The sequence below is a fragment of the Musa acuminata genome, chromosome BXJ2-6 (genome assembly GCF_036884655.1).
Source record: "Musa acuminata AAA Group cultivar baxijiao chromosome BXJ2-6, Cavendish_Baxijiao_AAA, whole genome shotgun sequence".
NCBI classification, from domain to species: Eukaryota; Viridiplantae; Streptophyta; class Magnoliopsida; order Zingiberales; family Musaceae; genus Musa; species Musa acuminata.
In genome coordinates, this window is record NC_088343.1 from 14,228,850 (window position 1) to 14,300,938 (window position 72,089).

General features: G+C 40.6%; 2 protein-coding genes across 2 annotated transcripts; one reads left to right on the forward strand and one right to left on the reverse strand.

Annotated features, from left to right (window-relative positions):
• The first annotated feature begins 20,848 nt into the window (after positions 1 to 20,848).
• On the forward strand, positions 20,849 to 21,556 carry LOC135613874 (NDR1/HIN1-like protein 1). Its single transcript, XM_065110887.1, has one exon. The coding sequence runs from the start codon at positions 20,849 to 20,851 to the stop codon at positions 21,554 to 21,556; it is 708 nt and encodes a 235-aa protein (XP_064966959.1).
• A 273-nt stretch (positions 21,557 to 21,829) lies between these two features.
• LOC103988114 (2-Cys peroxiredoxin BAS1, chloroplastic) lies at positions 21,830 to 32,188 on the reverse strand. Its single transcript, XM_009406638.3, has 7 exons — positions 31,912 to 32,188; positions 31,515 to 31,589; positions 23,698 to 23,779; positions 23,536 to 23,615; positions 22,664 to 22,789; positions 22,382 to 22,495; positions 21,830 to 22,155 (listed from the first exon to the last, which is right to left on the reverse strand). The coding sequence occupies exons 1-7, from the start codon at positions 32,116 to 32,118 to the stop codon at positions 22,036 to 22,038; spliced, it is 804 nt and encodes a 267-aa protein (XP_009404913.2). The 5' UTR covers positions 32,119 to 32,188; the 3' UTR covers positions 21,830 to 22,035.
• Positions 32,189 to 72,089: the final 39,901 nt, after the last annotated feature.

A 72,089-nucleotide genomic window follows, 5' to 3' on the forward strand; every position in this document is an offset into this window, starting at 1 on the left:
AATCTACTCTATACGCAGTTTTAAGTTTCGTAGAATTTTACGCACCAATCTTCACATGATGACGAACAAATTTTTGGGAAATTGGGGATTTTGTTTTTTGTTCTTCCGTTGCGCATGTGATGTCGCCTCCAAGATTGCACAACAGTGGTATTAGAGCTAGGTTATTCGTGCGAAAGATTGGTTTTAAACTGCATGTGTTGTGTTTTGGAGAAACTTTTGATGTCAAAATCGTTGACGCAAAAGCGAGAAAGAGTAGCAACAGTTGTTACCCTCGATTTGCGTGCATGTAGTCGCCTGCAGCGGTAGCCGTAGGTAGGCAGCACAACGTCGGCGCATGCGTAGGGGCTGCGCCTACAGCAGTCGACCGACGTCTTGCTTGCGGTCGGTGTGGCTGGCAGCTCGCGAGTTCCCCACCCGCGGGTGTTGCCTACGGCCACAACACCTGCAAGGGCAGGCAACACATGTGGGCGACCTGCCCACAGAGGTCGATGGCGCTTGTGGCACTTATAAGCGCGCCCATAGCGGCAGTTGCCCAAAAGAGGGGTGTCGCTCGTGAGCAGAGCCACCTAGGGGGGTGCCCACCAATAGGGGCAACGTCGCCAGCGGGCGTGCTGCCCACAGGTGGGGGCAGCGCCCTCGCCCTCTACCACACTGCCCGCCACCGGTAGGGTGGCAACGACAACAGTAGGGGAAAGGGAGAAAGGAGCTTAGGGATTTTTGGATAAAAGATAGTTTTGCCCCTCGAAATTTAAGAAATTTTGAAAATGCCCCTCTGAATTCAAAAAATTCCTTACATATCCCTTATTTCAAAAATATTAATTAATTAAAAAATTTAATTAATTATTATTTTTATTATTATCTAGTTCTACATGATGATGATTTATACATGATGATGATTTATACATGTGATGTATGATGTATGGATACATGATCATAGACAGTGTGTTGTGTGTACTTGTGATTATTATTATTGGGGCTTGCGAGTCTCTATTATATTTCTCGTTTATTATCGGGCCTACATGCCTATAATTAAGTTGTAATCACACGAGGAGACGTAGTGGGAGCGTGGAAGCGATAGTGAGACCCACGAGAATGACGGTCGCGATGCATTGAGATGCGTCGAGATGTTGACATAATCGACGAGAACGAGATGAACGATCACAGGATATGAAGATGCACCGTTGCACATATAGATCTTGATGTGAGTGATTAGGCCCATTGGCTCGGGCCTAATCATATTAGGTTGTGGTCCATGATCATCTGGTGTGATTGCTTATACACCTACTAGATATGTATATATATTTGTATATGATGTAGATATATATTAAATATGTATATGTGTGACATGTCATATTATGAGACCAAATCATAGAAACCCCTCTCTCGATAATATTAAGTCGACAAACATGAGACAATTAGATTGACCCATGTGGCCTTCCATTGTTATAGGTAGGGACCGATTCCCGGTGTAGGTTGAGATGATCGAGCCCCTCGAGGTTTACCTATATCGCGATTCGCTATCTTACCTACGACATAGAGATGTCACCGGTGACCTGAGAACATGGTATGCTTGGTCGAGTCCCTCGAGGGTATATCATCGAATTAGACTCATCTTGTAACGATGATGTTGACTTAACCGAACATCATGGTTGGTCGACCCCTCGAGACCATGATAATTCGAAGGCTGAACAGGACGAGAATCACAAGGAGTTGTGATCGGCAAGAGTTGCCTACCTTTCGGGCTTAGTGTGATTGGTCGAGTCCATCGAGGTTACACTAAGATGCTGATTGGATTCCGATCCCCACTAGAAGTCTACTGGAGACTTCGTTTCACGCGTTGAGGGTGTCGTGTGACTCGCTAGTAAAATAGTGGAAGCAGATTAAGATAGAAGTCCATATCTTGATTATTTATTTGTATAAAAAATATTTGTATAAAATATGCATGTTATATATTTCTACTGCATCTTTATTTTTAGAAAATATTGTATTCAAATCCCTTACATGACATGCTTGATGTTAACCGTCTCACTGGTCCAAATTATACGGATTGGCTCCGCAACTTGAGAATTATTTTTACGATGGAGAAAATCGTGTACATCCTTGATACAGTGATGCCTACGCCCGAGGAAGGGGCAAGCGAGGATGAGATCGCTCGCTACATGAAGTACATTGATGACTATACTCTTGCTTAGTGTTACATGTTTGACTCTATGACTCCTGAGTCACAGAGATAACATAAAAAGATGGATGTCAGATCTATTCTCCTATATGTTCGTAAACTGTTTGAGGAATAGGGAAGGATTTAGCGATATGAGATATCCAAGAGCCTCTTCCGTGCTAGGATGATTGAGGGGATACCGGTTCGGAACCATGTCTTAAAGATGATTGAGTAGATAGAGAAATTCACATGTCTAGGAATGGTCCTAGAGGATAACTTGTGTGTGGACATTGTGCTTCTGTCCCTACCAAATTCTTTTTCAGAGTTCATAATGAATTTTAATATGAACAAGCTTGAGGTAACTCTCCCAGAGCTCCTCAATATGTTGAGGGAAGCAAAGAGCACTATCATAAAAGAGAAGCTAGTTCTCTACACTGGTGAGATTAGAAACAAAAGGAAAGCAGAAAAGTCCCTTAAGAAAGGCAAGGGCAAGGGCAGACTAGGTAAAGCAAAGGTTGCTAAGAAAGACCCGACAAAAGACAAAGGCTAGTGCTTCCACTACGGAAATGATGGGTACTGTAAGAGGAACTACAAAGAATACCTTGCAGAGACATGCAGTAGGAGTTGGCCCGGAGTCAAGACTATGATCACGTTAGGGGTTCGAGAGTTCAACGGAAGTCCAAACGGTCATCGGAGGTTTTGCGGGAATAAATCCGAGAAGTCCAGGAGCTTGCCAAAGAAGCTCGTCGGAACTCGCTAAGTGGATCGTCGCAAGTCCAGGAGTTTGCCGGAAGTCCGTCGGAGCATCGCCGAGGGTTCGTCGGATGTTCGCCGGAAGAAGCAATTGACTCACCGGAGCAAGCTGCAGTATAATGTCTTAAAATATCGTAGTTAGCATAATGATTAAAGTTAGAAATGAGAGGTGATCCCATTAACTTAATCGTGGGGCAATTGGGCCCTTGACAAACCCAAATTGGGCCCTTGACAGACCCAAATTGGGCCGATTGGATCAGCCCATTCGGACCCAGATTTCCTGGCCAACGGTGGCACCACTTGGGTCAGCGGTGGCACCACCCAGGGGCTCAGCCTCCGAACGAGGCTGGGCGGTGGAACCGCCCCTGTCAGGCGGTGGCACTGCCCAGGAGCTCAGTCTTCGAGCTCTGCAAAGCGGTGGTATCGCCTGAGCTCGGTCTCTGAGCTTTGTCATGCGGTCGTACCGCCCAGTCTGGCGGTAGTACCGCCAGGACCCCGAAAATTTGGGAGATGACAGTTTTGAGCTCCAAATTCAAATCTGTTTGGGGCCTATATATACCCCACCCTTTCTTGTATGAAAGTGCACCGAAAGTTTGATCTTCCTCTGTGATTTTAGAGCTCAAAAGTGTTATAAAGGCCAAAAGTTCTCCCTCTTTTCTTCTAAGTTTTAATCATTCAAGAGAGGAGTGAAAATTCTCTAAGGGTTGTCTCCTAAGCCTGTCAAAAAGAGTGAAACTTTAAAAGGAAGGTCTCTAATGGACGTCGGTGACCTTATCTGAGGAGGAAGCCAAAAGTGGATGTAGGTCAAGATTGACCGAACCACTCTAAATCTCGATTTACATTTATATTCTATTTTCTATCTTAACTGCAAACTGCCTCCATAGCTTTACTTTAACTGTACTTCACCCAATCTTAAGTTAAAGTAATTTCCGAATCGACTTTCTTACCAAAATCATTTTTATCATACGAACGTAGTTTTAATCGTCGAAAGTTTTCCACTGCACTAATTCACCCCCCCTCTTAGTGCTCTTGATCCTAACAATTGATATTAGAGCGGGGTTAACTCTCAATCGGATTAAAACCCAAGAGAGATGGCATATGTCGGAAACCAAGAGGTCCACTTTATTACGCGTCCACCCATGTTCAATGGGACGGACTATACCTATTGGAAGACCCGAATGAGGATTTTCCTTATTTCCATGGATTTTAAACTTTGGAATCTTTTTGAAAATGGATTTTCAAAGTCTTCTCTTCCAATGATCGATTGTAATGAATTGAGAAGAAGACTTTCACTCTTAATGCAAAGGCTATGAATGCCTTATTTTGTGCGCTTGATAAAAACGAGTTCAATCGTGTTTTGGTTTATGAAACTGTATTTGATATTTGGCATACACTCGAAGTGACTCACGAAGGCACAAGTAGAGTGAAAGAGTCAAAAATCAATCTTTTGATACTTTCTTTTGAACTTTTTCGAATGAAACCAAGAGAGACTATAGGTGACATGTACACCCGTTTCACGGATGTCGTCAATGGTCTAAAAGGACTCGGCAAAAGTTTTTTAGATTTTGAGCTCGTAAATAATATTCTAAGATCCCTTCCAAAGAGTTGGGACCCTAAAGTCACTGTTATTCAAGAGGCTAAAGATTTAAACGAACTTTCCTTTTGAAGAATTAATTAGGTTATTAATGACCTATGAAATGACTTGCAAAGCTTATGAAGAGCAAGAAGACATCCTTCCAAAGAACAGCAAGGATATGACACTTAGAACTTTAGAAGATCATTTGAAAGAAAACTCAAATGATGAGGATTATGACGATGACTTGACACTTCTAACAAGAAAATTTAAAAAATTTAATAAAAGAAACAAGTTTAAAAATGACATAAAAAATAAATTTGAACCAAAAAAGGATCAAGTTATTTGCTACAAATGCAAGAAGCTGGGTCACTACAAAAGTGATTATCCTCAAGCCAAGACGAGAACACAAAAGAAGAAGGCGCTCAAAGTAACGTGAGATGACTCAAGCGCGTCCGAAGAAGAGGAGTCCAACACCGAGCAAGTTGCTCATTACGCCCTAATGGCCATCGGAGAGGAGGTAACGAATTTAATTGATGCAAATTTATCATTTGACGAATTATTAAATGCCTTCCATGACTTATTTGATGAATGCAAAACTATTAGTAGAAAATACAAATTGCTAAAAAAGGAGCATGATAGTCTTACTTGTAATTTTGACAAATTAAAAACTGAATATCATGATAGCTTAGCTCCATGTATAAAATGTCATGATCTAGAAACTCTTCAAAAGGAGAACTTGCTACTTAAGGACACATTGAAGAAATTCGAGGTTGGTAGCAAGTCTTTGAACATGATCTTTACAAATAAGGGTCACGTTCCTAAAAAAAGTGGAATCGGGTTTGTGAGAAGTCCTCACCAAAATCCAACCACCTTCGTTAAAGGTCATATCTTACATGTTCGGCACCAAAGCAAATGCAACTTTTGTTGCAAACGGGGATATAAAACTTATCATTGTCCATCCAAGCAAATGCAACTTTTGTTGCAAATGAAACTTATCATTGATTTGGGTTCCCAAAGGAACTATGATAAATTCTATGCAACATGATAAACAATTTAGATCAGTTTTTGAGGCACCCAAAAGTAAATGGGTACCTAAAAATCATCATTTCTTGTAGAAACATACACCATCACAAGCTAGGAGCAAGAGATAGTACTTTGATAGTGGATGCTCAAGGCATATGACCGAAAATCCATCTCAATTCTCTTAGCTCACTAGCATAGACGAAGGTTATGTCACCTTCGGAGATAACAACAAGGGTAAAATCATTGGTAAAGGAACCATATGTAACAAATCCAACTTCTTTATTGAAGATGTTTAGTTATTTGATAGTTTAAAATATAACATCTTGAGCATTAGTCAATTATGTGATAAAGGATATATTGTCAAATTCGAATCTAATGCTTGCATTATTGAAAAATCACATAAAAACACATCTATGATTGCATTAAAACAAAATAATATATACACCATTGACATCGATGATTTTTGTAATGAAATATGTTTCTCGGTTTTGAATGAGAATGCTTGGCTATGAAATAGGAGATTAGGTCATGCTAGCATGAAACTAATTACTCACATATCATCTAAAGAACTTGTAAGAGGAATTCCTCGTATCAAGTTCATCAAAGATAATGTGTGTGATGCTTATCAATTAGGTAAACAAATTAAGGGTAGTTTCAAATCTCAGAATCAAATAAGCACCTCTAGGCCTTTGCAATTGATCCATATGGACTTGTTCGGACCAATCTCTACATCAAGCTTAGGAGATAGCAAATACGCCTTCATCATTGTAGATAACTATAGTAGATACACATGGACTTATTTATTAAAATATAAAAATGAATGCTTTAGATATTTCACCAAGTTTTGTAAACTTGTTTAAAATGAAAAGGGTTATATGATTTCATCAATTAGAAGTGATCATGGTGGTGAATTTCAAAACCATGATTTCTAAGAATTTTGTAAATTTAATGGATACAATCACAACTTCTCTACTCTAAGAAATCCTCAACAAAATGAAGTAGTAGAAAGAAAAATTAGAAATTTAAAAGAAATAGCGAGAACCATGTTGAATGAACATAGTTTACCCAAATATTTTTGGGTCGAAGCTGTAAACACTGCATGCTATATTTTGAATAGAGTCTAGTAAGACCCTTACTCACCAAAACTCCCTATGAGTTGTGGAACAATAAAAAAACCCAATGTTTCATATTTTAAAGTTTTTGGGTGTAAGTGTTTTATTTTGAATGAAAAAGATGCCTTAGCAAAATTTGATGCAAAATCCGATGAAGAAATTTTTCTTGGTTATTCTTCGGTTTCTAAAGCTTTTTGTATCTTCAATAAAAGAACTTTAATTGTAGAAGAACCCATTCATGTTGTTTTCAATGAGATTTGAGAAATCAAGAAAAATGATTTTGATAATGATGTTGATTTCGATTCTTTGAACTTAAATGAAACCCCTTCTCCAACTAGCAACTTGGATGCATCCATTTCCGAAATATCCTTATCCAAAGATTGGAAGTATGTTGATGCTCATCCTAAGGAGCTAATCCTAGGAGACACATCTAAGGGGGTTCAAACATGTTCTTCTCTTAAAAATTTTTATGCCAATGTCGCTTTTCTCTCCTAAATTGAATCAAAATGTATTGACGAAGCCATGAAAGATGATTCATGGATTATCATAAAGCAAGATGAATTAAATCAATTTGAGAGAAATGAGGTGTGAAAGCTTGTTCCTAGGCCAAATGACTATTTAGTTATTGGTACTAAATAGGTCTTTAAAAACAAGCAAGATGAATGTGGTATCGTGGTTAGAAACAAGGCTAGATTAGTGGTCAAAGGTTTTTAACCAATAAGAATGTATTGATTACGAAGAAACATTCGCTCTTGTGGCTCGATTAAAAGCCATAAAGATGCTCCTTGCCTATGCTAGTAATAATAATTTCAAGTTGTTTTAAATGGATGTTAAAATGTTTAAAATAAGCCCCCCAAGGGCTTGGTATGAGAGACTTAGTTTTTTTCTTATTGAAAATAATTTCACAAAAGGCAAGGTTGATACTACATTGTTTATCAAGAATTTTGAAAATAATTTTCTCATTGTTCAGATTTATGTTGATGATATTATCTTCGATTCTACGAATGGATCTTTTTGTGAATCTTTTGCTAAAACTATGAGTCTCGAATTTGAAATGAGTTTAAAGAGAGAATTAACATTCTTCTTAGGCTTACAAATTAAGCAACTAAGCAATGACATTTTTATTAGCTAAACTAAATATGCTTTAGATTTGCTAAAAAGATTTAATATGGATAGCTCAAAAGCTATTAACACTCCTATGAGCACCTTCACTAAGTTAGAAGTTGATGAAAGTGGAGAAAGCTTCGATCAAAAAACTTATAGGGGTATGATAGGAAGTTTACTTTACCTTACTGCAACTAGACCAGATATCATGTTCAGTGTAGGACTTTGTGCTAGGTTTCAATCAAACCCTAAGATATCTCATCTTAAAGCGGTTAAAAGAATACTTAGATATCTTAAATGTACCACAAATTTAGGATTATGATATCTAAAAACCGAAAATTTTGAGTTAATTGCTTATGCTGATGCGGACTTTGCTTGGTGTAGACTAGATAGAAAAATCACATCAGGGACATATCAATTTTTGGGACATGCCCTTGTTTCCTGGTCATCTAAGAAATAAAACTCGGTTGCACTATCAACAATCGAAGCTGAGTATATTGTAGTCAATGCATGCTGTGCACAAGTCGTGTGGATGAAAAATATCTTAGAAGATTATAAAGTTTATCTTAAAAATATTTTTATTAAATGTGATAACACAAGTGTAATATGTTTAACAAAAAATCCCATCCAACACAAAAGAACAAAACATATTGATATTAGACATCATTTTATACGAGATCATGTCACTAATCATGATGTAATCATAGAGTTCATTGATACTAAACATCAACTAGCTGATATTTTTACAAAACCTCTAAGTGAAGTACAATTTGATTTCATTAAAAGAGAATTAGGAATGTTGATGTGTCCGAATGCTTGAACTCATTTAATTTATTTTTCAGATTTTCTTGATTCATTCAATTGCTATAATGAGAGTTTTACACTATTACATGCCTTAATGACATGTTGGAAATTATGTGTTTTGGATACAAATTTCCATGTTGATGAGCATGTTTTATCTTCATGATTGTGTTTGAAAATCTATAGCAAAACCTTGTCCGAATGCATGAAAGTGTTAAATTTCATTTTCGGATTCTTTTAACAATTGGTATCCTAACAATCGGATTTTCTTGATACATTATTTTCTTCCGGACTTAATGTAGCTTTCATAACCATGTGTCATATCGAGTTTGATTCATATCATTGATTTTTGATATATGGAATCAATTAGCAAATACATCTCTCATACACTTATCGTATGAAAAATATTTTTTCGAGAAATGGATTTGATGAAATGATTCCTTCTTATAAATTCATTCTTGAAAAAGGAAGATATTATTTTTACTTGCAAGGATTTGTTTCACATACATATCTTAATCCTTGTAAAAATGAAGTGTTATTTATTCGCTTATCGATTTTAACTTCATTCGAAGTAAACTCACAAATAGCCTTCCTTTTTCATGCAAAAAGATAATAACAAATAAAAAGAAGTATTCAAAGCTATCTCCATGTCATGTTTTCCTTGAGATGTTTGTATAATGGGTATCCTATCACTCATTATTGAAAAATGACATGAACCTTGTTATGACATGAATCATTACCGCACTTATGTTTAAAATTTGTTTATATCATTCTCCTTTTTGTTGATGACAAAGGGGGAGAAATATATGAATTGATGATAGCTTTGAGTGACATATTTGAATTGATAGCTATGAGTGCTATATTTAAATTTGAATTATGTTAAGATATCAAAAGAAGCTTACATCGAAATATATGGTAAATTGATGATAGAAATGCTATGATTGCCATATTTGCACTATGCCATATATGCATCATGTTAAGATATCAAGAACAAATTGATATGCATCATGTTAAACACTTAAAATGTTTGCATCATGTTAAGATATCAAAAATTTGCATCATAATTTTACATGTTGATATCTTGCCATGAAATACTATGATTGCTAAACAATTGAAATGTTTGCATTATGTTAAGATATCAAAAGCTTACATCGCAATTTAACATGTTGATATCTTACTATATGATGAATTGCTTCGATTACTATCATTCATATTTGAAATGTAAAACTTGAAAATGGATGTCAAGCCTATACATCATTTTTAGAGAGATACATCATGATAGGAATCATGATGGGAGTATTGATAAGGTTAAGGGATCTTAACTTATCAATATGTCTCTTGAATTCAAAGGCTTTGAATTTAAGAATAACTTATCTTAAGTATGGCATATAGATAGAGAGAGTTAAGGTTAACTTCATTATCAATTGATTGTCATAATAAAAAAGGGGAGATTGTTGGACCTCGAATTTTGATGATGAAGTCAATTGTCATTTGTTATCTAATCTATATGTTGAGATAAGTGTGTAGGATTAACTACGATGAAAGTAAGACATGCATTAGGAGTTATGTCGGAGTCAAGACTATGATCACGTTGGGGGTTCGAGAGTTCAATGGAAGTCCGGATGGTCATTGGAGGTTCTGCGGGAACAAATCCCAGAAGTCCAGGAGCTTGCCAAAGAAGCTCGTCGGAACTCGCCAAGTGGATCGTCGCAAGTCCAAGAGTTTGTCAAAAGTCCGCTGGAGCATCGCCGAGAGTTCGTCGGATGTTCGCCGGAAGAAGCAATTGACGTACTAGAGCAAGTTGCAGTATAATGTCTTAAAATATCATAGTTAGCATGATAATTAAAGTTAGAAATGAGAGGTGATCCCATTAACTTAACAAACCCAAATTGGGCCCTTGACAAACACAAATTGGGCTGAATAGATTAGCCCATTTGGACTTAGATTTCTTGGCCGGCGATGGCACCGCTTAAGGGTTCAGCCTCCGAACGAGGTTGGGCGATGGAATCGCCCTTGTCAAGCAGTGGCACCGCCTAGGAGCTCAATTTTCGAGCTCTACCAAGCGGTGGTACCGCCCCTATCAAGCGGTGGTACCACCTGAGCTCAATCTCCGAGCTTTGTCAGGCGGTCGTATCGCCCAGTATGGCGGTAGTATCGCTAGGACCCCGGAAATCCGAGAGATGATAGTTTTGAGCTCCAAATTCAAATCTGTTTGGGGCCTATATATACCCCATCTTTTCATGCATGAAAGGGCACCAAAAACTTGATCTTACTCTATGATTTTATAGCTCAAAAGTGTTGTAAAGGCCAAAAGTTCTCCCTCTTTTCTTTCAAGTTTTGATCATTTAAGAGAGGAGTGAAAATTCTGTAAGGGTTCTCTTAAGCCCGCCAAAATGAGTGAAACTGTAAAAGGGTGGTTGGCCTTCGCCTATTGAAGGAAGGTCTCTAGTGGACGTCGGTGACCTCATCGGAGGAGGAAGCCAAAAGTGGATGTAGGTCAAGATGACCGAACTACTCTAAATCTCAGTTTGCATTTACATTATGTTCTCTATCTTAACTGCAAATTGCCTCCATAGCTTTACTTTAACTGCACTTCGCCTAATCTTAAGTTAAAGTAATTTCCAAATCGGCTTTCTTACCAAAATCGTTTTTATCGTACAAACGCAGTTTTAATCGTCGAAAGTTTTTCGCTGCACTAATTCACCCCCCCTCTTAGTGCTCTTGATCCTAACAAAGTGAGGGGATTGGCGAGAGGAATATTGCATAAAGGTTTGTTTATGTTAGACACTACTTCACATATCATGAATGTAAATGTGTCCAAGAGGAAACGAGATGAGATGAACAGTGCATACTTGTGACATTATAGGCTAGGTCACATCCATGAAAGAAGGATTCAAAAGTTGCTAAATGATGGATATAGATTCATTCGACTATGTGTCATATGCAACTTACGAGCCTTGCCTTCGTGGAAAACTGACTAACTCTCCATTTAGTGGAACTGGAGAAAGAGCCACTGAGCTGTTGAAATTCATACATAGTGATGTATGTGGACCCATATCAACTCATGCCATTGGTGGTTACTCCTACTTCATTACCTTTACTGATGATTTCTTGAGGTATGGATATGTGTACTGAATGAAGTACAAGTCTAAGACCTTTGAGAAATTCAGAGAGTATAAAAATGAAGTGGAGAATCAGACTTGAAAGAGTATCAAGACTCTTCGATCAGATCGAGGAGGTGAGTACTTAAGTACAGAGTTTACCTTGTTCCTCAAAGATCATGAGATTCTATCTCAATGGACACTTCCTTATACACCTTAGCTTAATGATGTATCTAAAAGGAGGAATCGTACGTTGTTAGACATGGTACGGTCCATGATGAGTTTCGTTGACCTACCAATCTCATTCTGGGATATGCCCTAGAGACTACAGTTTACCTTTTGAATAGAGTTCCAACTAAGTCTACACCATATAAGATATGGAAAGGGAAGAAGTTTAATCTTAAGGTTGTTAAGATTTGGGACTGCCCTACCCACGTTAAAGGACACAACCTCGTTAAGTTGGAATCAAGGACGGAGTGGTGCAAGTTTGTGGGATACTGCAAAGAAACTTGTGGGTATTATTTCTATTATCTCGAGAACCAAAATGTCTTTGTAGCTAAGAGAGCAAAGTTCATTGAGAAGGAACACATTCTTGGCAGAGATAGTGGGAGCATGATAGAGTTAAGCAAGGTTGGAGAACCTAGCTCAAGCACCACTCTATAACCCGAGTCTGTTCAAGTACCTAATACATAAGTTCCAACTTTACATAGGTCCGACAGAGTATCCCATCCTCCTGAGAGATATGTGAGACATATTAGATGAGAGAATGTTGAGGATATTGATCTTTAGACCTACGAGGAGGCTATTATGAGTATAGACTCCAGGAAGTGGCAAGAAGCCATGAATTCTGAGATGGATTCCATGTACTCCAATAAGGTTTGGAACCTAGTTGATGCGCCTGAGGGTATTGTACTTTTGGGTGCAAGTGAATCTTTAAGAAAAATATCGGAGCAGATGGAAAGGTAGAGACTTGTAAAGCAAGGCTAGTGGCTAAGGGATATTGTCAAAGGCAAGGTGTTGACGATGACAAAACCTTCTCACCCGTAACAATGCTAAAATCTATTCGAATTCTATTAGCTATTACAACACATTATGATTATGAGATCTGACAGATGGATGTGAAAACTGCATTCCTCAATGGGAACATCAAGGAGGTGTATATGATACAACCCGAGGGATTCGTGTCCAAGGACTGCCCAAATAAGGTGTGCAGGTTGCTTAAATACATTTATGAACTAAAGCAAACTTCCCGAAGTTGGAACATAAGATTTGATGAGCAATCATATCTTATGACTTCGTTAAGAACGAAGATGAGCCATGTATGTACAGGAAGGTAAGTGGGAGCGCTATCACCTTTTTGGTGTTATAGGTGGATGACATCCTAATCATTGGGAATGATGTAGGAATGCTATCCATAGTAAAGGATTAGTTATCTAGACGCATCTCCATGAAGGACTTAGGGGAAGCATCATATATCTTGGGGATTCAGATCTATAGAGATAGATCAAAGAGGATGCTTGGTTTGTCCTAATCTAGTTACATAGACACCATTGTTAAAAAGTTTGGCGTGAAAAATTCCAAGAGAGGTCTCATACCGATGAGACATGGAATATCGCTTTCTAGGAGTATGTCCCCAAACACTCATGAAGAAAGGGCAAACATGGATAAGATACCCTATGCTTCAGCGATAGGGTCTATCATATATATCATGCTATGTACCAGACCTGATATAGCGCATGCTCTAAGTGTCATGAGCAGGTTGCTAGTCATAGGTGCCCAACAAGCCAATCACGTGAGTGATGACACGTGTGACTTGATACAAAATCTTTTTGCTTATTATATTTTGACATATATCACTTTATAACTATTGTATATATGCATATATATATTGTGATGTCCTTGGATTTGTGCAATGGGAATCAGATCGTGATCAGATTACAAAAATGAGATTGATTCACCTTTAAACACATATCCTAAATAATCCCAGTCATAGGTTACTCGAGAGAGACATCGTGATAACTGGACAGACTGGTGTGCTATATACTCGTCCATATGATGGATGCAGCGGGCCTCATAGTTGCCCGTGTAGGGACACTAGGGATACAATACAGGTGCTCATTGGAGAATGAGTTCACTGATTGATCCGCTTACGGAATGCTGGATGGTTGATGATGCCTTATTCTCAAACAGTGATTTTGTAGTCCTAGTGGTATATCTGGTCCTTAGACTTAAGGCACCAAGGATGTCATGTATGAGTGCTCCACTCTTTGATACCAAACTTATAGGTTTGGCTGTTCCAGATCTAGTACAACTGGTCATTGAGAGTGGTAGTCGACCTTACGAGGGTTATTGAGTGTCAATAGAGGATCATCCACTCTCGGCGTCATGAGAGGAATATCCCATGTGTTTTTGCTCAAAAAAATCCCTGGCTATGGTCATTCGGGTTGAGAGAGAAAGAGTTTTCCGGGAGAATCCGATTAGAGCGAGACTCGAGTAGAAACTGTATGGGTCTGACAGCACCGTGCTCGACATACGGTCTCTGGGATATTAGATGGATGAGGGACTATAGGTACACGGTAACTGAGGACAGACAGGTTCAATGGATTGGATTCCCTTGTATCGTCTGGGGACTACGGCGTAGTGGCCTAGTACGTCCGTAGTCGATGAGTCAAGTGAATTATTACAGAGATAATAATTCACTGAGTTAGAAGGAGTTCTGATAGGTATGACTCACAGCCAGTTCGATATTGGGCCTAGAGGGTCACACACATATGGTAGGCATTACGATGAGTAGAGGTTCGGATATAAGATATCCGACGGAGCCCTTGTCTTATTGGATATCCAATAAGCCCCTGAATTATTGGATCCCATGGACGAGATCCAATAAGATCCCATGAGAGATTATTGGATAGAGATCCACTAATCTAAAAGGCTTGGATTATTGGATGCAGATCCAATACCCACTAGGCGAGGATCCATTAGGGTTTGACAGGGGACCTCTATAAATAGGAGGGATTCAGAGCCTCATAGGCTAGAGCCTTTGCTTGCCTCTCCTATTCTCCTTCCCCTCTCCACCTCAGAGCAGGCCTGGAGTTTTAAGGAGCGTCGTCGTAGCCCTGTTGTGTGGATCACCGCTAGAGAGGAGGACGCTTGACCTCCTTCACCCTCTCCTAAGGATCTACAAGGAAACAGGGATATATGATCTCCTTAGGTAACACAATCTATTCTATACGCAGTTTTTCAGTTTCGTGGATTTTGCGCACCAATTTTCCCACGACGACGAACATCTCTTTGGGAATCGGGGATTTTATTTTCTTGTTCTTCCGTTGCGCATGTGATATCGCCCCCAAAGATTTTCCCAACACAAGTATCATGCAGATCCAAGCTTGGAGCACTAGAAAGTAGTAAAGTGCATCCTTAAGTGCTTGAGAAGGACTAAGGATCCTTTATTAGTATATAGAGGTAGTAACCCCAAGGTTGAAGGCTACATGGACTCAAGTTTTCAATCCGATGTCAATGATAGCAAGTCGAATTCGAGGTATGTGTACACCTTGAATGGAGGAGCAGTGTGCTGGAAGAGTTCTAAGCAAGATACTATTGTTGACTCGACCATAAAGGCGAAGTACATTGTTGCAGTACAAGCAGCAGAGGAGGGAGTTTGGATGAAGATGTTCATCATATATTTGGGAGTCGTGCCAAGCAGCAAGGAGTCAGTTCCCTTATATTGCGATAGCTACGGGGTAATTACTTAAATAAGGGAACTCGGGTCTCATCAGAAGTGTTTTGGGGAGATTTCAGCTTATTAGAGAGATAATGACCCGAGGAGATGTAGTAGCAGAAAAAGTTCCATTTGAAGATAACATTGCAGATCCACTAACAAAGCCACTGTCTCAAATTATCTTTGAGCGTCATAGGGGTCTGGTGGAGATCAGACACATAGGTGATTAGCTTTAGGTCAAGTGAGAGATTGCTAGTCATATGTGCCCTACAAGTCAATCACGTGAGTGATGACACGTGTGACTTGACACACAATCTTTTTGCTTATTATATTTTGATATTTATCACTTTATATTAATTATTGTATATATGTATATATATATTGTGATGTCCTTGGATCTGTGCAATGGGAATCGGATTATGATGAGATCACGATAATAAGACCGATTCGCCTTTAAACACAGATCCTAAATTATCCCAGTCATAAGTTACTCGAGAGGGACATCGAGATAACCGGATAGACTAGTGTGTTGTATACTCGTCCATTTGATGGATGCAGTTGATTTCATAGCTGCTCATGTGGGGACACTAGGGATACAGTACATATGCTCATTGGAGAATGAGTTCACTGATTGATCCGCTTACGGAATGTTGAATGGTTGATGATGCCTTATTGTCAGACAATAATTTCGTAGTCCCAGTGGTGTATTTGGTCCTTAGACTTGAGACACTAAGGATGTCCTGTATGAGTACTTCATTCTTTGGTACTAGACTTATAAGTTTGAATGTCTCAGATCTAGTATAATCGGTCATCAGGAGTGACAGTCAACCTTACGAGAGCTATTGAGTCGATAGAGAATCATCTACTCTTGGTGTCATGAGAGGAATATCTCATGTGTTTTTGCTCAAATAAATCCTTAGTTAGGGTCATTCGGATTGAGAAAGAAAGAGTTCTTTGGGAGAATCTGATTAGAGCGAGACTCGAGTAGAAATCGTATAGGTCTAACAACACCATACCCAGTATACGGTTTCTGAGATATTAGATGGATGAGGGACTATATGTAACACAATCTACTCTATGCGTAGTTTTAAGTTTCGTAGAATTTTGCGCACCAATCTTCGCACGATGACGAACAAATCTATAGGAAATTGGGGATTTTATTTTCTGTTCTTCCGCTGCACATGTGATGTTGCCCCCATGATTGCCCAATAGTCTGCCGTGCCATAGTTGCCCATCTTGACAACACCAAAATTTCCATACCTATAAGTAGAAAAAAACTCTCTCCGTAGTGTAGCATAATAAGAAGCACCTGTGTCAATCACCTACTCAAGATCCTGACACACACAAGAAAAAATATCATCAGAATAAGATAAAATCAAATAATCACCACCGTAGTTGTAGTATTATCTTTTGACTCTATAGACTAAACTTCTTTTCCTTTTTTCTTACTCTTCTTAGGTTGCTTATATTAATTCTTAGAATGTCCTTTCTCACCATAGTTGTAGCAAACAATATCTTTTCTTGATCTTGACTTGCTTCCACCCATGCGTGAACTGCTTCTATCCTTGGACCTTGACCTTCCTCTATTCTCTGAGATAAGTGCTTGTGAATTATTCTAAGATGTTGCTGAATTCTTTCTTTTCAACTCCTTATTCAACAAACTGCTTGTTACTTGACTCATGGTGCTTATCTGGTGCAGAATTACTGAGGGAAACCATCAGTGTCTCCCAACTTTCTAGCAATGAACTGAGAAGTAACAATGCTTGCAACTCATTATCAAGAGACATTTTCATAAAGGATAACTGGTTATTGATACTCTGTGTTTCATTCAAATGCTCAGCAATAGAAGCACCATCTTTATATTTTAAGTTCACAAGTTTTCTGATCAAGAATGCTTTGTTACTGGTTGTTTTTCTTTTATAGGGACTTTTTAACTTTTTCTAAAGAGAATATATAGAACTTTCAGTAGAAACATGGTGAAAGACATTATCATTAAGCCACTATCAAATAAATATAATTATTTTTCGATCTAATCTCTTCCACTCATCATCTATCATAGTTGTAGGTTTTGCACTATCCCCCTGCAAATGTTCATACAAGTCTTTACAATACAAAAGATCTTCCATTCTTGGTTTTCATATCATCCAATTGTTTTCATTCAAGATAATCATGGGAGAAACACTATCGGCCTCCATGTTCAAATACAAAAATTAAATCATTAAAATCCTGCTCTGATACTTGTTGATGGGATATAAAGAGATATAAACTTTTGTATATGAATAAATACTACCCAGCTATAAAAACTATAGAACAAATTGGAGATAATTGAGATACAAATCTCAGCCTCTTGCTCAAAACCCTAGCAACAATCTCAATAGAATAATTGAGATACAAGGATTATGTCACTGTGTACAATATCTAAATTTTCCTTAAGTAATCACAGCAAGAATCTACTATAGATCTAATCTAACTTGAGATGAGAACACTACTGGATGATTGAGAATAGCCTCTTTACGTGTTGTCCTTGTTTTTTTCTTTTTTTTTTTCTTATTTTTCTGTCTTGTTCTCTTTTTTTTTTTTGAATCATGTAATTGCAATATTCTACCATTATTTTTTAGCTACCACACAATCCTAATTTGGATCTAGGATTTGAAAAAAAGGGGATGGGTTAGATCGTTAAAGCCCGAGCTGAACCTATTAACTGTCAGCCCAATAATCAGTTCAAAATCTAACGGTGAACATACTTACTGGAGATGGATTAAAAGGAAAACGGGAGATCTTTGTTGTCATTTCCAAAAACTAATGGCTCCTCCTGTGTTACAGTACATAATACTACAGACGATGAATACTATTTATTTACCTCTGCTTCGTCGTCCAGTGGTAGCAGACTTCTCCTGCTTGCTTCTGCTGTCCTTTGCAGAGATTGGCTTTGGAGTGATGGTGACGTGGGTAGAAATGTGGTCAGCACGAGGGCGGCGCCATTCGTGGGACAGAGCAAGCTGGCTGTGTTTGGAAGCCTTCATGCACCTTCGTCAACGGGAGTCGCCGGGCTGGAACATGTGAAAAAACCGACCCATCTTCATACGATTTGTAGTAATCTCATCTGCTTCTGCTTTCCTTTGCAGAGATTGGCTTTGGAGTGATGGTGACATGGGAAGAAACGTGGTAGGGCGGCGCCTTCGTGGGACAGAGCAAGTTGTTCGGAAGTCTCGTCAGTGGCCGGGCTGGAACATGTGAACAAACCAACCTATCTTCATACTATTTGTAGTATGTCATCTGCATGCAGCTTAGTAAAAAAATGGAGTGTCAGGCATTTACTGAATTGTGTTGCTTGTACGGTCACAAGTTTCTCTTATATATATATATATATATATAAGTTAGTTTAAGTGGTAAGAATTTTAATAATTTATCATAAAATCTTAAATCCGAATCTTGTTTTCATGACTTATTCCTTAAAAGGAAAATGATATCATCTGATGATTGCAGTTTTTACTTTCTACTACAAACGAAAGATATCCTACACCTAAAGGTATAGACAATCTTAGAAATTCATCTTAATTTACTCTAATCGTATTAAGATTAAGTTGGAGAAAAAAAAAATTGATTCACAGTCCGATGGCACTCATCATTCGCCCTTTAGTCATTCAGGAACATTCTATATCCCCAATGTCACATCTGTGTTCGTTTGGGGAACAGTACAAAACGCTGGCGGCTGGTTCCTAGTTTTTGAGAGTACATCACCTTACTTCAATTCTTTCGAAGCTGTTCATGCCGAGAAAGCTGATGAGATGCACATTTAAACAAAGAGAATGTTTTCTTGATTCCAACAATACGACATCTATTTGGATAATCTGTTTGTTCTTGATGATATCATGTAAAAGATGCTTATGTTAGGGAGTGTTGTCGCAGTAGATTTGTGAGAAAGAAGACAGTCAATGGCCATTTGGATTGTTTCTTCTCTCTCTACCATCTTCTTTCTTTGCGTGTGATATGTCTTGGTTGAAGAAGCACATAATCTGCACGTAACAGGTTTCCTTCACTGCAACTGTTGGAGAAAACTTAGCTGCCTGAAGAATTGAAAGTTATATAGCAACAAGTAATCGCCCGAAAAAAATATATTTTTTAATTTTTTTTTCGATGATGCATTCTTTTCAAATTTTTAAATCATTATCTTCTATTTTAATGTTTCCAAAATATCTCTTTAAAAAAGCTATCATTTTTTCTCGCCAACTGGTTATAGTGTGATTTTTATCCATAAAATACTATTTAAAAATATTATATATTATTTTTTTTAAAAAAATACTGTATAATATTTTTGATATTTTTTTAAAAAATATTATACAATATTTTTAAACACTAATATTTTATGGATAAAAAATAACCCACCAAATACTATAAACAGCTTGTGAAATATTTTTGATTTGGATGGAAAAATAAAATACTATGAATAGCTTTTGGGGGTATTTTTAAGATTTTTGAAATGGGAGATGATGGTTTGAAAATTTTGAAAAGAAGATATCATCCCCAAAAATAAAAATTAAAAAAAAAAGAGATTGCTTTTCTTCTATATATTCACCAAGCACTAAACAACTCAATGAGACTCCTCTTTGTCTGAACCTCTATATATTCTTCTTTTTTTATTTTCTGTAATTGAGCTTGACCATGGATTACTCCTTATGTTTCCTCATTGGTTCTTCAACCTTTCATCCAAACATATCAGAGTTTTAGAGTTCCAGACTTGCAAAACATGATCTGGATGCTTCTTATAGGTCTCACTAATTTATTGATCCTCTCAATAATAGGATCAGTAGTCTAAACAAAATGTGGTGTGGTTTACAAACCCTAATAATAAACTACTTTTTGTCTAAATTTTGCTTGACAAAATTTCATATGTGAGTAAAGATTAGTTTGATCTTACTCGATGATTAATTAAACTTTTGGATTATATCCATGCCGACCATCATCATGTATAACTCCCATTTGAATTCTTTAATTTCTATTAAGTTTGCCGTGGTAGTGATCTTTGGAAGTCTCATATCATCATATCAAGTTTTATATATAGATCTACTAATCTCGTAATTTCTAAAATGTATTTTTCTTTAAAGGGTGATCATATCATATCAAATATATAGACCGGAGTCATAATTTTGAAGGAACAGAAGAAGAATCTACGAGAGACAAAATAACATCAACAAAGCTACAAACTAGTCATTATGAATCATTTCATGGCTCCCTCCTCTTGTTGGATCCGAACAAAAACTCACCAATTTAAGATGGATTGGTGGGGACTTGGGACTTGGGACTTGGAAGTTCCAACCTGGAATGCCTCACCGATAAGGATTAAACGTTGATCGGCCAATTATTGTTTCAAGGAGTCGATCAACAATCAATTTCCAATCAAGTGCCCGCAGACATGGTATCCATATAAATGCAAACTCCCCGCTCGGATCCCTCTATCTCTCTCTCTCTCTCTGACTCTCAATGTGCAGCGCCTGTGAGCAGATGGGAACCGACTGCGGCAACCACGGAACGTATTGCTCCGGCGCCTGTGAGCAGATGGGAACCGACTGCGGCAACCACGGAACGTCTATCTCCTTCACCATGAAGGTCACATTGGCCGTCACGATCACCTTCAGCATCACCATCGGCCTCCCCGTCAGTGGCGTCGTGGCCTATCGCCTCCTCCGCCCGACCAAACCCTGCTTCTACATCCAGAACGCCACCATCTACCAGTTCAACCTCTCCTCCACCCCAGACGGCCTCCTCTCCTCCGTCATGCATGTCTCCGTCTCCTCCCTCAACCCCAACGGCCACGTCGGCCTCTACTACGACAGGCTCGGCGCCCACGCCGCCTACATGGACCAGCGGATCACTCTCCCCTCCGCCCTTTCCCCCGGTTTCCAGGGGCACAAGGACGTCACCGTCTGGTCGCTCTACCTCTACGGAGCCACCGTGCCGGTATCGCCGCAGCTTGTGGAGGCCTTGCTGCAGGAACAGGCGGCCGGGTACCTGAGGCTCCACGTGAAGTTCCAGGGCAAGGTGCGGTGGAAGTTGGCGGGGTGGATCTCCGGGCACTACCATCTGGGCGTCAGCTGCCCCGTCTCGTTTGCTCTCCAAAACATGGGAGAAGGTGAAGGTGCCGGCACCGGCGTCACCGACCCAGCGGCGTTCCGCTTCCAAAGCATCTCTCAATGCGGCGTTCACGTTTGAAGCTTTGTCGACGTAGATCGTGGTGTGGGGTCGTTCGTTGTGTGCTTTGTTGTCGTGTCTCCTGACCCGTTGGATCATGTCCGTCGCTTCTATCTCCCTTTTTCATTGGAAGAGTGTCATGGGTCCAATCTGTGGGTCCCATCACTCGTCTGCAATCACAAGCAAGTAACTAAAGGAACGAACAAGGATAAGCGTTCCTTCCGTTAAATAAAAGCACAACTTCCAAGTCAACGACTTTTCGCCGGCGCTGTGCGAGACGGAACAGATTAAATCTCAGGGGATTTGGACAGACAACTTAAATAGCAGAGAAGGGCACAAGAACAGGCAGCAGCATCTGTAAATGGAGTTACGCTACAAAGGGGTAAAGTCTGCCCCATTTTTATTCAGTGCGAACAGAGAATATATCGATCGGTTAACTCACAATAGGTTGAAGGGTAGAGTCCATCCCGAATCTTAGAGAAAACTTGGCACATCAGAACTCACGGAACAGCCGCAAAATATTCCTTGCTGAGTTTAGGATCCGGCTTCATCGATTTCTCTCCAGGTTTCCATCCTGCAGGGCAAACCTCATCTGGGTTCTCTTGGACATACTGCAATGCCTGCAAGACACACAAGAGTTGTTTGGATAATGCTGGGGTTGAAGTTTTTGCATGAAGAATCTGCAGCAAATGCTGCTAACCATCAGAACTAGAATTGAGTATTTGCAACCAAATCGAAAGAAATGGCACATCACTGAAAGAAACCGTAATGCTCTATGCTCATCCCATAGTTAAGCCAATGGTGAGCAAGTTGATATGCTAACTGCTAGCTTTTTCCCATCATCACCTGAAGAGTCCTCATGGTTTCATCAACACTACGACCGATGGCGAGGTTATTGATGGTAGAGTGCTGAATCACACCTTCCTTGTCAATGATGAACAGTCCTCGCAACGCAATACCCTGACAGATTATATGGATTAGTTCATTACACAACCTGAATCTCATTCATGACAAAATGAGCATTTGTAAATTAAAGCAGCTTTGTGAACAGGGATACACTATTGATTTTTCTTTTTTTTTTTGATCTGTTAAAACTACAGAAGATACTTAAAAACATGCACAATTTACCTGATCAGGGATCAAGACTCCATAAGACTTTGAAATTGATTTAGTGATATCAGATATCAACGGATAGTTCAGATCTCCGAGCCCCCCTGACTTCCTGTCTGTTTGAACCCATGCAAGATGGGAGAACTACAAATGGAGCACACTTACTCTGTTAGGGCCAATAAAACCTATAGTAAACATAAATGCTAAATCAGATTGCCGCTACCGAGGCACAAACTGTTTTATTTCTTTTTCGTCATTTGATCTCTTGTCTCGAGAACCATATTTTAAAGGGTATGGTAAAATAACATGAAAAACCGGTACCCAAGGAAAATAATGAGAACAAGCAAAATTAAAGGATAACGATATCAACCAGAATTAACAAAAAACAAAAAAGAAAAAGGACAAAGGGAAGACCTAAATGTTGGAAATGTTCACACCTTTTGTGTCTCTTAGATAAGACAAATATTATACATCTCATGGGAAAGCACGGCATACTTCTTAATCTTTCTTGCAAATAAGCAGAAGAATTAATACCACCAACAATTTAATTATGACCAAAACAAAAGCAGGAAAACATTAATAATAATGTGTATGAGCTTCATTTAAATCAATAATTCATTTTCGCTAGCAAATGTTACAAGTTTTTGTAACAAAGAGGATATTAAAAATGAAAACAGATCAAATAATGGTAATTAGATACCAATAATGTTAAATAATGAATCAATACTCTTCTAGGGTTGATATAACAAAGCTAGGTGACTCCATTCAGGATTTGCAATGGTAATAAATTTTCAACACTCGGTGACTCGAACCACCATAACACCAAGGTACAAAATTATAGAGAAAATTGCTACAGATCAAAACAAAATCCAAATATGAAAACAACTTACCACACTGTCAACTGAAACACCCAATATCTCTGTATTTAACTTCTCAAATTCCGAGTAGCGGTCACTGAAAGCAGTTATCTCTATTGCACAGGCAACAAATATTCAGTCAGTTCTCTTAAGATGTGAACTTCCCTTTTAGAGGTCTATAGAATTTGAACATACCAGTGGGACAAACAAACGTGAAGTCCAGTGGATAGAAAAACAGAATTACATACTTCTTCCCAATATAATCAGAGAGTTTTACCTGCCAGTTAGAGTAATGAAAAAGACTAATCAGAGAGTTACAGTGACCAAGGAGATGCTTGATGTCACTACGATACATAAGTGAAGACCGGAGACAAACATATAATGAATGATTCAATATTTACAAAATATTGATATAAATTGGTCAACTGTTGAGATTCGCTCAAATTTTCTCATCAAAGTACCGAGTTCAAGGACATTATATTTATTGAACTGTTCTGCCATCCATTTCATTGTGTTCAAAATCATTCTAAAATTTTTGGGTTGGATGCCTTAATCCTTGAGCTTCCTTGGATGTTAATTCAAAATATTATTCAAAATTTCCAAATACATTTATCTGATAATCTTGGTGCAGAAGAGGATATTTTGAATAACACAAATATGATATATCACCTTGGGTCTTTAACAATAAATACATACTTCAATAAAACATATCATGAGGTTGAGAATTGAGATATTAACTCAAGGCAGTATCAAAAGTTCAGTTTGTCAAGTTCGCAGCAAAAGCATTCTGTGAGCTATTTTAACATTTCTCGGTACAAACTTCAACAAGAGCTAGATCACCAAACAGAGCTGAACAGATGAGATAATTTCAATGATCAATATAAACGATCAAGATTAAGGTGTCGTCCATGTTAATACCATAGAAGAAGAAATTCACCCAAGATACCATGGTTATCTTGGGCTGAACCAATTTGCAAGATCAATTTAGTTTGCTTTGTCTGTCATCTTTATTTGTGGCAAAGTTTTCTTTTAAGAAGTGGTTTCTTGTAATCTGTGAACTGCCACATGGCAGTGTCATAGACATTTGTGTTGAATAATGGTTGTACATTCATCTCCGGTAATGCCAGAATGAACAAGATAAAAAGAAGTGTGACTAACACTGAAAAGATCGAAAGATCTAAGACTAATCAAAATGCTAAAGACAATCCCACTAAATATGATAAAAGGCGATCATCTTTAAATACAGGAAGTACAATTTTCTTTCATCCCTTCTTTTCCCCCTGATTTACTTATTTTTTCTGCTTTCCTTTTTATTAGAATATGAAGAAGGATGTAAGCTCATTCATCAGAGAATGTGGTGCAATTTTCATAAACTATAAAAGATTTGAGGCCATTAATTTGACGAATCTGACAAGCTTGAGTTAGGCCAGGATTATCCCTCTCTTCCTTCATTCCCTCTTATCAAAACCTTATTAGGACCGAAATTGGTACTAAGAGGGGGAGGGGGAGGGGGTGAATTAGTGCTTTCGTAAAACTTCGTTGGTTTGAAAACTCATTCGAAGAAATCGTATCGGAAAAGGTTTAAACTTAGAGAGCACGTTCGTAAGCGTAGTGAGAGTAGTAAGCAAGTAAATCAGTTAGCAATATAAATGAAAAGCATAAAGGAAATGCAAACCGATTTTATAGTGGTTCGGTCGTCGTGACCTACGTCCACTCCCGATTTCTCTTCACTTGAGTCCAGCAGCTTCCACTACCGATTTTCTTTCCAACGGGCGAAGATCAACTACCCTTACAACTCTTTCTCCTTTTCACATACTCAGGAGAGAACCTTTACACATCTCTCTTTTACACTTAGACCTCACTTCTCCCTTTAGAAGAATTTTTAAATACTAGGAAGAGGTGACTCTACACTAAGAGAGATTTACAACTTTTTTAACAAGGATTCTTTCCCTCTTACTACTCAGTTTCTTGTGTAAATTGAGCAGAGATGAGTGGGGTATTTATAGGCCCCAAATGGATTCAAATTTGGAGCCAAAATAGTCTCATCCCGGGTTTCAGGGTACTGGCGGTACCACCGCTTGCCAGTCTAACACTGGGCGGTATCACCGCCTGACACAGTCTGGGAGACTGTGTCTGGGCGGTACCACTGCCAGACCCTGCTATAGGTCACCGAATAGGCTAAACAGCAGGCCTAATTCAGCCTTGATTCCGGCCCAATTGGCCCATAATCAAGTTGGCATGATTACACCAAAAACTAACTCAATTAGACCTAACTAACTCGATCTAAACACACACGATTACAAGTCATTGTTCGTCCGGCGCATCATCCTCTCTTTTGGTGTATTGCCCAATCGGCATGTTGATTCCCGCAACTTCCGATCTCCTTGACGCAATGTTTGATCATTCGACCCAATGCCCGAACTCATGGCACGAAGTCCTTCCGACCGAACGTTTGATTCTTCCTGCTTTAATCGAATTGTCTTTTCTTGATCGAGATTAGTCCTGCGTCACTCAAACATATATTAGATCATAATTTCATCAATTGATTTCATCATCAAAATATGAGATTCAACAATCTCCCCGTTTTTTATGATGACAATCAATTGATGACGAAGTTTAAACTAAACTCCCCCTATCAATATGCCATATTGAAATAAGGTATCATTTCAAAAAATGATAACCATTGACTTTCACATCATTGCATGCGTCATAAAATCATATGTATTACATGTGTCATTCCAAATCATAAATATTTCAAATCATCATGGTATCAAAATTTCAAAGTACATTATATCCTACCATACATGATCATAACTCCTCATTGTATGTATCATCATAATATTGAAAGAACTAATTAATCATATCATTACATGTATCTTAAAATCATGAGTATTTCATGTATAATCATAATTTCAAAACATCAAAGTACACCATGCATGATCATCATCAAAACCCATGCATAATTCAAATTTCAAATCATCATAACTTCTCCCCCTTTGTCATCAACAAAAAGGAGAAAAGTACAACTAACAAATTTTTTTAAAAAATACAAGATAGTAAATTAGCAAGTTTTACGTCATTTTAGAACATGCAAGCTAGCAAGTTTTAGAGATATTCAAATTTAGCAATTTTGTTTCTCTTGAGATGTGCAAGCTAGCAATTCTTGCTTCCTTTTGCAATATGCAAGTTTGCAAGTTTTGCTTCTTGAGATTAACAAGATAGTACTTTTGCTTGAGATTACAAACTAGTAATTTTTTCTTTCTTTTGCAATGTGCAAACTAAAAATCTTTGCTTCTCTTTTGAGATTAACAAACTAGCAAGTTTTGTTTTTCTTGAACTAGCAATTATTTTTCTCCCCCATTGTTATCGTCAAAAAGAGGGGAATAATACAATGGTGCAATTCATTTTCCTTTACATTAATTTTCAAATCATCATATAAAGGATAACAAGAAAAATTAATTTGATGATGAGATATACACTTCATGAATACAAGGGAGTAATAAGACAACTTTCAAGTTGTGAATCAAATATCGAAAAATCAAGAGAAAAAATTATGATTCATTTGGATAAATCAAATAGCGAAAAGAAGAATCATAGTAAACAATCTTGATTCATAAAAATATTAAGTTATAATTATCAAAGAATCAAGATCATGATTTGGATAAAACTTCTCTTTTGTAAAAAACAAAAAGAACTATAGGAGAACAAATAAAATATCTCGATTCATGTATAAGAAATCTCAAGTTGTCAAGATCATGATTTAAAAAAAATCTCAAGTTAGAATTCCGAGAATTCAAGATCATGATATAGATAAAACTTCTCTTTAGTAAAGAAACATAAAAGATTAAATAAGAGATATTGATAAAAAAAATCTCAAGTATCAAATAAGAGATTTGGATAACACTCATTTAAATTTAAATCAATAAATTATTAAAATCACTTTCATAAATTCATAAAAAATAACATAAATAGATTCATTAATCTCTTTTTGAAAGATTCGATAAACTTTTAGGGATAGAGACATTTTCAAGAATAATGCATTCCTTTTTTTTATTTCAATTTAAGAGATTGATTTTATACAAGCATGTCCTTATTTTCTATGTCAAATCCATGCATCATTGATTAAAACTAAAAAACAGAAAATCATCACAAAAGAATCATCAAGATCAATAAGCCATATATTATAAAAATCATCATGCATAATTTCAAAATATAAACTCATTAAGTATGATTTCATTAAACATAAAGCATATTCAATCAAAATCATTTTGTTTCGGCTAGTGAGCTTTGTGAATATATTGGATCTCCGATTATATATGCCTTGAGCGTCCACTATCAAGATATCATTTTTGCTCCTAGCTTTCGAATGTATATATTTCTACAAAAAAGGTGTGTTTGCTATAGGTACCCATTTGACTTTGGGTCCCTCATGTTTAGATCTATCTATCTTGATTTTTGACATGTGGTCATTTATGATTCATTTAGGAACCCAAACTAATTTGTGTGGATCATACTTTTTGAATGAACATTTATATACAAAATGACCATGTTTACAACAAAAATTACACTAAACCTTAGGGGTAACATGCAATGTGGGTCCTTCAATAAAAGTAGTTGACTTTTGTTGAGTGTAGTTACTCATAAAGCCGATTCCTACTTTTCTGTGTACATGACCCTTATTGACAAGAATCATGTTTAATGATTTGCTACCAATTTTAAATTTTTCTAAAGTTTGTTGTAATACTACATTTTTTTTCTTAAATGAGTTGACCTCTTCACACTTAGTGCAAGGAGTTAACATGCAATTATCATGCTCATTTTTAAATTTTTCAAATTCACTAGCAAGAGAAGCCTGATCCTTTTTTAACAACTTATATTTTTTACCAACTAGCTTAAATTCATCAAACAAATCATGAAAGACATTAAGTAATTCATCGTAAGGTAAATAAGATTCGTTTGAGTCACTTACCTCATCGTTGAGAGCCATTAAGGCGTAGTTTGTCATTTTGCCTTTGTTGGTTTAATCCTCGTATTCGGATGTACTCGATTTGTCCCAAGTCACCTTGGGTGCTTTCTTCTTTTTTGGCAGCTTCTTTTTAAGTTCGTTTTTGTTCTTAGTTTCATGTTTTATGAATTTTTTGAATTCTCTTGTTGAAAGTTCTATGTCATTATCACTTGAGCTTTCGCTCGAGTGGTCTTCTTTTGTTCTAAGTGTCAAATCCTTAATGTTCTTTGGAAGGTTGTTCTCATGTTTGTCATGTGCAATACATGTCATTTCATAGGTCATTAAAGACCCGATAAGTTTTTCAAGCGGAAAGTTATTTAGATCCTTTACTTCTTGTATTGTCGTTACTTTAGGATCCTAATTTTTTGGAAGGGATCTTAATATCTTGTTAATAAGTTCAAAATTAGAAAAACTTTAACCAAGTGTTTTTAGACCATTGACGATATCCGTAAAACGGGTGTACATGTCTCTAATAATCTCGCTTGGTTTCGTATGAAACAACTTATAGCTATGAACCAAAAGATTAATTTTCGACTTTTTAACCCTATTTGTGCCTTCATGTGTGACTTCGAATGTGTGTCAAATCTCATATGCAGTTTCGCACGTAGAAACCCGATTAAATTTGTTTTTATTAAGAGCGCAAAACAAAGCGTTCATCACTTTAGCATTTAAAGAGAAAATTTTCTTCTCCAAATCATTTCATTCATTCACTGGTTTAGAAGATTTTTTAAAACCACTTTCAACAATGTTCCATAAATCGAAATCCATAGAAAGCAAAAAAATTCTCATTCTAGTTTTCTAATACGTGTAGTCTGTTCCATTGAACATAGGAAAACGAGTGATAGAAAGACCCGCTTGATTGGCGGTAAAAGCCATTTCTCTTGGGTGTTAAATCAAACAAGAAAATTTTTGGCTTTGATACCAACTATTAGGACCGAAATCAACACTAAGAGGAGAGGAGGGGGGGGGGGGGGAATTAGTACCTTCGTAAAACTTCGTCGGTTTGAAAACTCGTTCGATGAATCGTATCGGAAAGCATTTAAACTTAGAGAGCACGTTCGTAAGCGTAGTGAGAGTAGTAAGCAAGTAAGTCAGTTAGTAATATAAATGAAAAGTATAAATGAAAAGCATGAAGGAAATGTAAATCAATTTTATAGTGGTTCGATCGTCGTGACCTATGTCCACTCTCAATTCCTCTTCACTCAAGGCTACCGACTTCCACTACCGATCTTCTTTCTAACGGGCGAAGATCAACTACCCTTGCAACTCTTTCTCCTTTTCACAGGCTCGGGAGAGAACCTTTGCACCTCTCTCTTTTACATTTAGACCTCACTTCTCCCTTTAGAAAAATTTCTAAATACTAGGAAGAGGTGACTCTCCACGAAGAGAGATTTATAACTTTTTTTACAATGATTTTTTCCCCCTTTCTACTCAGTTTCTTGTGTAAACCGAACAGTGATGAGTGGGGTATTTATAGGCCCCAAATGGATTCAAATTTTGAGTTAAAACAGTTTCATCCCGGGTTTTTAGGGTACTAACGGTACCATCGCCAGTATTGGGCGACACCATTGCCTTCTAGTTTGACACTGGGCGGTACCACCGCTTGACACACTGACACTAGGTGGTACCACTGCCCAGTTTGGTGGTACCACCGCCTGACACAGTTTGGGAGACTGTATCTTGGCGGTGGTACCGCCCAAACACTGCCAGACCCTACTACAGGTCACTTAATAGGCCTAATTCAGCCCTGATTCAGGCCCAATTGACCCCTAATTAAGTTGGCATGGTTATACCCAAAACTAACTCAATTAGACCTAACTAACTCGATCTAGACACACACGATTACAAGCATGAATCTTATGTTGTCCGGCATGTCATTGGCTCATCAAGCGCTTCATCCGATCCTTCGATACATCATCCTCTCTTTCAGCGAATTGTCCTATCGGTATGTTGACTCCCGCAACTTCCAATTTTCTTGGTGCAATGTTCGATCCTTCAACTCGATGCCCGAACTCATGGCACGAAATCCTTCCGGCTCGACGTCCAATATTCTAACATGCTCTACTCCGGCCCAACGTCTGATTCTTCCTGCTTTAATCAAATGGACTTTCCTTGATCGAGGTTAGTCCTGCGTTACTTAAATGCATATTAGATCATAATTTCATTATCAAAATATGAGATTCAACAAACCACTCATTATTATCCTTTTTCCCTATTACAGACATTTAAGTCGAGAAATCTCCTCTATCATTCTTCAACTCTTGGTGTCCCACAGTCTTTGGAATTTGAAAGAAGCACTTTCAAACATTGACTATAGAAGATTTATCATATGAGAAGCACAAGCCAAATAGCTAACGTGAGTTCAAGTAATCATGAACTATCCTGAATAGCCAACTGGAGCTTGTCGAAAATGGATTATGAATTAAAACAGATCATCATTTCTTTTCCCTTCAAGTACATATTTATTCTAAGCTGTTTCACTCATGTCTTAGCATGCTGATTGTTCTTCTGGAACTGAAGAAAGATTTCTTATATTAGCTTGGTCTTTTTGTTTCCTTATTGTTATGAATCATCCAACCAACTTTTTGCTGTCTACAACAAGTTCAGAGTAAATCTCTCGATTCTTATGTTCTAGCAACCCTTAAAACTCATACGTCAGCATCTTTTTTCTAACTCTAATAACTAAACGAGAATGTGTTTGATAAAAATATACCAAATAAGAAGCATCCTGAAGCAGAATGAACAATAACATGTATGTATAGTTTGCTCAAGTTTCAAACAGAGTCGTTGATCCAAGAAGTGATATAACCTTTAGAAGTCATTTTATACAGAAAAATCTGATCAATTTAGACAAACAAAGATCTCCACAATGTTATGCAATGTATAGACCTGTGTTGCAAAGAGCAACGCACAGAACACGATGAAGAATAGTACGCCAAAGAGAAAAAACAAACTCGTATCTCAAAGGTTCACGGAGATACAAAAATGAAATCAAGCATAAGCTTACATTTATGAACTCCTGATCAAAGACAGCTTCAGCCTCAAAATCCGGTGCTTTGTTCCCGACTAACGGCGAGTAGCTCTGCAGAAACATCAAGTGCCCACTCAATCAAGACATACAGATCAAAATTACGAAAGCCAGAAGAAATCGGAACACTAAAAGTGATAATTTCTTTCGCCCCTATCTACGCAATGTCATCGCGAATTCCACTTGTTTCCCTTAAAACGCAACTGACCCCCACTGATTTCAGCCACTGAAAGAACAAGCACTTCACTTCGGCAAAATATTGTAAATTAAGCATCTAAATCAGGGAAAAGAAAAAGGAACGCTAAACCAACAGAGATTCCGGCGATTGAACAGGAAAACAGAAAAAAAAAAATTCGCAAGTTAGAGGATTCTAGACCTCGGACGAGGCTTTGACAACGAAGCTTCTTTGGGAAGTTCTGGGAGCAGAGATCATCCGGGCGGGGCGAGGCTGGAAGCTCCGCCTTAGGCCGTGGAAGCCCTTCGGGATTGCCTGGGTTCCCGATGGAGGAATCGACGTGGGGGCCAGGGAGGCCAAGGGCGCCGTGGGCTTCGAGGCGACGAGGGAAGGAAGGGAGCAAGCCATGACGGCGCAACGCACACCCACGCTCGCTTCGCTCCAGTGACCGGGGAGGATAAGGGAGGCGATTGGTTCCGGTTCTTTTTACGTACCGAACCCGGCCGGAGATATATGATTGGAGAATCTATATCGTTCGTAAAAGGTGTACACGAATCTTAAAAAGTTAAAAGTACTCGCGGTGTGCTTAAGCAGGGATCACCAGCAAAGACTCATTGCATCCGGTATTCCTTCGGAACTGGGTTGTGTTCGTGTGCGGGAAAGTAGGGGCAACAAAAGCCTTTCAAAAGAGGGCATAAAAGCACTGTTCAACATATTCCAGAGGTGCAGCAGACACTATAAAAATCTTAACATATTATTATTACGTAAAAAATTTTGATGTCAGAAATTAAAATTAAATAATGATATATTAAATTTATAATATATAATTTTGATATTATTCAGAAAATTTTTATCTAATATGTAGACGCATCTTCGTTAGATTTGAAAGTTATCGGGATGTGTGCAAACAGAGCTAGACTTATATTTTTTTTCTTTTTATTCTTTACAAAATTATTATGGGCGTTGGATTAGGGATACTAGAGAGATGAAATAAGATATCTCTCAATAAATAATTATTTTCTCTTATTTGTTTTTCAAGAAGATCTAATCATTTTATAGGCGAAATGAAAAAAATCTATAATCTTTCTATTGGTTAATAATTATAATCAAAATCTAATCATATATATAATATATCTTATTTAATTAAATAGAGTCACATAATCTAACTTTTTTCCACTTTATCCATTAATTGGTAAGATATAAAAAAAATTAAAATTACAATAAATAAAATAAAAGTTTATTTAAAAATAATTTTACTTAATTAAATTCTAAAATTTTTTAAAAATATTTTACTTGTATGCATGAATTTTATAATACAAGTTAATAAGTCTAATAAATATAATAGTACATTAAGTTTGATTAGTTATGCGAGTCATAGTGGTTATATATCATCAATATCATATTTCGTATTATAATATTATTAACCCTTTCTAATATAGTTTAAAATGACTATTGTAATTTATCTTGTCAAGACAATCCCATAAGTGCATTCAATCATTATAAATATGAACAGAATAATAGAAATAAATAAGTTTAATTACATAAATAAGAATGTTAATTATGTTAGGATCGAGTTAGCACTAAGAGGGGGAGTGAATTAGTGTGTACGTAAAAATTACGTCGAATCGAAAATCTTCGTACGACAAAAATCATATTAAGGAGTGTTTAACTTTGAAAACGTTCATAAGAATATGTAGCAAAAGTAATGAGGAAGTAAAGTAGTTTGCAATAAAGGTAAATAATAAATCAGAAATACAAATCGATTTATAGTGGTTTAGTCCATGACCTACATTCACTCCTGATTCCTTTTCATTCGAGGCTATCGGCTTCTACTACCGGTCTTCCTTCAATGGGCAAAGACTAACTATCATCTTACAACTCTTTTTCATTTTCACAAGTTTAGGAGACAATCCTTAGAAGCCTTACACATCTCTTGAATGATCTCAAAACTAGAAAGAGAGGAAGACACTTAGCAATTTTACAACCTAGAATAACAACCCTTTTATGCTCTGATTCATGTTGTTCCATGTAAGAATAGTTGGGGTATTTATAGACCCCAAATGACTTCAAAAATGGAGCCAAAAAAGGTTTCATCTCGGGTTTCCCGGGTCCTGGCGGTACTACCGTCTGCAGCAATGACACTGGGTGGTGCCACCACTTAGTCTGGTGATACCACTGCTTGACACAGTCTTCCAAACTATGTCTAGGTAGTACTATCGCCTGATACAGTCTTGGAGACTATCTTGGAGACTAAGCCTCTAGCGGTGCCACCGCTTGACCCAACATTTGAGTCACTGAATGGGCCTTTCTCTTGGCCCAAAATAGCCCCAACATAGGCCCAATTGATCCCTATTTAAGTTGGCCTAATTATATTTTAAACCAATTCAATTAGAACTAAAACTATTTCGATCTATACAATTATTACAAAGCATTAACCACATATTGTCCAACATGTCATTGGTTCATCGGTGCTTCATCCAATCTTTTGGCGCATTATCTTCTTTTGCGGTCTTTTACCCAATTGGCATGTTAACCCCCGCAATTCCGATCTCCTTGGTGCAATGTCCGCTCTTTTAGGCTCGATACCTGAACTCATGGCACGAAGCCTTCTACCGATACATCGATCGATCCTTGGGCTCGATGTCCAATCTTCTAACATGTTCTACTTCGGCTCAATATTGATTCTTCATGTTTTAATTATCTCTTCATGATCGAAGCTAGTCCTATGTTACTTAAATGCATATTAGATCATAAACTCTATTAATTGGTTTCATCATCAAAATCTGTGATTCAACAAATTATAATGTACCCTCAATCATGTATGATCATATCTTTTATAGGTTGCTCAGAAACTTAATTATAAAAACATATTCTTTCAAGTACTTTAGATAGTAGGTCATAAGTGATTACATAAGCAATTAATATAGTAGAACTTAAATTCTTAATTGATATTAATTATTTCTAAACTTATTTTCTAATCATCAAATATTTTATACTAAATACATATAAATATAAGAGTACTTGATATTCTTAGATAAAAAAATTACTACAATATGTCATATAAGGTATCTTTAGTGACTTAGCAATTGAATTTGACTGCATTAAGTCTTAAAATAAAACTTTACCATCATAAGGCTTGGTCGGTTGCCTCAAAGCATATCACAAAATTAGCTTCTAGTTGATAATATAATAATACATTACTTTATTTTTATCCTATAAATTATCTCTTTAACTAATATACACGTAAAGTGAACTTTCTATTATTATTACAGAATTAGTATCTAAAAATACTATCAATTTAAGTCAATCTAATTTCATATATGTGAGTATATAATCTTTTTTTCCTTCCGTATATCTTATTATTTTCTTTATAGTCCCTTAGTGTTTTATTCTTTAGTACATTTGGTTTAAGCTTGAGTATGTAATATACTTCTAACTATGTATTCATAATGAATATTTTTATTTATCTGATTCTTTTCCGAGTCACTCTAAAAATACATGTTTTGATTAAATTTTTTTACTTTATTATTTGCTTAATAAAGTTATATACTAAATTTTTTTAATACTTAGATCAATATATTATTTTTAAGATAGTCATAATAAATTTTAAGATCAATCCTTAAATATTATAATGTCTATAACATAAATGCCTCATTCATATCAGTCATCTTAAAATTCTTAGTGAGAATTTTTTTTTATTTAGTATAATAAACTAAGCTTACTACTAGCAACCAAATATTATCCACGGACCAATATAATAAATTAGCTCCCATTGATCTTTAGATTAATAATTAATCAATAATATTTTTTAAAATATTAAAAAAAGTAATAGTATCAAGAAACATTATATATTATTATTTAAATGCTTATTTAAGTTCATAAATTGATTTTCTAAATTTGCATATCAAATTTTATATATTTTTATTTTCTTTGTCACTCATTTAGGTTTATTTATATAAATCTAGATTCCTTATTTGAAAAACTTATTTTCACATCTATATTATCTAACTCAAAATTAAAATGAACCACTAATATCATGATAATTCTTAACAAGTTCAATTAAAAACTAGAGAAAATATCTCGTTATGATCGATATATTTTTTATGAGTAAAACATTTGATTATAAGTTTGACTTTTGTATCGTTTGATATTACCCTTTAAGTTATATTTATATAGCAGACTTTTCTATAATTATTGAGCAACTCGATAAGTTCTCAAACACTATTATAGTTTATTAATTTCAACTCTTCTTTTATTGTATAATATAATTTTTCATAATCATTACTTTTCATAACTTATGAAAATAATAAGGGATTCCTATGTTATAATATTATTCTTATAGATATACCATATAATAATAAAAATAACAAATCTCATTTTTTTTGAGATATTATCAAATCTACCAATTATGATTGTTCTACAAGATCATTAGTGACGATATCAACATTATACGAGAGTTCATTAATGCTATTTTATTATTTGCCCTTATCAATATTTTCAATGATTTAAGGACTAACGGCTATTATCATTTTCACTTTAAGATGATTCCGTGTAACGATAAATATTTTATACTTTTCTAATTTTCATATTAAAATGAATCCATATTATTGGTTACATAAGTTGAAATATCAAAATTAATTCTGTTGAGGAATTGATGCACCGTAGCTGATGAGTCAGAATGGCTTGGTCCCTAGGGCAATGTCAGAAGTCGAAGATCGGCTTTGATGGGTCACCGATGTTGATCGATCGCAAGTCGACGTATGGATGTCGGGTATGGTTGTTAGAGTCGCATGGGGAAAGGTGCCTTCTTGATCAAGGTGATCATGTCTCGGGCGTAATTGCTTTCCTGCACAAAAGGCCCTTATTGGGTGGTTACCGACTGTGGCCCCTCGATAAGTAAGTCAACGTTTCGTCTCTCCCTTTTTTTGTCCCCTTGGTCGGACGCCGGTCAGGGGATTTTATACCACTGCTTGAGGGTGGGTCACACACATATCTTTTTTATGGCGGCTGATCCTCGAGGGGGAAGTTATTACCTTTGTGCGGCTGCCGTCCTAGAATGCTCGAAACGATAGGATAGTACCTTTACGTGGCCACCGTCCCAGGGCACTGAAACAGGGAGATAGTGCCTTAGTGTGGCTGCCGCCTGGTGGCGCAGAGGACGACGTCAGACGATGCCACTCTGGGCTTTCCGAGGCGTATTGGGGGATGCCTTGGTATGGACTCTGGGTCGGCGTACGAGAGCCCTCCTTTGTTGACCTGGTGATGGCGTGGCATGGCGTTGGCCATCAGCAGCGGACTGGGATCCAAAATTTACCTCATCACTACTCCCCACAAACCAAGCCCCCCCCCCCCCCCCCCCCCCCCCCCCCCCCCCCCCCCAACCAGGGCGTGCACTAGGGTCCTTGCGAGAGGGCGAAGGGTGCGCCTGGGTTGGGGTGTTACGGATATATCGATTACTCGTGAGGGGGAGTCGGGCTGGCTTGTTGTGGAGCTGCTTGGTGGGTGGTGCCCTGTGCTTTGGGAAGGGTTTGAACTGTTGGCCGGGCAGTTAAGCCCAGGCGGAATGAGATTGATGAGTCACTGGTCAGGGGACCAAGCTGTGAGACTCGGGCGAAGATTGAACCCATATGCCTAGAGATTAGACTCGGGCACAGGTTTAAGATTGGCGAGTCATGAGTTGGGGGACCGATTTGGCGTGACTCGGGTAAAGACTGATGAGTCACAAATCGAGGGGCCGATCTGGCACGACTCGGGTAGAGACTGGACCTGTTAGCTGAGTGACTAATCCTAGGCTCAGGTTTAGGGCCGACAAGTCACAAGTCGAGAGCCGATCTGGCGCGACTCGGGTAGAGACTGGACCTATTAGCCGAGAGACAGTACTCGGGCTCAGGCAGGACTGGCGAGTCGTAAATCGGGGGACCGATCTAGCTCGACTCAAATAAAGACTAGCAAGTCGCAAGTCAGGGGACCAATCTTTCGCGACTCGGGTCAAGATTGGACTTGTTGGTTTAGGGCTGGTGAGTTGCAAGTTGGGAGTCGATCTGGCGTGACTCGGGTAAAGACTGGGCTTGTGGACCGAGGGACTGTACTCGGGCTTAGGCAGGACTGGCGATGTTGAATCTCGGATTTTGATGATATAATCAATTGGTGGGTTAATTGATCTAATCCATATTATTAAGTTAAGTGTGCAGGATTAACTACGATAACCAGAAAACATAAAGCAAGGATACCGGAGTCGAGCTTGATTGATGTTTAAGAGACCGAAGAATCATCGGAGATGCTACCGGAACCAACCGAGAAGAAATCGGGAACGTGTCCGAAGTTCGCCGAAGAAATCGTCGGAGGCTCGCGGAGATCACCGAGAAGGCTCGGCTACTCGTTAAAATCATCATAAAGATTGGGAGCTTGCAAGGAGTCCGTCGGAAGGAATTCGTCGGAAAGCTCGCCGGAACAAGACTCGACGTTCGCGGTTGAAAATTTGCTTAGGATGTTTTTGTGTTATGTAGTTCACTTGTAATTAGGATTAGGATTAAGAGATAATCCTATATCCTGGTTAGGGGCCAACTGGGCCCAAAGTCAGATTTGGTTTGGGCTAAAATTAAGCCAAACCAATGAATCGGAGAGCTGGGCGGTGACACCTCCTGGGCTGGGCGGTTGCACCACCCAGCACCCGAGAGCTGGGCGGTGGCACCGCTTGGCTGGGCGGTGGCACCTCCAGCATCAGAAACCCTAAGAGAATTCAAATTTTGGAGCCCAAATTTGAATCCTCTTGAGGCCTATAAATACCCCTCAAATCTCAGCTGAGATAATAACTTTTGAGAAGCATTTTGATTGAGAGAAAAGTCTTAGAAAGTCTTAGCAAGTCTTATTTTCAATTTGCTAGAGAGTTCTCCTCCTTCTTTCTTATTGAAAATTTGTAAGAGGTTGAGCTGCTTGTAAAAGGTTGTAAGAGGGGTGTTTACCCTTCCATTTCAAGAGATTTGCTAGTGGAAGGTGGGAGCCTCATCGAAGAGGGGCCTCGCAAGTGGAGTAGGTCATTTGACCGAACCACTCTAAAATCGGCGTAATCTCTAGTTTGCATTTCATTATTGTCATTTACATTACTGCAAATCTTCTTACTGCTTTAGTTCCTTATTACCCTTGCTGCGCAACTTTAAGAATACGCTTTCAAGTTAAACTTTTCAAGTTCCGTTCTTATCGTACGAAAGATTTTTCTAAAACCGAAGTTTTAATCCGCTGCACTAATTCACCCCCCCCTCTTAGTGCCGCTCTGATCCTAACAAGTGGTATCAGAGCGAGGTTATCTCTCATATTTGGTTTAATACCCAAGAGAGATGGCTTACTCCGGCATGCAAGAGGGCCATTCTATTGCACGACCACCTTTGTTTAATGGGTCGGATTACATATATTGGAAGACTCGCATGAGGATCTTCCTCATTTCTATGGACTTTGAGCTTTGGTCTATTGTCGAGAATGGATTTCAAAAATCTTCTCTTCCGATGAGCGAATGGAATGAATCGGAGAAGAAGGTTTTTGCTTTAAATGCAAAGGCTATGAATGCCTTGTTTTGTGCATTAGACAAAAACGAATTTAATCGTGTTTCAATGTGTGATTCGGCTTTTGATATTTGGAGAACTCTTGAGGTCACTCATGAAGGCACTAGCCGAGTGAAAGAGTCCAAAATCAACATCCTTGTGCACTTTTACGAACTTTTCCGAATGAAACCAAGTGAGTCCATCGGAGACATGTACACCCGATTTACGGATGTCATCAATGGACTCAAAGCTCTTGGTAAAGATTTTACTAACTTTGAACTAGTAACTAAAATCTTAAGATCCCTCCCTAAAAGTTGGGATCCAAAAGTTACGGCCATTCAAGAGGCCAAAGACCTTAAAGCATTCCCTTTTGAAGAACTCATTGGGTCTCTAATGACCTACGAAATGACATGTCAAGCTCATGACGAGCTCGAGAACCCCCTTCCAAAGAACAAGAAGGATATGGCACTCAAATCACAAGAAGACCACTTGAAAGGAACATCAAGTGATGAGGACAGTGACAATGACATTGCACTTTTGACTCAAAAATTTAAAAAATATTTAAGAAAGAACAAATTTAAAAATAATATAAAACATAAATTTGAACAAAAGAAGGACCAAGTGATTTGCTATGAATGCAAAAAACCGGGACACTACAAGAACGATTATCCTCAAGCCAAAAAGATGACATCAAAGAAGAAGGCGTTCAAGGCAACATGGGATGATTCAAGCGCGTCCGAAGAAGAAGAGTCCAACACCGAGCAAGTTGCTCATTACGCGCTAATGGCTTTAGGAGAAGAGGTATGTGATTTATTTAATAAAGATTTATCTTTTGAAGAACTGTCTATCGCTTTTCATGAATTATTTGATGAATGTAGAACTATTAGCAAGAAGTTAAGTATCTTAAAGAAAGAGCATGCTTTGCTACAAGATAAGTTTGATAGTCTTCAAACTCCTCCATGCTCTAAGTGTGAGCATTTAGAAGCAATAAAAAATGAAAATTTGCTTCTTAAGGAAACCTTAAACAAGTTTAAGGTCGGTAGCAAAGGATTAGATATGATCCTTGCACACAAGGGTCACATTGCAAATAGAAATGGAATTGGATTTGTAAAAGGATTACATCAAAATCCTAACACTTTCATAAAAGGACCTACATTACATGTTTCCTCTTATATGAAATGCAACTTTTGTTGCAAATCCGGACATATTGCCTACAAATGCCCATTTAAGAATATTAGTTCACAAAAATTAATATGGGTTCCTAAAGGAACTATAAAGAATTCAATAATAAATAACAAAGTTAGTGGGTCAATTTTTGAGGCACCCAAAATCAAATGGGTACCTAAAAATCATCCTCTTTTGTAGACAAACCCACAAGCTAGGAGCAAGAGATGGTATCTCGATAGTGGATGCTCACGACATATGACTGGAGATCCATCTCATTTCTCTATGCTCACTAGCAAAGAAGAAGGGTACGTTACCTTCGGAGACAACAACAAAGGCAAAATCATTGGCAAGGGAACTATTGGTAACAAATTTAATTTTTTCATTAATGATGTCTTACTAGTTGATGGATTGAAACATAATCTCTTGAGTATTAGTCAACTATGCGATAAAGGTTATATCGTTAGATTTGAATCAAATATGTGCATTATTGAAAAACCATGACTATGATTGCTTTAAAACAAAATAATGTCTATACCATCAATCTTGATGAACTAAGTAATGAAATGTGTTTCTCCGCCATAAATGATGATGCTTGGCTTTGGCATAGGAGATTAGGCCATGCAAGCATGAAAACAATATCTAAAATCTCATCTCAAGAATTAGTACGAGGAATTCCAAATATAAAGTTTATTAAGGACAAAGTATGCGATGCATGTCAACTAGGCAAACAAATAAAAACAAGCTTCAAACCAAAAAATCAAATTAGCACCACTAGACCTTACAATTGATCCATTTGGACTTATTTGGACCAATTGATACAACAAGTCTAGGTGGAAGCAAATATGCTTTTGTGATTGTGGATGACTACTCTAGATACACTTGGACCTATTTCTTAGCTCACAAAAGTGATTGCTTCAAGTGTTTCTCTAAATTTTGTAAACTTACTCAAAACGAAAAAGGCTTCATGATTTCATCAATTCGGAGTGATCACGGTGGTGAATTTCAAAACCATGACTTTCAAAATTTTTGCGAAGTTAATGGATACAATCACAACTTCTCAACTCCAAGAAATCCTCAACAAAATGGTGTAGTTGAAAGAAAAAATAGAAACTTACAAGAAATGGCAAGAACTATGTTAAATGAACATAGTTTACCCAAATATTTTTGGGCCGAAGCCATAAATACGGCTTGCTACATCATGAATAGGGTTCTAATAAGACCATCTCTATCAAAAACTCCCTATGAATTATGGAATAACAAAAAACCAAATATTTCTTATTTTAAAGTTTTCGGTTGTAAATGCTTTATTTTAAATGAAAAGGATGCCTTAGGTAAATTTGATGCTAAATCCGATGAAGGCATCTTTCTTGGCTACTCTTCCGTTTCTAAGGCTTTTCGGATTTTTAATAAAAGAACCTTAGTAATAGAAGAGTCTATTCATGTAGTTTTTAATGAAATTTTTGATTTAAAGAAAAATGATTTTGATGATGATCTTGGTTTTGATAATTTGAATTTAAATGAACACTCTCCTCAAAATAGCTATTTGAATGCATCTTCTTCCGAAATTTCTTTACCAAAAGAATGGAAGTATATAGATGCTCATCCAAAAGAGCAAATTATAGGAGATACATCAAAAGGGGTTCAAACTCGTTCTTCTTTCAAAAATTTCTGTGCTAACGCCGCTTTCCTTTCTCAAATTGAACCTAAATGCATTGACGAAGCCTTAAAAGATGATTTTTGGGTCATTGCAATGCAAGAAGAATTGAACCAATTTGAGAGGAATGAGGTATGGAAGCTTGTTCCTAGACCAAGTGACCACCTAGTCATAGGTACTAAGTGGGTCTTTAGAAACAAGCAAGACGAAAATGGTATCGTGGTTAGAAACAAGGCTAGATTAGTGGCCAAAGGTTTCAACCAAGAAGAAGGTATCGATTACGAAGAAACCTTCGCTCCTGTGGCTCGATTAGAAGCCATAAGGATGCTCCTTGCCTATGCTAGTAGTAATAATTTTAAACTATTTCAAATGGATGTTAAAAGTGCTTTCTTGAATGGTCTTATTTCCGAAGAAGTATACGTCGAACAACCTCCCGGATTTGAAAATTCTCTTTTTCCTAATCATGTATTTAAATTGACTAAGGCCCTCTATGGCTTGAAACAAGCTCCTAGAGCTTGGTATGAAAGGCTTAGTTCCTTTCTTATTTTAAATAATTTTACTAAAGGCAAGGTTGATACTACATTGTTTATTAAACATTTTGAAAATAATTTTCTTATTGTGCAAATTTATGTTCACGATATTATTTTTGGCTCTTCGGATGAATCACTATGTGAATCATTTGCCAAATGTATGAGTCTTGAATTTGAAATGAGTTTAATGGGTGAATTAACTTTCTTTTTGGGATTACAAATCAAACAACTTAGTGATGGTATATTTCTTAACCAATCTAAATATACATTAGAATTGTTAAAACGATTTAACATGGATAATTCAAAAGTAATAAACACCCCTATGAGTACTGCGACTAAGTTAGATATGGATGAAAGTGGTGAAAATTTCGATCAAAAAATATATAGGGGAATGATAGGTAGTCTACTCTACCTCACCGCGACTAGACCGAATATTATGTTTAGTGTAGGACTTTGCGCTAGGTTTCAATCTAATCCTAAATTATCTCATCTTAAGAGTGTTAAAAGAATATTTAGGTATCTTAAAGGAACTCCAAATTTAGGATTGTGGTATCCAAAATCTGAAAAATTCAATCTAATAGCTTATGCAGATGCCGATTTTGGCGGATGCAGGATAGATAGAAAAAGTACATTTGGAACATGCCAATATTTAGGACATGCACTTGTTTCTTGGACTTCTAAGAAATAAAATTCAATTGCACTATCTACGGCGGAAGCCGAATACATTGCTGCAAGTGCATATTGTGCACAAGTAATTTGGATGAAAAATACATTAGAAGACTATGGAATTCACTTTGAAAATATTCCCATAAAATGCGATAATACTAGTGCCATATGCCTTACTAAAAATCCAATTCAGCACTCTAGAACTAAGCACATCGACGTTAGGCATCATTTCATACGCGATCATGTCCTTAACAATGATGTTGTTCTAGAATTCATTGACACAAAGCATCAATTAGCAGATATATTTACAAAAGCTTTGAATGAAGACCAATTTGAATTCATCCGAAGGGAATTAGGCATGCTAAATTGTCCCTAAAATGAACTTCACAAAAAGGACTCGTTCTTTTCCCTTCGATTATGAATTTGAATTCTTCCTTCTTCTTCAATTCAAAATGATCCATTAAAGTATAACTTATGATCTTGAGGGAAGAAGCTAAACAAAAGGAAGGAAGAAAAAAAAAATTTTTTCTTTCCTTCGCGTGATTTCAAGTGGCACCGCCAGATTCGGCGGTTTGGCGGTGACACCGACCGAGTAACCCTTTTAACCCGAGGGGTTTGGGCCGGCGGTGACACCGCCCCCAACCCGAAGAAAAACCTCTCAAAAACCCTCTCCCATTCCCTCTAACCCTCATTCTAACTCTTAGACACATTGGAGAAGGATTCTTGGTGGTCCAAGCTTTCCATCTCTCAACATAATCTCCACAAGGTAACACTTGAAATCCCTCTTTTCTTTTCTCTTTCTCTTGCTTATTTTTCATAATTTCATCATCATCTTGTCTAGAACATGGCTCCTAAGAGATCAAAAGGAATAAGGATTGAAGGAGATTCATATAACCATGACCTTTTTAGATCAAAAGAGGTAGCCCTTAGCTTTCCAAAATTTGAAACACGATGTGTCCATAAGGGAAAATACGTTGATTTGGATGAACTAGAGGACTTAGATCCCATTAGGTGGTTTGCACACCTAGAAGCTCTACCTCTACTACAAATAGAGGAACCAATCTATCCACGGTTAGTGAGATTATTCTATGCCAACCTATATGAGGACAATGATAGCCTAAGCACTTACATTCTAGGAACACCCATTAGAATATTTGACAGCACCATTTGTGAGCTAATTGGCATAACTGAAAAAGATAGGGGATGCTATTTTAAAGGAAAATGGGACGTCAAAACAATAGGAGCATCCTATACCGAAGCCGTAGAAAATTTTTTTGCAAATCCAAACCTTGACTTCCTACCTAAGAGCTGTGAACACTTACTGCCTTTCAACTCTAAAATCCTTCATCACATTATCACAAGCATCATATTCCCAAAACAATTTCATCTTGACGAAATAAGTCAAATAGAGATGAGTACCATGTATTGGATTATGACCGGTCAGAATTATTGTTTTGGGTACTCAATTCGGCAACACATGCAGGATATTATGGCTAAAGATACTATATTGCCATATGGGAGGTTAATCACTAGATTTCTTTATGCCTATGACATTTGCATCCCACCCGATGAAGAATCTATTCAAAATGATCGATATAACATAATAAATAAAAACCTACTGAAAAGACTTATGTGCACTTTTAGCAATGGCATATGGGTTAGGCAGCCTAGAAGGACTGATCCAATTCCTCCACCAATAGAACACCCCAAAACACCAATTCTAATGGGAAATGAATCTCCTCCTCCTAGTTCCTTTGGCGTAGCACCTTCAGCTCCTATTTCCTCCTATTTCCTCCTCTGAAGATCTCATTATGGCAGAACTGTCTCAGATCAAATCACAGCAACAACAAATTCAAAATCAACAAGCTGAAATTTTGAAGACACTACAACAGATGAATGAAAAAATGGATATCATGTATCAGCACTGTGGATTACCTCCTAAGGATTAAATTGATGTATCTTTTCTGTTTGCTTTTAACAACAAGTTCAAGGTTGTCATCGATTGAACGATAACTGATCCTTCCTTTTAGATAACTACTGTTTTAATCTGCATTAATGATGATGTCTTTTGGATAAACTATTTCTGGCAAATTTGAATGATGCACTTTGTTAAATACTAAACCTTTTTCTATGATCATAAATTAGCTGGCTTGTCTCTTTTTGTTGATGACAAAGGGGGAGAAGTGATGACTAAGTGATGTCTTACACCATAATGATAGCATGACTTATATGAATTACAAAAACTTGTGTGATATGAATATCTTATATGCCTTGCAAATCCTTGAAAATATCACAAGATTGATATCATGAAATTTATATTGAAAATCTTTATCTTCTGTCGTAGCAAAATTCGTCCTTTATCATTTTCATCGAAGTTTCGTACTTACTATTGTTTAATGAGGATAACGATAAGCTCTACGATTAGAACTTATTGGAATATGCTTGAATCCAATGGGATGGAATTCAAGTATTTTTTATCTTCTCATAATATGGCATATAGATAGGGGGAGTTATGTTTAACTCCGTCATCAATTGATTGTCATCATAAAAAAGGGGGAGATTGTTGAATCTCGGATTTTGATGATATAATCAATTGGTGGGTTAATTGATCTAATCCATATTATTGAGTTAAGTGTGCAGGATTAACTACAATAACCAGAAAACATAAAGCAAGGATACCAGAGTCGAGCTCGATGGATGTTTAAGAGACCGAAGAATCATCGGAGATGCTACCGGAACCAACCGAGAAGAAATCGGGAACGTGTCCGAAGTTCGCCGAAGAAATCGTCGGAGGCTCGCGGAGATCACCGAGAAGGCTCGGCTACTCGTTAAAATCATCACAAAGATTGGGAGCTTGCAGGGAGTCCGTCGGAAGGAATTTGTCGGAAAGCTCGCCGGAACAAGACTCGACGTTCGCGGTTGAAAATTTGCTTAGGATGTTTTTGTGTTATGTAGTTCACTTGTAATTAGGATTAGGATTAAGAGATAATCCTATATCCTGGTTAGGGGCCAATTGGGCCCAAAGTCAGATTTGGTTTGGGCTAAAATTAAGCCAAACCAATGAATCGGAGAGCTGGGCGGTGGCACCGCCCAGCACCCGAGAGCTGGGCGGTGACACCTCCTGGGCTGGGCGATTGCACCACCCAGCACCCGAGAGCTGGGCGGTGGCACCGCTTGGCTGGGCGGTGGCACCTCCAGCATCGGAAACCCTAAAAGAATTCAAATTTTGGAGCCCAAATTTGAATCCTCTTGAGGCCTATAAATACCCCTCAAATCTCAGCTGAGATAACAACTTTTGAGAAGCATTTTGATTGAGAGAAAAGTCTTAGAAAGTCTTAGCAAGTCTTATTTTCAATTTGCTAGAGAGTTCTCCTCCTTCTTTCTTATTGAAAATTTGTAAGAGGTTGAGCTACTTGTAAAAGGTTGTAAGAGGGGTGTTTACCCTTCCATTTCAAGAGATTTGCTAGTGGAAGGTGGGAGCCTCATCGAAGAGGGGCCTCGCAAGTGGAGTAGGTCATTTGACCGAACCACTCTAAAATCGGCATAATCTCTGGTTTGCATTTCATTATTGTCATTTACATTACTGCAAATCTTCTTACTGCTTTAGTTCCTTATTACCCTTGCTGCGCAACTTTAAGAATACGCTTTCAAGTTAAACTTTTCAAGTTCCGTTCTTATCGTACGAAAGATTTTTCTAAAACCGAAGTTTTAATCCACTGCAGTAATTCACCCCCCCCTCTTAGTGCCGCTCCGATCCTAACAGGCGAGTCACAAGTCGGGAAACCGATCTAGTGTGACTCGGATAGAGACTAGACCTTTTGGTCGAGTTACTATTCATGGGCTCAGGTTTAGGGCCAGCAAGTCATAAGTCGGGAGCCGATTTAGCACGACTCAGGCAAAGACTAGACCTATGGGTCGAGGGACTATGCTCGGGCTCAGGCAAGACTGGCGAGTCACAAGTCGGGGGACCGATCTAGCGAGTCACAAGTCGAAGGATCGATCTGGCGTGACTCAGATAAAGGTTGGCGAGTCACAAGTCGGGGGACCGATTTGGCGCGACTCGGGTCAAGACTGGACCTGTTGGCCAAGTGACTATTCTCGAGCTCAGGTTTACGGCCGACAAGTGGCAAGTCGGGAGCTGATATAGCGCGACTCGGGCAAAGACTGAGCCTGTGGGCCGAGGGACTATGCTCGGGCTCAAGCAGGACTGGCGAGTCGCAAGTCGGGGGACCGATCTGGTGCGACCCGGATAGAGACTGGACCTGTTGGCCGAGTTACTATTCTTAGGCTCAGGTTTAGGGTCGGCGAGTCATAAGTTGGGAGCTGATCTGGCATGACTCGGGCAAAGACTGGACCTCTGGGATGAGGGACTATTCTCGGGCTTAGGTTTAGAGCCGACGAGTCGCAAGTCGGGAGCTGATCTGGCGCTACTCGGGCAAAGACTAGGCCTGTGGGACAAGGAACTATACTCGGGCTCAGGCAGGACTGGCGAGTCGCAAGTTGGGAGATCGATCTGGCGCGACTCGGATAAAGGTTGGTGAGTCGTAAGTCAGGGGACCGATCTGGCGCGACTCTGGTTAGGACTGGATCTGTTGGCCGAGTGACTATTCTCGGGGTCAGGTTTAGGGTCAGCGAGTCACAAGTCGAGAGCCGATCTGGCGTGACTCGGGCAAAGACTGGGCCTGTGGGCCGAGGGACTATACTCGGGCTCAGGCAGGACTGGCGAGTCGCAAGTTAGGGGACCGATCTGACACTGAATCTCGTATTTTGATGATGAAACCACTTGATATATGTTTATGATTTAATCTGTGTTTTGAGTGACGCATGATGCTTCGATCAGGATGAGACAATTAAAGTAGGAAAAATCATGTTGTGCTGGAGGAACATGTTAGAAGATTGGACGTCGGGCTGGTGGATGGGTCGACATATCGTCAGAAGGCTTCGGGCCGTGGACTCGAGCATCGGGCTAAGAAGAGCGAGTATTGCACCAAGGATACCGGAGTTGCGGAGTCAATTGGCCAATTGGGCAATAGGCCGCAGGAGAGGACGATGCGCCGAAGAATCAGACCAAGCATCGAGAGACCAACGATATACCGAACAACTTGGTTAATTGCTTAGGATTAATTATCTCGATTGAAGTTTTGTTTTACATGTGCAGGATTAAATACAATGGAAGTAAGACATGCAGCAGGAGTTGCACCGGAGTCAAGACTATGATCACATTGGGAGTTCGACGGAAGTCTGGACGGTCGTCGGAGGTTCTGCGGAAACAAATCCGAGAAGTCCAAGGGCTTACCAAAGAAGCTCGTCGGAACTCGCCAAGTGGATCGTCACAAGTCCAGGAGTTTGCCGGAAGTCCGCCGGAGCATTACCGAAGGTTTGTCGGATGTTTGCCGGAAGCTCGCCGGAAGAAGCAATTGACGCGCCGGAGCAAGTTGCACTAAATGTCTTAAGAAATATCGTAGTTAGCATATAGATTAAGTTAGGAATGGGAGGTGATCCCATTAACTTAATATGGGGGCAATTGGGCTTTTGATAGACCCAAATTGGGCTGAATGGATTAACCCTTTCGTACCAGAATTCCCCAGTCAGGCGGTGGCACCGCTTGGGCTCAGTCTCCGAGCAAGACTGGGCGGTGCAACCGCCCCTGACAGGCGGTGGAATCGCCTGAGCTCGATCTCCGAGCTCTGCCAAGCGGTGCAACCGCCCCTGACAGGAGGTGGCACCGCCCAGAGGCTTAGTCTCCGAGCTCTACCAGGCGGTGCAACAGCCCTAGTCAGGCGGTGCAACCGCTAGACCCTAGAATTTCGGGAGATGACAGTTTTGAGCTCGAAATTCAAACTGGTTTGGGGCCTATAAATACCCCACCCTTTTAGCAATGAAAGGACACCCCAAAAGCACTAAAAGCTTGATCTTACTCTATGATTTTTAAAGCTCAAAAGTGTTGTAAAGGCTAGAAGTTCTCCTCCCTCTTTTCTTCTAAGTTCTGATCTTTCAAGAGAGGAGAGAAAATTCTGTAAGGGTTGTATCCTAAGCCTATCAAAAGGAGTGAAACTGTAAAAGGGTGGTTGGCCTTCGTCTATTGAAGGAAGGCCTCTAGTGGACGTCGGTGACCTTATCGGAGGAGGAAGCCAAAAGTGGATGTAGGTCAAGATTGATCGAACCAATCTAAATCTCAGTTTGCATTTACTTTGAGCATTTTATCTTTACTGCAAACCTCCTTAGTAGCTTACTGCCTTCTGCTCATTTACGAACGTGTTTCATAGTTAAGTATTTTCCGAATCGGCGTTAAGACGGAAATCAGTTTTATCATATGAACATCATATTTCAGTTTGTGCTTACATTCTGATTTCCATCATAACTGCAAACTACCTTTATATCTTTACTTTAACTACATCTCGCTTGATCATAAGTTAAAGTGATTTACAAATCGGCTTTCTTACCAAAATCGCTTTTATTGTAAGAATGCAGTTTTAATCGTCGAAAGTTTTCCACTGCACTAATTCACCCCCCCCCTCTTAATGCTCTTGATCCTAACAATTAGTATTAGAGCCCGGTATTTCTCATTTCGGATTTACACCCGAGAGAAATGGCTCTTCATGGCTTTCAAGAGGGCTTTTCGGTTGTTCGTCCACGGTTGTTTAATGGATTGGACTATACTTATTGGAAAACTCGAATGAAAGTTTTCTTGATTTCTATGAATTTGGATTTATGGAATATTGTTGAAAACGGTTTTCAACTTCCCTCTAAACCGATGAATGAATGGTCGGATTTGGAGAAGACATATTTTTCTTTAAACACAAAGGCTATGAATGCCTTATTTTGCGCTTTGGACAAAAATGAGTTCAATCAGGTTTCTTTGTGCGAAACAGCTTTTGACATATGGCACACTCTTAAAATCACACATGAAGGCACTTCTAGAGTTAAAGATTCGAAAATCAACTTTTTGATCCATGATTTCGAGCTTTTTCAAATAAAGCCAAGCGAAACCATTGGTGACATGTACACCCATTTTACGGATGTCGTAAATGGTTTAAGAGCTCTTGGCAAATATTTTTTGGATTTTGAACTCGTAAACAAGATTTTGCATTCCCTTTTTAAGAAGTGTGATTCAAAGGTAACTGCAATACAAGAAGCTAAAAACCTAAACAACTTACCACTTGAAGAACTAATTGGTTCGTTGATGACATATGAAATGGTACACAATGCACATAATGAACATGGTGAACAAAACAACCTTCCAAAGAACAGGAAGGATTTGGGACACAAAACATTTAAAGACCACTCGGGTATAAGCTCAAATGATAGTGAACTTAAACTACAAATGAAACAAAAATTAAAAAGCAAAAAGAACGGAACTATTTGCTTTGAACGCAAGAAAAAGAATACAACTTGGGATGAATTGAGCTCCTCCAAAGACGAGGAGAAAACCAAGAAAGGTAAGGTGGCAAACTATGCCTTAAGGACATTCAACGATGAGGTAATTGAAACCCCCTTAATTTATTTTAAAATTACTTGATATTTTTCATGATGTATTTTTTATTTAAAATTAATTTTCTTAAAAATTACATGTTTTATAATGAAAATGTAAAAATTAGGAATCATGCTTATCATTCTAGTAATTTTAAAAATAATCATAAAAATTATATGTTTATGATAAACAAAATGATTAAAAATACCTTATGAAATCATGCTATATGTGGTTAAGAAGTAATAATGTGCATTATGTTTGATTAACATTGTTGAATGGTATCATGTTTGATTAACTAATTTCTCGATTTTGATTAAATGAAATCATGTTTGATTTGAAGTAATGCATAATGATGTAATAAAAATATTAAATATTTTTGATACCATTGACGATTTTATGCATAAGATTTTAAAAGTTATATATGATAATTTGGTCTTAATGGTTTTTATGACAAAATTCATTTTTCGATTCTAAACGTTGATGCATGTTTTATTTGGCATAAAAGAAAAGAACATGCATGTATGAAATAAATCACATGAATTAAAACAACTAAAAAGTGAAAAGGTTTCTTCTTGAAAAATTTATTTTTCTGACTTTATTGATTTTTTAAAAAGAGAAATTAATGAATCTATTTGTATTACTTTTGTGAATCTCTTGAAAATGATCTTGATTTGACGATTTAAATGAGCTTTATCTTAATTTTTTAAAATTTATAAATTGAGATTTCTTATGCTTAAGTCAAGATTTTATATGCATGAATTAATATCTTGTTCTCTTATAAGATTGAATGAATTCTATCTATATCATGATCTCCTAAGAATTCTTTTCATTTTTTATTTAAAGTGAAGATATGTCAAAATGAATCATGTCTTTTGATATTCAAGTGATTTTATCTTTCATGACATGATGTGATTGTATTTATGGCTTGTATGCCTTGAAATGATTAAAATATTTTACACTATTTTGTTTTTCCCTTCTTTTTTCTTGTTTACAATGATAAAATGGGGAGAAATTTTGATCATGCATGGTAGGATATAATTGCTATAATGAGAATTTCACATAATTACATGCCTTAATAACATGTTGGAAATTATGTGTTTTGGATACAAAAATTTCTATGATAATAAGCATGTTTTATCTTCATGATTGAATTTGAAAATCTATAGCAAAACCTTGTCTGAATACATGAAAGTGTTAAAGTTTATTTGTTGGATCTTATTGATCCTAACAATCGGATTTTCTCGATACATTATTCTCTTCCGGACTTAATAAACATATGTCATATCGAGTTTGATTCATATCATTGATTTTTGACATATGGAATCAACTAACAAATGCCTCTCTTATAGACTTATCATGTGAAAAATATCTTTCGAGAAATGGATTTGATGATTCCTTCTTATATCTTTAGAGAAATAGTTTTACGTGCAAGGATTTGATTCACACACATATCTTGATCCTTGTAAAAATGAAGTGTGCTTTAATATCTTATCAATTTTAACTTCATTCGAGTAAGCTCACAATTGACTTTCCTTCTTCATACAAAAAGATAATAACAAATAAAGAGGAAGAAATAATGAAAGCTATCTCCATGTCATGTTTTCCTTAAGATGTTTGTGTAATTGATATCCTATCACTCATTGTTGAAAAGTGACATAAACCTAGTTATAGCATGAATCATTACCGCACTTATGTTTAAAATTTGCTTATATCGTTCTCCTTTTTGTTGATGACAAAGGGAGAGAAATATATAAATTGATGCTATGAGTGCCATATTTGAATTTAAATTATGTTAAGATATCAAAAGAAGCTTGCAACAAAATATATGATAAATTGATGATAGAAATACTATGATTGCCATATGCGCATCATGTTAAGATATCAAGAACTTGCATCGTAATTTTACTTACTGATATCTTGCCATGTGATGAAATGCTATGATTTGTTGCTAAAATGATGCATGCAATACTAATGCTTTTTATTATGATATATGTGATGTATTGCATATAATATGAATCATGATTAAAATTACTTTAATTTGAATTCAAGGTTTATCTCAATTATGAAATTTTGAAATAAGAATAATTACTCACCTTTGTCATGATTTAGGAATTGACATAAAGGATCTTCCCTTCTTTAGAAAGGGTCTTCCCTTCTTTTTGACAATGACAAAAGAGGAGATAGCTAGCTTGCACAATTCAAGAAGAAAACAAAAATTGCACTTCTCAAAAGAGAAGAAATTGCTATCTTGAACATCACCGAGAATTGTTAGCTTGAAATATCAAGAAAATACAAAAATGTTCTATCTTGCCTATCTCAAGATGCTAAACATGCTAAACTTACACTTTGCAATGAAAGCAAAATTGTGAGCTCAAACATTGCAAAGGAAGCAAGAATCATGAGCTTACACAAGAAAGCTATCTTGCATTAGCTTTCGAAATCTTTGCTAGCTTGTATATAGTAAAACTTGCATATCGTAAAAATTGCTAGCTTGTAGTCTAAAGAGAAGCAAAAAGTTGCTATCTCATGAAAAGCAAATATGCTAAACTTGCACATCTTTAGAGTTGGAACTTCTCCTTTTTATTGATGACAAAGGGAGAGAAGTATGATATTATGCATAAGTTCATGATGACGTGTTGCAAGTATTTATGATGAATATTGCAATGACTTGAATTCAGTTTGAATTCAAGGTTCTATCAATATGGCATATTGATAGGGGGAGTTTGTTTAAACTCCGGGAGTTAAGGTTAACTCCGTCATCAAGTGGTTGTCATCATCAAAAAGGGGAAGATTATTGAATCTCGTATTTTGATGATGAAACCACTTGATATATATTTATGATTTAATCTGTGTTTTGAGTGATGCAGGATGCTTCGATCAGGATGAGACAATTAAAGTAGGAAAAATCATGTTGTGTCGAAGGAATATGTCAGAAGATTGGACGTCGGGCCGGTGGATCGGTCGGCGTATCGACAGAAGGCTTCAGGCCATGGACTCGGGCATCAGACCAAAAAGAGCGGGTATTGTGCCAAGGATATCAGAGTTGCGAAGTCAACTGGCTGATTGGGCAATAGGCCACAGGAGAGGACGATGCGCCGAAGAATCGGACGAAGCGTCGAGGGACCAATGACATGCCGGACAACTTAGTTAATTGCTTAGGATTAATTGTCTCGATCGAAGTTTTGTTTTATATGTGCAGGATTAACTACGATGGAAGTAAGACATGCAGTAGGAGTTGCACCGCAGTTAAGACTATGATCATGTTGGGAGTTCAAGAGTTCTACGGAAGTATGGACGGTCGTCGGATGTTCTACGGGAACAAATCCGAGAAGTCCAGGAGCTTGCCAAAGAAGCTCGTCGGAACTCGCCAAGTGGATCGTCACAAGTCCAGGAGTTTGCCGTAAGTCCGCCGGAGTATCGTCGAAGGTTCATCAGATGTTCGCCGGAAGAAACGATTGATGCATCGGAGCAAGTTGCAGTAAATGTCTTAAGAAATATCATAGTTAGCATGTAGATTAAGTTAGGAATGGGAGGTGATCCCACTAGCTTAATCTGGGGGCAATTGGGCACTTGGCAGACCTAAATTGGACCGAATGGATCAACCTATTCGGACCAGAATTCCCCAGTCAGGTGGTGGCACCGCTTGGGCTCAGTCTCCGAGTGAGACTGGGCAGTGCAACCGCCCCTGACAGGCAGTGGAACCGCCTGAGCTCGGTCTTCGAGCTCTGCCAAGCGGTGCAACCGCCCTTGACAAGAGTTGGCACCGCCTAGAGGCTCATTTTCCGAGCTCTACCAAGCGGTGCAACCGCCCCTGACAGGAGGTGGCACCGCCTAGAGGCTCAGTCTCCGAGCTCTGCCGAGTGGTGCAACCGCGCCAATCAGGCGGTGCAACCACCAAACCCCGGAATTTCGAGAGATGATAGTTTTGAGCTCGGAATTCAAACTAGTTTGGGGCCTATAAATACCCCATCCTTTCAGCAATGAAAGGGCACCCCAAAAGCACCGAAAGCTTGATCTTATTATGTGATTTTTAGAGCTCAAAAGTATTATAAAGGATAGAAGTTCTCCTCCCTCTTTTCTTCCAAGTTTTGAGCTTTCAAAAGAGGAGAGAAATTCTATAAGGGTTGCCTCCTTAACCCATCAAAAGGAGTGAAACTGTAAAATGATGGTTGGCCTTCGCCTATTGAAGGAAGGCCTCTAGTGGACGTCGGTGACCTCATCGGTGAAGGAAGCCAAAAGTGGATGTAGGTCAAGATTGACCGAACCACTCTAAATCTCAGTTTATATTTACTTTGAGCATCTTATCTTTACTACAAACCTCCTCAGTAGCTTACTGCCTTTTGCTCATTTACGAACGTGTTTCATAGTTAAGTATTTTCCGAATCGGCGTTAAGATGAAAATCAGTTTTATCGTACGAATATCATATTTCAATTTGCGCTTGCATTCTGATTTCCATCATAACTGCAAATTGCCTTTATATCTTTGCTTTAACTGCATCTCACTTGATCACAAGTTAAAGTGATTTACGAATCGACTTTCTTACCAAAATCGCTTTTATCGTACGAATGCAGTTTTAATGGTCAAAAGTTTTCCGCTGCACTAATTCACCCCCCCCCCCCTCTTAGTGCTCTTGATCCTAACAGATTCGAGTCGGGACTGTACCTATTGGCCGAATGACTATTCTCGGGCTCATGTTTAGAACCGGCAAGTCGCAAGTCAGGAACCAATCTGGCACGACTCGGACAAAGACTGGGCCTATGGGCCGAGGGACTATACTCGGGCTCAGGTAGGATTGGCGAGTCGCAAGTCGGGGGAATGATATGGTGCGACTCAGGTAAAGGCTAGCGAGTCGCAAGTCGGGGGACTGATCTGGCACGACTCGGGTTATGACTGGACCTGTTGGCCGAGTGACTGTTATCGGGCTCAGGTTTAGGGCCAGTGAGTAACAAGTTGGGAGTCGATCTGGCATGACTTGAGCAAAGACTGGGCCTATGGGCCGAGGGACTGTACTCGGGCTCAGGCAAGACTGGCGAGTTGTAAGTCGGGGGATCGATCTGGCGTGATTCGGATAAAGGCTAGCGAGTCACAAGTCGAGGGACCGATCTGGCGCGACTCAGGTCAGGACTGGACCTATTGGCTGAGTGAGTGTTCTCGAGCTCAGGTTTAGGGCCAGTGAGTCGCAAGTCGGGAGCCGATCTGGCATGACTCGGACAAAGACTAGGCTTGTGGGCTGAGGGACTGTACTCGGGATCAGGCAAGACTCGTGAGTCGCAAGTCGGGGGACCGATCTGGCGTGACTTGAGTTAGGACTGGACCTATTAGCCAAGTTACTGTTCTCGGGCTCAGGTTTAGGGTCGGTGAGTCGCAAGTCGGGAGCCGATTTGGCATGACTCGGGCAAAGACTGGGCATGTGGGTCGAGGGACTGTTCTCAGGATCAGGCAGGACTGGCGAGTCGCAAGTCGGGGGACCGATATGGCTCGACTCGGGTCAGGACTAGACCTGTTGGCCGAGTGGCTATTCTCAGGCTCAGGTTTAGGGCCGGCGAGTCGCAAGTTGGGAGCCGATCTGGCGCGACTCAGGCAAAGACTGGGCTTGTGGGACAAGGTACTGTACTCGAGCTTAGGCAAGACTGGTGAGTCACAAGTCGGGGGACCGGTCTGGATCGACTCGGACAGAGATTGGACCTGTTAGCCGAGTAACTATCCTCGGGCTCAAGTTTAAGGCCGGCGAGTCGCAAGTCGGGAGCCGATCTGGTGCGACTCGGGCAAAGACTAGGCCTGTGGGCCGAGGAACTATACTCGGGCTCAACCAGGACTGGCGAGTCGCAAGTCGGGGGACCGATCTGGCGTGACTCGGATAAAGATTGGCGAGTCGCAAGTCGGGGGACCAATCTGGCACGACTTGGGTCGAGATTAGACCTGTTGTTGGGTGGCACGCCTGGGTGCATGCATGTGTCATCACGCCATGTGGCATGCCAAGTAGAGTGACGTAAGTTCTGGCAGGGAGTTTCTTGTCATGAGCAGTTTCTGGCGGGAGATCTCTCGTCATGAGATGCTTTTAGCAGGAAACCTTCCATCACTAGCTGCTTCTGGTGGGAGGTCCTTTATCACGTGTTGCTTCTGGCGGGAAATCTTCAGTGATGAGGTGCCTTTGGTGAAAGCTCTGAGACCAATGATTCTGGGGAATCTTAGGGGTCATGATGGGTTTTAAATGCTGCGACCATCTCTCTCCTCGGGAAGCCCAATCGTCACCTCGCGATGGATTAGCCTGCTCTTTATAAGCTTCTTCCAGAAGAGTTGCCATCACTTTGATCAGTCCTTCGTCTTACGCCTTGCACCCTGGCTCCTTCCTTCCAACCTTAAGGTCGAGATGTCTCCATCTTCCTCTTCATCTTCTTCTTTCTCTTCTTCGTCTTCTTCTTCATCTTCTTCTTTTGGGGGCTTGATGGCTGAGGTTATCAGTTTATCCTCGGGTGGCATGCCTTTGGAGGCCGTAGGGAGTTTTTTCGCACTTGAAAACCTCAAGTCGTAGAATGATGTAGCCTCGATGGTGACCGAGAAACTTTTGGGGGCACTTTGGGATCGCTATTGCATCTCGAAGTGCTATTATGTTCACGCCCCTCGGCCCAGTTAGCGGCCAAACGATCAATTTCTCGAAGGATTCGGGCTGACTATGAGTGCCCTCGAGGCAGGACTGCAATTCCTGCTGTATCCTGTTATCGAGGAGTGCCTTCGTAAGTGGGAATATCGTCGTCCCAGATGGCATCAAACTCTTGGCGCTATCTGGTGGCTTTTCTTGGGGAGTGTCAAGGAGCAAGGATTGAGCCAACTAGGACCCTCTTCCTGACCTACTTTTGTTTGTGTAAGGGGCGAGGCAGGTATTATCTGACCACCCATAGCGATTTTAAGATTGCGGCGCTCCTTCCAACAACAAGGGTTGGAAGAGTTGCTTCTTCTTCACTAGTTGTAGTCGGGGGTGGGGTTTCAGTACCGGATGGACTTCCCGAACCATGGACAATATCCCCCCATTTCTTTCTGTCGGAGAAACAATGGACGCGAATCGACTAAGGGGCATCTTGTCCTTTTCTCGGGCAATCAGGGAGATGACCGAGGAGTGGTTGGTCGAGGCGAGACTGAGCCCAGCCACCGGGGGTATGGTCATTTGCATGTTATGGATCATCCGCCCATCCCGAGCTCACTGACCGATCGGTCTTTTGCTTATAGAGATGGTGGACCTCCAGTCAATGAAGAGGACGCCTCATGCCAAGATCGCCGCACCACTGTCTCGGGGTGGTGAGGGATTTGGAGCTAGGGGTGCCTCGCAAAAGGGCACACCAAGGAGGATGTTAGGGTCTCCGGAGGCAAGTCACCCTTATAAGAAGGCAAAAACCATGGTTCAAAAGATGTACGTGAGCTTAGCTACTCGCGAGAGTGCCATCCCAGAGTCGTCCAAGGATGCTCCCCAAGGCGAGGGCTTGGGGAGCGTGAGAGGAAAGGAGGTGGTCGGATTGTCTGGCAGCGACCCCTCGAGAAGGTCATCAGTGTGCCCCAAGTCAATGCGGGACTTGTGCTGCATCCGTTCTCGGGCCGAAGGCAAGTAGTTCCAGGCCTTGAGCATGGCTGACCTCCCTGCTGGGGAGCCGGGAACCCCCTACGCCTCTCGGTGGGCGAACCTTAAGGCCGACAGTTGTATCTGGGCTGACGGGCCGAGCACCCAAGAATTTATCCAGGGGGCGCTTTACCCAGTGATGGCAAAGGAGCTCTATTACGCCTCAGCGGAGCTGTGATGGACTGGGCGGCCAAGTCATTTGTTTGGATAAGTAGTGTTCTTTTCCCTTATTCGGTCCTTCCTTCTACATGTGGATTCTGACTCTGACCTTTACGCAGGGCCAACATTACACCATGGCGCTACTCGATCGTGTCTGTGATGCGGGGAGGGTGATCAAGCGCCTCTTGGACTCCAACTCTGCTCTTCGTATGGAGATCTTAGAGCTAAAGGCCATCACCACGGTCGAATAGCATGCCTCGAACCTGGGGGGAGAGGTGGATCATCTAAAGGCTAAGCTAGAGAAAAGCCAAGCCAACGCTCAGACGCTTGATGATGAGCTACAGACCCTCTCTCGGGACGTCAAATTTGCCAGATCTTTTGCTTGGGCTACCGAGGAGATTTTGAAGGAGGAGCGGCTGGTGCTGCCTGAGAAGATAAAGGGGGCGATTGCTGAATACAAGTCATCCCCCAGGTTCAAGCACGACCTGGTAAGGTTGGGGCGGGTGACGAACGAGTTCAGGTATTGGGTGGCATATGCTTATTTTCGAGCAAGTTACGCAGACCTGGAACCGGAGTCGGACTCGTTCACCGACCAACCATAGGATCAAAACGTCGACATGTCGGCGAGCGTCCCTTTCGACGATGGGCCCGAGACTCCTCCTCCAAATTGAGAGCTGTACCCCCTTTTTGTTTTTTGGCTTTGGTCAGGTTAAATTTTGAGATTATATTGCCCGACCAAAAATGTGTATTTCTTTTCATCAATGAAAAACTATCGTTTCGGCATCTTGACTTCTTGTCCTCCCCGATTGTGGATGTGTATGCTTCTTTTGATTAATGAAACATGTCTTTTCGGTACCATGACCTTTTGTCTTTATGGATAGAATTTCTTCAAATTTGTCGCATTCCATGTCCTTGGCAGAGGGTTTCCCTCCATAGTCTCGAGGCGGTAGGTCCCTTCTCGGACCACGTTGGACCCAATAGGGGCCTTCCCAGTTTGGTGTGAGTTTTCCTCTCACTTGGGTTGGGTCGCTCACCTCAGCCTTTCGAAGGACGAGGTCTCTGACCTTGGATCGGCCATGGGCAAACTTTGCAGTTGTACATCCAAGCCATAGCCTTTTTGTATGCCAAGGTATACAGGTGTGCCTCGGCTCTTCTTTCTTCAAGGAGATCTAGGTTTCTCGTAGGCCCTCCTTGGAGTTGTTTTGCTCGTAGATGGTGGTGCGCAAGGTCGGGAACACCATTTCAGGCGGGAGGAGTGCTTCGGTCCCGAACGCCAGGCTGAATGGAGAATCCCCGAAGGCAGTTTTGGGAGTCATTTGCATTACCCATAGGATGCTAGGGAGCTCGTCCACCCATGCTCCGCGCGTGCCCAAGACCCTTTTCTTGAGGCCTTCTAGGATCGCCCGATTCATTACTTCGGCCTGGCTATTATTCTAGGGGTGCGCAGTCGAGCTGAACCTCAATTGTATCCCATACGACTGGTAATAGGCCTTGAACTTAGTATTGTTGAATTGAGCTCCGTTGTCGGTGATGATAGCCCTCGGGATTCCGAATCGGGTAATAATGCTCTTCCATGTGAAGCTTTGAACTTGTTTCTTGGTGATGGAGGCTAATGGTTCGACTTCAACCCATCTTGTGAAGTAATCGACCCCAACTATAAGGAAGTGTCATTATCCCAAAGCTAGAGGAAAAAGCCAGATGAGGTCAAGTCCCCATTGGGCAAAAGGCCAGGCCGCATCCATCGGGGTAAGAGGCACCGTCGGCTGGTGTTGCAGTCTGGCGTGCCTTTGACACTATTGGCACCACTGCACATATGATATGGCATCCTGGCGCATGGTCAGCCAGTAGTACCCCTATCTGAGGGTCTTGAAGGCCAAAGTTCGTCCCCCGATGTGCTCCCTACAAATCCCCCGATGTGCTTCTGATGGCATGAGACAACGTAAGAGAAGTTGAGAGAAAGCCCTGTGGTATAGCTTTCCATCGATCATGCAGTGCTAGGCTTGGGTTCTCCTCAGTCGTCTTGCAATCGTCGAGTCGTCGGGCTACGTCGGGCTGTATCCCATCCTCCTTGAAGCAGAGGATTTCTTCTATCCAGTTCGATGAGACCTTTGTTTCAATGATGTCGTGAGTTGATATTGTCAGTGCCGTTACAGATTCCGTTATTGGGGTTGCGACCAAGCTATGAGTGGAGGCCGATATAGCCAACGCATCAACTTACATGTTCTACGCCCGAGGTACTCGAGTGACCGAGAGGTGGTTGAAGTGATGGGTGAGCCATTTCGCTTCTGCTAGGTATAATGCCATTGTCGGGTCCCGAGCTTCGTAGCTCCCGTTGATGTGTCCCGTCACCAGCTGGGAGTCGCTGAAGATCTCGTGGTTACCCACATTCATCTCCAGGGCGAGGCGTAGGCCGTGGAGTAATGCCTCGTACTCGGCCTCATTGTTGGTGGCTCGGAATTGTAATCAGAGCGATCTATTATAGGTTTCTCCGGATGGGCTTTTGAGGATAAGTCCGACCCGGCTACTTTGGCAATGGCCGAGCCATCCACATGCAGGGTCCATGATCTCTCGTTGTGCACCTATCTAATAGCATGATCTTCAGGAGTTAACTCGGAGATGAAGTCAGCCAGTACCTAGGCTTTGATGGCCATTCTAGGGGAGTATTGAATGTCGAATTCACCGAGCTCAACCAGCCACCGTAGCATTCGACCTAACGTGTCGAATTTGGAGAGGATTTGCCACAACGGTTGGTCGGTTATCACTTTGATCGTGTGAGCTTGGAAATATGGTCGCAACTTTTGGGCCATCTTCATTAGTGCGAGGGTCAGCTTTTCGATTGGGGAATACCACACCTCAGGCCCAACGAGAACGTGGCTGACATAATAGACATGTTGTTGTGTTGGTGGTGTTTCCTGAGTTAACACCAAGTTGACTGCCTGTGCCGAGGTCGCCAGGTAAAGATCGAGGGTCTCTCCCGGCTTAGGCAAGGCGAGTCAAGTAAAGATCGAGTGAGGCACGCCTTTAACTTTTCAAAGGATATCTTGCATTCTGGGGTCCATGTGAAGCCATCGGCTTGGAAAAAGGGGAGGCACTTATCACCCGATCGCGACAAGAACCTATTGAGTGCCGCCAATTTCCCGGCGAGGCACTGCATCTCCTTGATCGAGCGAGGGGGATGCATCTCGATTATGGCTCGAACCTTTTTGGGATTTGTGTCTATCCCACTTTGGTGGATGAAGAAACCAAGGAATCTTCCTGAGCTGACCTCGAAGACGCACTTCGGGGGATTTAGGTGCATGTCGAACCGATTGAGCCTTTGGAATGTCTCTGCCAAGTCAACCAAGTGTGTGCTTGCAGCATTGCTTTTCATGATCATGTCATCCACATACACTTCCATGTTCCTCTCAAGCTGTTGCTTGAACAGCTTGTCGACCATTCTTTGGTAAGTCGCCCCAGCGTTTTTTAGTTCGAAAGACATTACTTTATACCAATACACTCCTCTGTCGGTGATGAAGGTAGTGTTCTCTTGATCTTATGGTGCCATCCAGATTTGGTTGTAGCCCGAGAATGCATCCATAAACATAAGGAGTTCATAGACTGCGGTGGCGTCGACTAGCTAATCTATCCTTGGGAGTGGATAGCAATCCTTAGGGTATGCTCAATTGAGATCGGTGTAGTCAACACATCCTCCAACTTCCATTGGGTTTCATTACGAGGACTACATTCGACAGCCATCGAGGGTATTTCAACTCGGTTATAAATCCTATCTCTTTAAGGTAGTCAACCTCATCGTTGATCGCCTTCCATTGGTTGGGAGCAAACTTCCTTGGCCTTTGCTTCACCGGCCTAGCCTCGGGGTCGATGTTGAGCTGGTGCTGGGTCACTTCTGGGTCGATCCCGGGCATCTCCTTTGAGGATCATGCAAACACATCAACATTTTCCTTCAAGAAATCGATAAGCTGGAGCTGGTTCACTTCGAGGAGTGTCGTCCCGATCTTCACAGTTAGATCGGATCGATTCCTTTTTAGGGGGACCTCGATGAGCTGTTTGGGGGGCTCCAGGTGCGTTGTCATCACGCCTCCTTCACGGGGATTTGGGACTTGGCGGGGGCGTGACTTCTCTGGGAGAGTAACTACTGTAAGATAGCATCGTCTTGATTCTCCTGAATCGCTTTGGGACTCCCCGACCCCTGCCGAAGTTGGAAACTTGATGGCCCGGTGGTAGGTGAAAACCACTACTTTTAACTTGTTGAGCGTCGGTCGGTCGAGGATGACATTGTAGGCCGAGGGTAGATCGACTACCATGAAGGTAGTTATTATCATCTTTGCTCTCGGCTCTTCCTTGATGGTGATAGGGAGGATGGTGGTCCCGAGCGGGGAGATGGAATCTCCAATAAATTTGGCGAGCGCTGAGTTCATGGGAGTGAGATACTCTTTGGTCAAGCTGAGTTTCTTGAAGGCATTGAGGTATAGTATGTCAGCGGAGCTCCCGGTGTCAACCATTACCCATTTAACCCGAGCATTGGCGATTCGGATGGAGATCACCAAAGCATCGTCGTGATGGGAATGCTCGACCTCCTTGGCTCCGAAAGTGATTTCGGGCTCGAGCTCGGGTCGGGGGCGTTTTTCCACCATGCTCCAGGCGTAGGCCTTCCTCGCCATCGAGCTACTACCGTCGGTTGCCAGTCCACCAGTGATGACGTAGATTTATCTTTCGACGGGGCCCTTGGGGCGCGGGGATGCCACTCTCGGCTCCTTGAGGTAGCGCCCGAGGTGACATCTTCGGATTAGCTCCTTGATTTGATTTTGGAGGTCGTGACAGTCTTCTATGTCATGACCATAGTCTTGGTGGAACCTACAATATTTGGACCAGTCTTTGTGAGTAGTTTTCATGGGGTTGGGTTGTCATAGGAGGCCCTTCTCCCTTATTTGGAGGAAGATTTCGGTATGGGAAGTGTTCAGAGGAGAGGCGAGGGCCTTGGGAGTAGCTGCTCAAGTCAGTCGAGCCTCCGGCGGGTTGCACCGGGGCTGCTGAGGTCGTTGCTCGGGATTGCTCCATCCTTGGCCTCTTTCCATCCATACGCTTTCCTACCACCAGAGCTTCGGTGGTGATGTACTTGTTGGCGCATTGGAGCATCTCGGCAATAGTCGTTAGCGGCTTCTCGATCAGCGATCAGAAGAACCTTGTAGGTTTCAAACCTATTAGGAACGCTTGCATGATTAAAGAAGGATAAGCACATGGGAATCTCTAGATTTCAGTGGCAAAACATGCCACGAATTGAGAGAGCGACTCGTCTTCGCGTTGGGATAACGCGAGCAAGGTGGCCATGGAAGGCTTGGGTCACACGTTGGCGAGGAAGTTATGCTTAAACTCTCTTGCGAGCTGGTCGAAGGATGAGATCGAGGACGGGCATAGTCAGCTGAACCATGCTTGTGCCGGCCCCCTGAAGGTAGTCAGAAATGCACAACACATTAGGGCATCAGAGGTGTCATAGAGGGCCATCGGTGCTCGGAACATGACGGCGTGTTCCATAGGGTCAGAGCAGCCATCATATGTCTCTAGTATCAGTAGTTTGAAGTTTGTTAGGATCGAGAGCACTAAGAGGGGGGGGGGGGGGTTAATTAGTGCAGCGGAAATCTTTCAGCGATTAAAACCGAAAGCTGCGTTCGTTCGATAAAAAACTATTTTGATGCAAAAGCCGATTCTAAGATTACTTATGATTGAGCGCAGTTTACGTCTAGACACAGTTTACATCTAAATGCAATTTGCGTCTAAATGCAATTTGCGTCTAAATGCAGTTTGCGTCTAAATGCAGTTTTACGTCTAAACACAGTTTTACGTCTAAACGTAGTTTTACGTCTAAACACAGTTTGCGTCTAAACGCAGTTTACGTCTAAACGCAGTTTGCGTCTAAACGCAGTTTTACGTCTAAACGTAGTTTTACGTTTAAAAGTAGTTTACGTCTAAAACACAGTTTTAAGTCTAAACACAGTTTGCATAGATTACGTCTAAACGCAGTTTTACGTCTAAACATAGTTTTACGTCTAAACGCAGTTTGCGTCTAAACGCAGTTTTACGTCTAAACGTAGTTTTACGTTTAAAAGTAGTTTATGTCTAAAACACAGTTTTAAGTCTAAACACAGTTTGCGCAGTTTACGTCAAAAACACAGTTTTACGTCTAAACACAGTTTGCGCAGATTACGTCTAAACGCAGTTTTACGTCTAGACGCAGTTTGCGTCCAAACGTAGTTTACGAAAAGATCTGAACTTAGAAACTCATTCGTAAAAGCGCAGAAGACAGTTTGTAGTTATAAATAGAATCAAAACGTAAATGTAAACAACAATGTAAAGATCGTACGAAGACACCGATTTACGTCTGAATGTAGATTCGGAAAGATCAGAACTTAGAAACTTGTTCGTAAAAGCGCAGAGAGCAGTAGCTATGAAGGAGGTTTGCAGTAATGATAAAGTGCTCAAAATAAACGCAAACCAGAGATTTAGAGTGGTTCGGTCAGTCTTGACCTACTCCACTTTTGGCTTCCTCCACCGACGAGGTCACCGACGTCAACTATAGGCCTTCCTTCAATAGGCGAAGGCCAACTGCCCTTTTACAGTTTCACTCCTTTTGACAGGCTCAGGAGACAACATTTACAGAACCTTTCTCTCCTCTCTTTACAACTCAAAACTTGAAGAACGGAAAGAGGAGAACTTTAGGACTTTACACAAATTTGAGCTCTTAGAATCACAGAAAAGATCAAGAATTCGGTGTAGGTCTGTATCTTTTCAGTGCTGAATGGGTGGGGTATTTATAGGCCCCAACCCAATTCAAATTTGGAGCTCAAAACGATCAAATCCTGGAATTCCGGGATCAGGCGGTTGCACCTCCTGACTGGAGAGGTTGCACCGCCTGGTAGAGCTCGAAGACTGAGCCCATTCAAATGGGAGGTGATCCCATTAGCTTAATCTTGGGGCAATTGGGCCCCTGAAAGACTGAAATTGGGCCGAATGGAGCTAACCATTCGGACCCTGATTGCACTAGGAGGTGCAACCGCCTAGGCCAGGAGGTGCCACCGGCTGGGCTAAGTCTCCCAGCGAGACTGGGCAGTGCAACCACCCCAGCCAGGAGGTGGCACCGCCTGAGCTCAGTCTTCGAGCTAGACTGGGCGGTGCAACCTCCCTGACAGAGAGGTGGCACCGCCTGAGCTCGGTCTTCGAGCTCTAGCAGAGAGGTGCAACCGCCTCAGTCAAGAGGTGGCACTGCTTGGGGCTCAGTCTCCGAGCCAGACTCAGGCGGTGCAACCGCCCCTGACAGAGAGGTGCAACCGCCTGGGCTCAGTCTTCGAGCTCTGCCAGGCGGTGCAACCTCTCCAGTCAGGAGGTGCAACCGCCTGATCCCGGAATTCCAGGATTTGATCGTTTTGAGCTCCAAATTTGAATTGGGTTGGGGCCTATAAATACCCTACCCATTCAGCACTGAAAAGATACAGACCTACACCGAAATTTTGATCTTTTCTGTGATTCTAAGAGCTCAAAAGTGTTGTAAAGCCTTTAAGTCTCCTCTTTCTGTTCTTCAAGTTTTGAGTTATAAAGAGAGGAGAGAAAGGTCCTGTAAAGGTTGTCTCTTGAGCCTGTCAAAAGGAGTGAAACTGTAAAAGGGCAGTTGGCCTTCGCCTATTGAAGGAAGGCCTCTAGTTGACATCGGTGACCTCGTCGGTGGAGGAAGCCAAAAGTAGAGTAGGTCAAGACTGACCGAACCACTCTAAATCTCTGGTTTGCGTTTATTTTGAGCACTTTATCATTACTGCAAACCTCCTTCATAGCTACTGCTCTCTGCGCTTTCATGAACAAGTTTCTAAGCTCTGATCGTTCCGAATCTACATTCAGACGTAAATCGGTGTTTTCGTACGATCTTTACATTGCAGTTTACGTTTACGTTTTGATTCCATTTATAACTGCAAACTGTCTTCTGCGCTTTTACGAACGAGTTTCTAAGTTCAGATCTTTTCGTAAAACTACGTTTGGACGCAAATTGCATCTAGACGTAAAACTACGTTTAGACGTAAACTGCGCAAACTGTGTTTAGACGTAAAACTGTGTTGTAGACGTGAACTACTTTTAAACGTAAAACTACGTTTAGACGTAAAACTGCGTTTAGACGCAAACTGCGTTTAGATGTAAAACTATGTTTAGACGTAAAACTGCGTTTAGACGTAAAACTGCGTTTAGACGCAAACTGCATTTAGACGCAAATTGCATTTAGACGTAAACTGTGTTTTGACGTAAACTGCGCTCAATCTTAAGTAATAGTAGAATCGGCTTTTACATCGAAATCGTGTTTATCGAACGAACGCAGCTTTCATTTTTTAATCACTAAAAGATTTCCGCTGCACTAATTCACCCCCCCTCTTAGTGCTCTCGATCCTAACAGTCCGTCCCACTGAACATGTGTGGACGCGTAATAGAATGCCCCTCTTGGTTTCCGGCGTATGCCATCTCTCTTGGGTTTTAATCTGTTAGAGAGTTAACCGAGCTCTGATACCAATTGTTAGGATCGAGAGCACTAAGAGGGGGGGGGGTGAATTAGTGCAGCGGAAATCTTTCAACGATTAAAATCGAAAGCTGCGTTCGTTCGATAAAAAACTATTTTGATGCAAAAGCCGATTCTAAGATTACTTATGATTGAGCGCAGTTTACGTCTAGACACAGTTTACGTCTAAATGCAATTTGCGTCTAAATGCAGTTTGCGTCTAAACGTAGTTTTACGTCTAAACGTAGTTTTACGTCTAAACGTAGTTTTACGTCTAAACGCAGTTTGCGTCTAAACGCAGTTTTGCGTCTAAACGTAGTTTTACGTTTAAAAGTAGTTTACGTCTAAAACATAGTTTGATCAGATTACGTCTAAACGTAGTTTTACGTCTAAACGTAGTTTTACGTCTAAACGCAGTTTGCGTCTAAACGCAGTTTGCGTCTAAATGCAGTTTTACGTCTAAACGTAGTTTTACGTTTAAAAGTAGTTTACGTCTAAAACATAGTTTTAAGTCTAAACACAGTTTGCGCAGTTTACGTCAAAAACACAGTTTTACGTCTAAACACAGTTTGCGCAGATTACGTCTAAACGCAGTTTTACGTCTAGACGCAGTTTGCGTCCAAACATAGTTTTACGAAAAGATCTGAACTTAGAAACTCGTTCGTAAAAGCGCAGAAGACAGTTTGCAGTTATAAATAGAATCAAAACGTAAACGTAAACAGCAATGTAAAGATCGTATGAAGACACCGATTTACGTCTGAATGCAGATTCGGAAAGATCAGAACTTAGAAACTTGTTCGTAAAAGCGCAGAGAGCAGTAGCTATGAAGGAGGTTTGCAATAATGATAAAGTGCTCAAAATAAACGCAAACCAGAGATTTAGAGTGGTTCGGTCAGTCTTGACCTACTCCACTTTTGGCTTCCTCCATCGACGAGGTCACCGACGTCAACTAGAGGCCTTCCTTCAATAGGCGAAGGCCAACTGTCCTTTTATAGTTTCACTCCTTTTGACAGGCTTAGGAGACAACCTTTACAGAACCTTTCTCTCCTCTCTTTACAACTCAAAACTTGAAGAACAGAAAGAGGAGAACTTTAGGACTTTACACAAATTTGAGCTCTTAGAATCACAGAAAAGATCAAGAATTTGGTGTAGGTCTGTATCTTTTCAGTACTGAATGAGTGGGGTATTTATAGGCCCCAACCCAATTCAAATTTGGAGCTCAAAACGATCAAATCCCGAAATTCCGGGATCAAGCGGTTGCACCTCCTGACTGGAGAGGTTGCACCGCCTGGCAAAGCTCGAAGACTGAGCCTAGGCGGTTGCATCTCTCTGTCAGGGGCGGTTGCACCGCCTGAGTCTGGCTCGGAGACTGAGCCCCAAGCGGTGCCACCTCTTGACTGAGGCGGTTGCACCTCTCTGCCAGAGCTCGAAGACCGAGCTCAGGCGGTGCCACCTCTCTGTCAGGGAGGTTGCACCGCCCAGTCTAGCTCGAAGACTGAGCTCAGGCGGTGCCACCTCCTGGCTGGGGCAGTTGCACCGCCCAGTCTCGCTGGGAGACTTAGCCCAGGCGGTGCCACCTCCTGGCCTAGGCGGTTGCACCTCCTGGTGCAATCAGGGTCCGAATGGTTAGCTCCATTCGGCCCAATTTCAGTCTTTCAGGGGCCTAATTGCCCCAAGATTAAGCTAATGGGATCACCTCCCATTTTCCAACTTAATCAACGTGCTAACTACGATTGAATCTAAGACAATTTCTGCAGCTTTGCTTCGGTGCGTCAATCGCTTCTTCCGGCGAGTTTCCGACGAACTTCCGTCGATCATCCGATGAACCCTCGGTGATGCTCCTGCGGACTTTCGGCAAACTCCTGGACTTTGCGACGATCCACTTGGTGAGTTCCGACGAGCTTCGCTTGGCAAGCTTCTGGACTTCTCGGATCTGTTCCCGCAGAACCTCCGACGACCGTCCAAACTTCCGTCGAACTCTCGAACTCCCAACGTGATCATGAACTTGACTCCGGCGCAACTCCTGCTGCTTGTCTAACTTTCATCGTAGTTAATCCTGCACACTTATCTCAACACATAGATTAGACAACAAATGACAATTGACTTCATCATCAAAATCCGAGATTCAACAAAGTTGAGTGGCATAGGCTTGTCTTGTATTTCTTGAGCAAATGGGGATTCGCCTGAACTGCCCTCGCCTGTCTCACTACGCGACTTTTGGAACTCGTGCTGGAATTCGTTAAGGCATTGGTTGACCACGGACAGTTGGACCCTGAATGAGTCATCTGCTGAGTCTGATGATATGGTATCATGCTCGGGGTGGGGCAGAGTGACTTGGCAGGGTGTGGGCATGCTCTGCTCGGGGAAACCTCTCGGGTTTTCCATTTGCTCTCGGGCTTCTCCTGCCCCGACTTGCTCCCAGCTCAGCCTTTATCATATCGAGTCGATTGGGGGAGCTACTAGCTGCACAATTTGGGGAATGAGTGGGACGATCATCTGCATTATCCCCGGCATTGCTTGTACTTGCTTGGCTAGGCCGAGGAACGCCTCGGGCGAAACGGTCGAGGGTCCCATGGAAAGTCCGGGGGGTGACAACCCCAGATCATTGAACAAGCGCCAGTAGCGATCTAGTGTCGAGGCCAAGATCCCCCTGTCTCTGAGGACGGGAAGGGGCTGATCTCCGGGGCCAACAGATGGGTGACCGGCCAGTGGTTCTCCCTCGGGGAGAGCTCCTGCGAGATGCTCCTACGATATGACCCTCCTGTGAATCAGCACGGCCTGGTCCCTAGGGCAATGTCGAGAGTCAAAGATTGGCTTTGATGGGTCGCCAATGTTGATCGACCGCAGGTCAGTGTATGGATGTCAAGTATGGTTGTCGGAGCCACCTGGGGAAAGACGCCTTCTTGATCAGGGTGATCACGTCTCGGGCGTAACGGCTTTCCTGCATAGAAGGTCCTCATCGGGTGGTTACCGACTGTGACCCCTCGATAAGTAAGTTAGTGTTTTGTCTCTCTCTTTTTTTGCCCCCTTGGCCGGACATCGGCTAGGGGATTTTATACCATTGCCCGAGGGTGGGTCGCACACATATCTTTTCTGTGGCAACTGATCCTCGAGGGGAAAGTTATTACCTTTGTGCCGTCGCCATCCTAGAATGCTCGGAATGACGGGATAGTACCTTTGACTGATCGTCGTCCCAGGTTGCGTGAAACAGGGAGATAGTGCCTCAGTGTGGCTACCGCCCAGTGGCGCGCAAGACGATGTCAGACGGCGCCGCTCTAGGCTTTCCAAGGCGTACTAGGGGATGCCTTGGTACGGACTCTGGGTCTGCATACGAGAGCCCTCCTTTATTGACTTGGTGATGGCGTGGCATGGCGTTATGTTGGGAAATCATAGGGGGGGCGACATCATATGCGCAGCGGAAGAACAAGAAAACAAAAATCCCCGATTCCCAAAAGGATGTTCATCGTCGTGCGAAGATTGGTGCGCAAAATCCGCAAAAACACAAAACTGCGTATAGAGATTGTGTTACCTAGGGAGATCGTATATCCCTGTTTCCTTGCAGATCCTTAGGAGAGGGTGAAGGAGGTCAAGCGTCCTCCTCTCTAGCGGTGATCCACACAGCAGGGTTGCGACGACGCTCCTCAAAACTCCAGGCCTACTCTGAGGTGGAGAGGGAGAGGAGAATAGGAAGGGCAAGCAAAGACTCTAGCCTATGAGGCTGTGAATCCCTCCTATTTATAGAGATCCCATGTCAAAACCCTAATGGGTCCTTTCCCTAGTGGGTATTGGATCTGCATCCAATAAGACAAGGGCTTCGTCGGATATCTCATATCCGAACCTCTACTCATCGCAATGCCTACCATATGTGTGTGACCCTCTAGGCCCAATATCGAGCTGGCCGTGAGTCATACCTGTCAGAACTCCTTCTAACTAAGTGAATTATTATCTCTGTAATAATTCACTCGACTCATCGACTACGGAAGTACTAGGCCACTACGCCGTAGTCCCCAAACGATACAGGGGAATCCAATCCATTGGACCTGTCTGTCCTCAGTTACCATGTACCTATAGTCCCTCATCCATCTAATATCCCAGAGACCGTATATCGAGCATGGTGCTGTCAGACCCATACGGTTTCTACTCGAGTCTCGCTCTAATCGGATTCTCCCGGAGAACTCTTTCTCTCTCAACCCGAATGACCCTGGCTAGGGATTTGTCTGAGCAAGAACACATGGGATATTCCTCTCATGATACCGAGAGTGGATGATCCTCTATCGACACTCAATAGCCCTCGTAAGGTCAACTACCACTCCCAATGACCAGCTGTACTAGATCTGGGAACAGCCAAACCTATAAGTCTGGTATCAAAGAGTGGAGCACTCATACAGGACATCCTTGGTGTCTCAAGTCTAAGAACCAGATACACCACTAGGACTACGGAATCGTTGTCTGACAATAAGGCATCATCAACCATCCAGCATTCCGTAAGTGGATCAATCAGTGAACTCATTCTCCAATGAGCACCTGTATTGTATCCCTAGTGTCCCTACACGAGCAGCTATGAGACCAGCTGCATCCATCATATGGACGGGTATACAGCACACCAGTCTATCCGGTTATCACGATGTCCCTCTCGAGTAACCTATGACCGGGATTATTTAGGAAATGTGTTTAAAGGTGAATCGATCTCATTATCGTGATCTCATCACGATCCGATTCCCATTGCACAAATCCAAGGACATCACAATATATATGCATTTATGCAATAGTTATAAAGTGATATATGCCAAAATATAATAAGCAAAAAGATTCTGTATCAAGTCACACGTGCCATCACTCACGTGATTGGCTTGCTGGGCACTTATGACTAGCAATCTCCCACTTGACCTAAAGCCAATCACCTATGTGTCTGATCCCCATCAGACCCCTGTGACGCTCAAAGACAATCTGAGACAATGGCTTTGTAAGTGGATCTGCAATGTTATCTTCGGATGGAACTCTTTCCACTGCTACATCTCCTCGAGTTACGATCTCTCTTATAAGCTGGAACCTCCTCAGAA

Coding starts and splice junctions, on each gene's coding strand:
- LOC135613874 (XM_065110887.1), top strand. CDS start 20,849: ATGGGAACCGACTGCGGCAACCACGGAACGTATTGCTCCGGCGCCTGT.
- LOC103988114 (XM_009406638.3), bottom strand. CDS start 32,118: ATGGCTTGCTCCCTTCCTTCCCTCGTCGCCTCGAAGCCCACGGCGCCC. Junction 31,590..31,911: donor TTGTCAAAGCCTCGTCCGAG/GTCTAGAATCCT, acceptor ATGTTTCTGCAG/AGCTACTCGCCGTTAGTCGG. Junction 22,790..23,535: donor GTGTTTCAGTTGACAGTGTG/GTAAGTTGTTTT, acceptor CTCCATTTGTAG/TTCTCCCATCTTGCATGGGT.